Source organism: Sapajus apella, unplaced genomic scaffold, assembly GCF_009761245.1.
Source record: "Sapajus apella isolate SASKATOON/1434 unplaced genomic scaffold, GSC_monkey_1.0 scaffold5, whole genome shotgun sequence".
Taxonomy (NCBI): Eukaryota; Metazoa; Chordata; class Mammalia; order Primates; family Cebidae; genus Sapajus; species Sapajus apella.
Genome location: NW_022436945.1, coordinates 49,465,264 through 49,537,352, shown reverse-complemented (window position 1 = coordinate 49,537,352; position 72,089 = coordinate 49,465,264). Strand labels below are relative to the sequence as shown.

The following is a 72,089-nucleotide window of genomic DNA, read 5'->3' as shown; positions in this document are numbered from 1 at the left end:
CCAGGAGGGATGGTCACTGATATGAAGATACCTGAAAATGTAGAATTGACCTTGGAACTGGGTAACAAATGTTGGAACAGTTTGAAGGAATCAGAAGAAGATAGGAAGATGCAGAAAAGTTTGAAACTTCCTAGAGATTTGTTGATTTTTTCTTTTTTTGAGATGGAGTTTTGCATTTGTTGCCCAGGCTGGAGTGCAATGGCTCAATCCCCACTCACTGAAACTGCTGCTTCCTGGGTTCAAGCAATTCTCCTGCCTCGGCCTCCCAAGTAGCTGGGATTACAAGTGCCTTCCACTACACTCTGATAATTTTTTTGTATCTTTAGTAGAGATGGGATTTCACCACATTGGCCAAGCTAGTCTCAAACTCCTCGCTTCAGGTGATCCACATGCCTCGGCCTTCCAAAGTGGTGAGATTACAGGCATGAGCCACAGCAGCTGGCCATTGAATGGTTTTGACCAAAATGCTGATAGTAATATGAACAATAAAGTTTAGGCTGAAATAGTCTCAGATGGAGATGAAGAACTTATCGGGAACTGGAGTAAATGTCACTCTTGCTATGCTTTAGCAAAGAGACTGATGGTGTTTTGCCCCTGTTCTAGAAATCTGTGGAACTTTGACCTTGAGATGAATGATTTAGGGTATCTGGCAGAAGATATTTCTAAGCAGCAGAGCATTCAAGATGTGACCTGGCTATTTTAAAAAGTGTACATTTATATGTATGAACAAAGAGATTATATGTAACTGGAGATTATATTTAAAAGGGAAGAAGAGCCCAAAGTTTGAAAACTTTGCAGCTGGATGATGTGATGGGAAAACACAAAACAAAACAAATTTTATAGGGAGAAATTTAAGCTGGCTGCAGAAATTTACATAACTACAGAGAAGACAAATGTTCACAGCAAAAACAATGGGGGAAAGGTCTCCATGGCATGTCAGAGACCTTCACATCAGCTCCTCCCATCAAAGGCTTGGAGGTCTAGGTAGAAAAAATGGTTTCATAGGCCAGGCCCAGCCACGGTCCTGCTGCTCTGTGCAACCTCAAAATATGATGCCCTGCATCTCAGTCACTCCAACTCCAGTTGTGGCTATAAGGGGTTAAGATATAGCTTAAGCTATTGTTTCAGAGGGTGGAAACCCCAAACTTTGGTGGCTTCCACATGATGTTGGACCTGCAGGAGCACAGAAGGCAAGGATTGAGGTTTATGAACCTCTTCCCAGATTTCAGAGGATGTATGGAAGCACCTATATGTCCAAGGAGAAGTCTGCTGCAGGGGCAGAGCCTTCATGGAGAACCGTTACTAGAGCAGTGCAGAGGGTAATTGTGGGATTGAAGTCCCCACACAAAGTCCCCACTGGTTCATGGCCTAGTGGAGCTATGAGAAGAGGACCACCATCTTCCAGATTCTACAATGGTAGATCCACTGACAGCTTGCATTGGATACCTGGAAACACTGAAGGCACTTAACACCAGCCTATGAAAGCAACTGCAGGAGCTGTACGCTGCAGAGCCATAAAGGCAGAGCTGCTGAAGGACTTGGGAGCCCATCTATTGAATCAGCAAGCCCTGGATGTAAAACAAAGAGTCGAAGGAGATCAGAATGCTGGAGCTCCAGAATGCTGGAGCTTTATGATTTAATGCATTTCTCTGCTGGGTTTTAGACTTGTATGAGGCCTGTAGCCCCCCCTTTGTTTTGGGTGATTTCCCCCCATTGGAATGGGAACGTTCACCCATGTCCTGTACCTCAATGGCATCTTGGAAGTAATTAACTTTGTTATTTTACAGGAATCAGTGGAAGGGACTTGCCTTGTCTCAGATGAGACATTGGACATGAACTTTTGAGTTAATGCTGAAATGAATTAAGACTGTGGAATTATTGAGCAGGTATGATTGTGTTTTGAAATTTGATAAGGACATGATATTTGCAAGGGCACAAGGGAAGAGTAACATGGTTTGGTTCTATGTGTCCACCCCAATCTCATTGAATTGTAATCCCCATGTGTTGAAGGAGGCACCAGGTAAGAAGTGATTGGAATATGAGACAGATTTACCCATGTTCTTCTTGTGATAGTGAGTGAGTTCTCATGAAATCTGATGGTTCAAAAGTATGTGGCATTTCTCTCCTCACTCTTTTTCTCTCTCTCTCCCTTAACCATGAGAAGACATGCATTACTTGTCCCTTTGTCTTCTGCTGTGATTGTAATTGTCCTGAGAACACCAATTCGTGTTTCCTGTTAAGCCTGCAGAACTGTGAGTCAATTAAACATATTTTTTTTATAAATTACAGTCTCAGGTAGTTTTTTATAACAGTGTGAAATTGAACTAATACAATAACTTTCCTCATAGCCTTCTAATATTTTAAATATTGGTAAGTGGCTTATATACTCATAATGTTTCTGGTTTACAAAAGTTATTTATTTTATCAAATATTTTGTTTCATATCTCTAGAAAAACATTTTAAGAGTTAACTCATTGGATCAAGTGTCCCAAGAAGCTTCCACTGTCAAGATCTTCCAAACAAGAGATTCGGTTTGGAAGATCTTGGAACAGTGATACATACTCTTGCCTAGATCAATCATTGAGTTTTCTGAATACTATCCAAGTTCAACATGTAGTGATAAATACACCAGACAAGTGTGTTCTGATTATTTTAAATTTTGTATACTAATATTATAAAAGTTTCATTTTCTGGAGCTCTGCAAGAGCTCAGTGTTACATTTTGTATATGCTGTAGGAAGATAATGCTGTACAAAATAAACTGTATGGATCTTGTGTCAAAAAACTTAGAAATAAGTGTAAACCCTAATACTGTTACCACAGTTATGAAGCAATTTGCTTCTTTTATATGAATGTCTCTCTTTACATTGAAAATTGTGATAACAACATAACCTCTTATGCTTTTCAGAGAATCCTGCTGGATATCATATGGAAAAGTCCCCATGTGGTACTTGATACAAAGTAGTTGATGAAATAAATGGGCCATTATACCTTACCTTTGATTTGAAAATGAAAATTGAAGATTATAGAAAATGATCAGACAGTCTGACCGACATAGTAAAACTCATCTCTACTAAAAATACAAAACATTAGCCAGGCATGGTGGTATGTGCCTGTAATCCCAGCTGCTCTGGAGGCTGAGGCAGGAGAATCCTGTGAACCCCAGAGGCAGAGGTTGCAGTGAATGAGATCAAGCCATTGCACTCCAGCCTGGGTGCAGTGCAGGACTTCATCTCAAAAAAAAAAAAAAAAAAAAAAAAAAAAGAAAAGAAAAGAAAATGATCAGAATATATCATAGCTCAAAATGTTTCAGGTAAATCTCCTTCTTTATTCTGCTTCAAAACTCATATCTTTTTTCTGTATGCTAAACATGTCACCTACTTTGCACTTGCATTGTAATCTGATCAGAACAATGATTATCAACTGGAGAGGCTCATTTTTACCAACCCTAGTTCCAAAAACACACAGGGCAAGTCAACTTAATTATAAAGGAATAGGCTCTCCAAGACAGCTTTAAATAATTGCTATAATTTTACGCCCCAAGAACTTCCTTGTTCTTTATACTCAGATAGATGATATAAAATACTTTTTTGTATTTTTAAACTCTGAAAGTTTTTTAGGAACAGGAGAGAAAAAAATTACACTACTATTCTTTCTTTCTTCTCCTGCAGGGTTGTTTTATGCGCTAACACTTTTAACTAAGACACAAATATAAAACAATATCACTCTCAGAAAGACCAGAGCAAACTTCCCTTAGCCAGAATGTGAGGGATTGTTGATAACTTATTTTTCAGGAAAATAATCATTATAATCCTACAATGTTTCATACCTTGGGGCAAATGTGTACATAAATTTTCCTTGAACAATTCAGTTTTGAGCAGAACTCCTGACACACCTCAAATATTTTCTCTGACTCTTGATACATAAATCTGCCAAAATAATACTTTGTCTACTAAAAATGCTTGGAAAAGATTCTTCAAAATCTCATTACAGTTTTGAAGCCTCAGGCTACTATAATTGCCAAAGGCAAATAAATGAAAATTGACTTGTTATTTAGCATTAAACAGCCTTACTCAAATAGTGTTGTCATTGGCAAAGATTTCAAGCTACTTCAATATCCCCTTTTTAATTTCATTCTCAATATCCAATGCCCATTTATATCCACATGCAATTATATTTCCTCCTGTATAAAATATATAATCACACCATCAGCTGGCTTCAACCCACCAACTTATTCCCCTCAAGAGTAGGAATAATTTGGAACTATAAAAATTGTTATTACAAATTAGTTCTTCCCTACTCTAGAATATTATCTAATCAGCCAAAGATAGAAATGTGATATTCTCAGATTGAATAGCATTTTTCTTCAAAATATCTAAGATATGTATAACAATGCATTAGAAAGTGAAGAAGCTAATCGTTCTGTAAAGTGATTAAAATCACAAGTAGTACCCTACTCATCTTCAAGTACTCAAAACTCATCACCATATTTGGCAGTTGGTAACTACTCATTAACATTTTTTTTAGTTATTTAGCAGGAAATGAAAAGATCTCTTACATTTCAGCTTGCCTCTCTCGTGTCCATATAATGTTTGTTTAATGGATTATACATTTTATTGCATTATATTTAATATACAATTGACTGTTCAATCTTTAATATCCTTTGGTATTATGAAAGCCTCTGTATCTTATGATTTTCAATTGTAGGACATGAATTTGCCTGTCCTTTGTCATAATAGTAGTACTCCTTATTTTTCTTTAATTCCTTTTGTTTAATATATTTTTATATCTCCTTGTAGTCTCAAAATTTATTTGATAATTTAAAAATGTATCATGTTTATAAAACATACTAGTAAAATAGTACTAAATAATGGCTAAAAACCTGCGATTCAAATCAGAATTCAAGGCAGACTACTTTTGCTATTTGCTAAGTAAGTAGTGACATTGGATAACATTTAAACTAATTATAGTCTCTTCTTCATTGGTAGTTGTAAAGATTAAGTGGGATAATAAGTATTAATAATTCAGATGCTTTTTTAACATCTTTCCATTTATATAAGTGCTTTTGTATTACTTGAATTTATTAGTTGCATTTCCATTCTACATATAATTATTAAGTATTTTATTTTAGGGCATTTTCAAGACATGAGGAAACTAAAAAATTATTAAATATGTTGCCTTAGATGCCTTAAAAGCTAATTTTCTTGTCAATAATACAATATTTGGATGGATACATACAATGAAAATATTAATCAAGAGATTAACAAGATGACCTTTGATCATGATAACTGCTATGAACATTTAACGCCATACTCTGGTCATGAAGCAAAATCCAAGGAAGATGCCACTGAGGAGGTAAATTTTGAGCTGAGTTCTAAAAACCGGAAAGAATTCACACACTAATTGTATCAGATTAGCTAGTTATAGGATTGCAACTTGCAGACTATTTCCAAACAGTAAGATGCAGCAAACTTCGGGCTCATATCATTTGTTTTCCATCTCTCAGGAATCATTACCTTGTGTGTTATCCAATATGGGAAATACAGTTATATTTTTCTGTTGTTTAAGGTAAAAGTTATATTCAGTTACTTTCTGTTTTGAATTCTCATTTACATGAAAGAACTTTTTTATTTTGAGATTATTTCCAAATTGCAGAAGGGTTAAAAATAGTACAAAAATTCCCGTATGTCTTTTACCAAGAACTACTAATTAAGTAACTATACCCTTTACGCAGAATCAGATATTATTATCATTTTATAATTTTTGTCTCTTTTTTCTTTACACACCCACACACTCACACACTTCTGAATCAATAAAGAATAATTTATATCCTTCATTACCCTTTAGCACTACTTCACAACAATATTTCTAAGCAAAAAGACACTCTCATCACAACATCTCCAAAAGTTTCAACTTCAAGAAATGTAATGTTGTAACAATATTATCATCTAGTATACAGTCCATATTCTAGTTTCATGTAGTGCACAATAATATATTGTATAGCCATAGTTTTTTGATCCAGAATGCAATCCAGCATAATTCATCACATTTAATTAACTTGTCACTTGTTTTCTTTTATATGGAAAAATTTATATCTTTCTTTTTTTTTCACGGTCAACAGTTTCCAGGATGGGTGATGTTTTGTAGTATGACACTCCACCTAGATTTGTCTGCTGTTTTGACATGATTAAATTGAAGTAATCTAGATGTGACAGAAATATTACATAAGTGGCATTTCATCTTTCTTAATGAATTATGTTGGGAAACACATAATATCTGTTTATTCCACTATAGCTGATGTTAATATTGTTCCCTTAGCTGAGGTGATGTTTATCAAAATTCTCCACTTAAAAGTTATACTTTCCCCCTCTGTAATTAATTATAATATTTTATTAGGAAGCTAATTTGAAATTCTGCAAATAGGTTCTCCATTCTTTCACCCAATATTTTGGCATCAATTGATTATTCCTGCTTTAGTCTTTTGTTTTTACTAATTTTATTGATTTGCTAACCCTAGCATTTTTCTACATTCTTTAGTTGTCATTCTACTGTATATTTTGCTGCTTCTCTCCTCCTTACATCATTTCTTCCTCTCTATTTTTATGCTTTCTTTTTAACTTTCTATAATTGCAGACTGTTTTATTTTACTTTATATAATTGGAAACATATGTTATTCAGTGGAACATAATACTTTACGTTATTCTTTTGATGTTCAAAATGTGCTAGTATTGTCTAGTCCTTTCAAGATGGCTTTTCTTTTTAAATTGTCTCATTTTTTAGCATTTTATTATTTTACCAGGCTAGGTATTACAGTTTCACCTAGTACTTTTCTTGTCATTGCCCAAGAATTGTCTATTTCCCCATGGTCTCTAATTTCTTGTGGTAAAATCAAAGTCAAAATGCAAGTGGTTCTTATCACTAATGGAATGTCATTGTTTCTAGGCCAAATTAGAAAGAAAAAAGAAACAAAAATGACTTTTTATGTTGTATGTTTACAGTTTTTCTCGTTTTGTTTTTGCTTTAGATACATGAATGATCGAGATGTTATTTATTATATAAAGATGATTTGAGTAGGAAAATGTTTTGATAGATTTGTTTAGATATATAGATAAAGATAGCAGGAAATCAGTCAGATGTAAACATTTGAAATTAGTGGAAATGTTAGAATCAAGTAATACATTTTAGATTTAATGACATATACATGGTATTTAAGGGCATGACATTGAATGAGATTACTCAGAAAGTGTATACCCAAAGGATTATAAATCATTCTATTATAAAGACATGTGCACACATATGTTTGTTGCAGCCCTGTTTATGATAGCAAATACCTGGAACTAATCCAAACGCCCATCAATGATAGGCTGGGCAAAGAAAATGTGGCACATGTACATTATGAAATACTATGCAGCCATAAAAATCGACTAGTTAGTGTCCTGTATAGAGACATGGATGAATCTAGGAACCATCATTATCAGCAAACTGACACAAGAACAGGAAACCAAACACCACATGTTTTCACTCATAGGTTGGTGATGAACAGTGAGAACACTTGGGCATAGGGAAAAGAACAACAATCACTGGGCTAGGTGGGGGGATGGATGGGAGAAGAGGGGATGGGATGGGGCAGGGAGGTTGGGGAGGGATAACACCAGGATAAATGTCTGATTTAGATGACAGGGTGTGGGGGGTGGGCAGGATGGAGACAACAAACCACCATGGCATGTATATACGTATGCAACAATCCTGCAGGATGCAAGATGTGCACGTGTACCCCTGAGCCCAAAGTACAATTAAAAAAAAGAAAAAGAAAAAGAAAATGTATATAGAAATAAAAGAGAAGCAATGCTAAGATATTCTAATAATTAGAAATTAAATAGAGACCACAGTCAACATCCTCTGTGACATCATCTTTTATACATCTCCCTCTCCTTTAGCTTCAATCAAACTGGAATTTTTGTTTTCCTTGAACATAGCATGCAGTCTTAGAACAGGGTTTTAATATTTCCAGAACTTTCTGTTTGAAAGATATTTAAACCAAATCTCATTTTTCATTCATCCTCAACTGTACATCTTTGAGCAATTGCCATTTTCTCTCTAAAGACCTAACTTATTTAATGTGTCAATCCTTAATCATCTTTCTTGATTATTTTCTATTATTTCCCTTATCATCATACAATTTACTATATAATTGACATTTTTTTTAGTTTCTGTCTTTCTTGAATGTAAGCCAATCAGGATAGATAACTTCCTATGTTTTGTTTATTTCTATACTACTCATACCTTAAAAAGTATGTGGTATATTATTATTGCTCAATTAATATTTGAATAAATGATATATAGATTTCAAACCAATTGTTAAAACAAAACTATATAAAAAAGTATCTTTGTTGTTATCATCTAAACATTTCCCCCAATTTTTTTTTTTTTTTGAGACGGAGTTTCGCTCTTGATACCCAGTCTGGTTTTCAATGGCGCAATCTCGGCTCACCGCAACCTCCGCCTCCTGGGTTCAGGCAATTCTCCTGCCTCAGCCTCCTGAGTAGCTGGGATTACAGGCACGCGCCACCATGCCCAGCTAATTTTTTGTAGTTTTAGTAGAGACGGGGTTTCACCATGTTGACCAGATCTCTTGACCTCGTGATCCACCAGCCTCGGCCTCCCAAAGTGCTGGGATTACCGGCTTGAGCCACCGCGCCCGGCCCCAAATTTTTAATGTTAGTAGAAGAACAAAAATATTTGTATTTAATATTATTTTCATGTCAGCAATCTAACTTCTAAAGAGCTAGTAAAAGTGAAACCATCTTTAAAAATCTGTTTCAGTTTTTAAATTTCTAAGATATAGAACAAATTACCTTAATTATGTTAATTTTTATAATTTTTCAGAAAGACTCTTGCTCTGTCACCCAGGTTGGAGTTCAGTGGCATGATCTGGGCTCATGGCAACCTCTGTTTCCCAGGTTCAAGAGATTCTCCTGACATATTTGTCTTTTATTAACATGAACTTATTTTAGCATTTTTCTATTTTAAAGTACAAAATATTCAAAAGAGAAATTTTCAAGTGACAATAAAAGAGATTTCTTTAATTTAGTGATCAAACTCTGGGAGTACAAATTTTTAAATGTTTCTTTTTTATAGGAATCAGATCATATATCTACTTCAAACTTAATTTGCTTAGCTATTTTTTTATTAAGTTTAACATTTACAGACAAGAAGAGCATACTATTTTTTAAATTATTTAAACATTTTTCAAAGAAAATTGTTTCATTAATATTTTAATATTTATCATCAAATAATACCTCAACACCTTACCATGAAATTTAATTGTATGAATTAAATAGAGATACAATTTGACATTTAACGCTCACATTGAACTTATATCTTGTTCACATAGAGAACTATACACCTTATGTATTACATTGCAAAAACATTAACAATGGAAACGTATTCAAGTTGCTTAAAATAGTCATGTATACACTAACCTGAATTTTTATTAATACATCAAATTAAATAAAATAGGCTCAAATACAATCTAATATATATCTTTAGTTTTACATTTTATGTATCACAGAATGGTGCAGTCAAGTATGAGAAATATATTGAACTGCTATCTAGGAGACTAGAATAATTAAATAGTCCTGTGTCCTAAATAATCCAACTGCTCTGAAAGCATATTTATTTTTTATTAGTGTCACATTTCTGTGACACTAATAAATGTAATATTTAAATTTAAATAATATTTAAATAAATGTAATAATTAAATTTCTTTGAAACCCAAAGTAAATAATTTAAAGCATATCCTAATTATAAACATAAAATTGAACAATGTCAAGGGATAATTTAAAATTTTATAACAGATTTTAGATAACAATTGTAGATATTAACAGAAATCTGGAATCAGTTACCTTTAATATTGGGCTTTATTTTTACATATTTTTCCTTGAGTTCAAAGTAGAAAATATGATGGAAGGGTCACAGGATCCTTAGGGTGTCACTTTTTCAGCTCAGAACCAGCCACTTTTCCATCTGTGGCTAGTAGCGTCTTTGCTTGAGCTCTTTTCAGGTCACTGGGCTGGCTCCATCCCCTCGGCCCAGCAGGCTGTGCTTGGCTCATGCTAGTAGCTCAGATCCCATGCCTGCCAAGGGTGAGCAAGGCATAGAGCAGTGAGGTGCGTGCAAGCCAGTGTGGGTTCTGGCCACTGCTCACAGCCACGTGTGCCAGCTGTGGCAGAGTGGGCAGCTCGAGGCTCTGGCACAGGTACCAGCTCCCAGTGAGGCTGTGACTGGACCAGGTGTATTAAAAATAGCTTCCACTGTGGGTGCCAGGCAGCTTGGAGACACCAGGAGCTGCAGAGCCTCAAAGAGTGTCACAGCCCTGGCTTGGGGAGCACCTAGGTCTAGCCTTCCAAAAGGGCTGCTGCTCTTCTCTCCATCTCTCTTCTCTCCTTTTAGTGATGAGTAGGGGGCATGTTTCATCCCTGTTTGTGTTATAGCTCTTTCAGTCTCATCATTTGGCAGGTCCTGAGTTTTTGTTCAATGTCCAGGTAGGATGAGTGGAAAACTGGAAGGTGAGCATTACAGAGAGAAGCTTCACTGAGCAACAAAACAGCTCACCGGAGATCCAAAGTGGGTAACTCTTTCTTGCAGCTGGTAGTACCGATGTCTGTGTGAGTCTGGCTGAGTCTGGGGTTTTTATATGCCCAGAAGGGAAGAATTGAGCGCTGATTGATCAATAGGTGGCCATGGGTGAGCCAAAAAAAGCACCATAAGTTCTCACTCCAAGCTGGAACTGGTAGCCCATCCCTGGCTTGAAGGTGGGGTTTCAACAGGGGTTTCAACCCTTTGTGCCCAGGAACCTGTCTGCCTCCCACCATCTGCATTCAGTCCAACTTAACCACCCCGTTTTCACTGAAGAGAACTTGCAACCCTGTGACAAGCTGCCATTAGCCCCTTCCAGTCTCCCTCCTGTGCTCCTTGGCACCCAAAATCTGGAAGACACCAAGGCAGTGGTGGGGTATAGTGTCAGTGCTGTCTTTAGTATGTGCACAACTGGCTGGGTTGCAACAGCACTCAGGCTTGACCACAACTTTCCTTCAAAATTATTGCAGGTGCCAAGGGCAAGGCAGAGTCCAGGGAGTAAGAACAGGGACATCTGAGCCAGTTGGGGGAGAGGTGCTTCCTGGTCCCCAAGAGTACAGGGATCCTGAGTTTGGAGCTGCAGTTGGATAGCTGCAGCTGTGTCTCAGAGCCTAGCTGTTCTGCCTCACCAACTCAGCAGGGGGCAGGGTTCCCACCAGTTCCTGGCTCCTGCTAGCTCCATAGAGTGTGCAGCCCTGGCTGTACCTCCGCCACTGCAGCTGGCACCCTCACAGAGGCTGCTCCAGATGGGCCACCACCACCATCAGAGGCAATTCTTTTAAAAACTATATTTTATTTAATAAATAATATTAAACCCAAATAGCTAGTTTTAGAAATATTGTGTTTTCCATGACGTAGTTACAGAGTGACTATGGAAATTAAATAGGTATTACAAACTGAAAGTAAGAAAATCAAGACATAAAATTTTGTTTGTTTAGTACATTGCAAACATAAAATAAAAGTCAGAATACGCTTAAGTAAGGCTATCTGTGAATTAAAAACATAACTATTATAACAGTCTATTATGGTTATTCCTTAAGTGATTCCTAGAAGTGACAATAATTCATGCTCTTAAGCTAATGATTTCATTTTTTGTCACAGATTAAATATAAGCATATATATTTATTGCCAAGTTTAAATATTTTTGACATGTGAAGTAGAACATGGCATCAGTGATGAGACGAATGAGAAATTAAAATATAGCATATTGTATTAAAAGTTGCTGTTTATAAAAATGTTGTATTATTGGTATGTCATTTGCAGATTTTTTCTCAATAAGTCTTGCTATGATCATGAAAACAGAAAGCACTGTAGCTATAGCAAACAGAAAGACATTTAAGAAAGGGATTTCTAAACAGCTCTTATAAAACAGCTAGAAAAGTTGCGGAAGAAAAAGCCAAGGAAATCTGCCAGTGACTTCTGGAAGATCAAAATGTTTTAGTTAACATGGGAAGTAGTCATTGATTTTCTCAAACTTCTGCAGCACTAGTGGGAGTATTTTGATAGACAATGTCCGAAGTCACTAGCAAAACCTTACGTCTGTCATATGCATTTCCTGGCCCATGTGATTCTTTGTCACATCCATATGAACAGGAATGATATTTGCTTCTGTTATCCCCTCCAATGCTTTTGTAAATGCCTTGTGTTGGTGGAATACAATCTAAAATTCTGCTGACAGGAATTATGAAGAAATAGATGTTCTGGGCTTCTAGTCTCTATGACACTGGGAAAAGCATACACAGAAAATTTATTATTGAGTGGCTAAAAGTCAAAATGAAACAAATTCAAAACAGTTCTTAAGGTTTATACCTTTTAAAACAATTACATGGAACCTTAAAGATACTCTACCTAAGCAATACAATCTCCATTGCGGGTATTAACTATGTGGTCTCTTTAAAGAAGCTCAACCATATCTGAAAAAGAAAGAATTGCAGTCCATATATATAATTGTCATTAGAGAACCTGTGATTTTGTTCTTGAAGAAAATCTGAGAATCATCTCTTCTCTGTTATTCTTGTCTCTCGTTTATAATTGTCTCTATTTTTATATGCATAGTGATAGTAGAGTTAGAGCTATAAAAGTGTTTTTCATTATATATATATGTATATATATGTGTGTGTATATATATATATATATGAAAACAAGTAACGTATAGGACTAAACATACACATGTGTATGAGTATATATGTGTATGCATTTTACATATATGCTCATAGATCTTATATAGACTATAAATGTAAGTGTGTATTCCCTGTGCTTTGCATTGTTTCCAAACACAGATGAGGTATTTATTAGTATAATTTCACATCCATACTCAAAACTGTTTGTATCCATGTAATTTAGTGACAGTTTTGTGCATGTTAAAAATAAAAGTCACTATCTTTTCAATTATATCTGAGGATGTTTACATTAAATTTTAATTCCTAAAAGCACACGTGTTGCAAATCCTCATTTTTCTGATAGGTTTGTTACTTGGTTAAAATGTGCAAAGTTTTATTGTGTGGTTGATAGCCTAGATTCATATAAAAATGACATTTCTTGGCAGTTCTTCATTTTCATAAAAAATACTCATAATCTGAGAATAGCATAGCTTTCTGTGATTTTCACTGGAGTACTTATATTTTAGACATCTTCTTCTCTATACCTGGAGACAAGATCCTCTATTATATAGGTCAATCGTTAATGAAAACATGTTTTTTTAAATCATGAGTATCCTGTTGGTTCACAGCGATATCCATTTGGACTAATGAGGCATTCTGGTAGTTTATAGAATACAGGCTAAACTCATTTGAATTATGTATAATAAACAGCTCTGCTTCAACAATGTTGACTGTTAAAGTACTTCAAGTGAACAATTCATTTTAGTCTTGAAGAATAAATCACACTGGTTCAACTAACCTGAATAATTAAAAAATCCTGGAAAAATATGTAAGTTCATTAAATGAGGTAGAAGCATCTCTATTTTTCATGAAGAATTCTGTTATGTGTAGATCTTAAAATTCACTGAATAAAAACAAGTAAGTTCTCAGTGAAGTAAGAAAAATGTACCAAGGGAATAAAATACTTAATCTTTTACTTTTTACCTAGTCATTGCTGCCAGTCAAGATCACCTGATCTTTGACAAAGCTGACAAAAGCAAGCAATGAAGAAATGACTCTATTTAGAAATGGTGCTGGAATAACTAGCCATATACAGAAGACTGAAGCCGGATGCCTTCCTTACACTATATACGAAAATGAAATCAAGATGGATTAACAACTTAAACGTACAAGCCAAAGCTATAAAATCCCTAGAAGACAAACTAGGCAATACCATCCTGGACACAGGAATGGGCAAAGATTTCATGACAAAGACACCAAAACCAATCACAACAAAAGCGAAAATTCGCAAGTGGGATCTAATTAAATTTAAGAGTTTCTACACTGCAAAAGAGACTATCAACAGAGTAAAAAGACAACCTACAGAATGGGAGAAAATATTTGCAAATTGTGCATTTGAGAAATGTCTAATATCTGGCATCTATAAGGAACTTACACAAATTATAAGAGAAAAACAATCTCATCAGTAAGTAAGCAAAGGTCACAAACAATTTTCAAAAAAAGACATACATGTGACCAATAAGCATATGAAAAAGTGCTCAATATCGCTGATCATTAGAGAATTGCAAATTAAAACCACAATGAGATACCACCTCACATCAGTCAGGACTGTTATTATAATACTAAAAAGTAGAAAATAACAGATGCTGGTGAAGTTCCAGAGAAAAGGGAACACTAGACTGATGGTGGAAGGGTTGACTGGTTCAACCATTGTGGAAAGCAGTTTGGCTATTCCTCAGACAGCTAGGAGCACAACTGCCATTTGACCCAGCAATCTCATTACTGGGTATATACCCAGAGGAATATACACAATTCTCTCATAAAGACACATGCATGTGAATCTTCATTGCAGCACTGTTCATGGTAGCAAAGACACGGAATCAACCCAAATGTACATCAATAACAGATTGGATAAAGAAAACGTACATATACACCATGGAATGCTATGAAGCAATAAAAAGAGCAAGATCATGTCTTTTGTGGGAACATGGATAAAGCTGGGGGCTATTATCCTGAGCAAACTAACACAGAAACAGAAAATCAAATATTGCATGTTCTCATAAGTGGGGGCTAAATGATAAGAATTTATAAACACAAATTAAGGAAACAACAGACACTGCAATCTACTTGAGGGTGGAGAATGGGAGGAGGAAGAAAAGCAGAAAAGATAACTATTGGGTAATGGACTTCATTCTTGGATTATGAAATAATCTGTACAACAAACCTCCATGACATGAGTTTACCTATGTACACACCTTCACAGGTACCCCCAAATCTAAAATGAAATTTAAAAACTAAGAAGTATATGAGATTACAAAAAAAAGAAAGAATGAAAAAGAGGAAAACGAGCAACAACAGAGATGTGGTTTGCATTTCATATAGTCTAAAATTCTTGGAAATGCTTGTTTAACTGAAATTCCTCTGCTCTGGAAAATGACAACTCTATTTAATTAGATGATTTAAGTTCAGTTAAAGACTTTACTTCATTGAAAGTTCAAGCTCCAATATGTTCAAAAGCTTGGCTTCTTATTGAAGTTAAAAAAAAAAAAAAACTTAACTTAGTTCTCTTCCCATTATCTTTTAAACAGAAGACATAAAAATAATTAATAACCCTGAGGTATTGAATTAAAGTAAACTTGAGGATACAAGGGGAGGAGAAAATGAAAGGAAAAATGTTCTGTGCTTCTATAGGTTCCACTTTCAACATGAGAATGAAAAAAAAAAAAAAAAAAAAAAAAAAAGGAAAGAGAATAAAATAAAGTAGAATTACCAAACACAATTACTGGTTTCATTCTAAGCGTGGAGATTGTATATATATATTTTTAAATAGTCTCACTGTGTTACCCAGGCCATAGGGCAGTGTTACAATCCAGGCTCACCACAGCCTCAATCTCCCAGGCTCAGGAGATCCTCCCACCTCAGCACTGTTCGTAGCTGGGAATACAGGTGACCATCACCTTACCTGGCTAATTTTTGCATTTTTTGTAGAGATGGGTTTTGTCACGTTGCTGGGCTGGTCTTGAATACCTGGGTTCACGGGATCCTTCACTTCCCAAAGTGCTAGGATTACAATAATGAGCCACCAAACCTGGCCTTTTCTACCTAAAGAAAAAATAAAATAAAATAAAATAAAATAAAATAAAAACTTTAAATATCAAATTCAGCCTTAGCAGCAGAGAACTGAAAATCTCTGGCTTAAAAAAATATGGATTTGTTTTTCATTTCTCTAAAATAAGTTCAAGCAACGTGCAACTTGTGTGCAAACTATGTCCTAAACAATTTATCACCCATTCTTAGCTTGTCCTTCCAAACATATAGTAATATATCTTTCTTGAGTACAAGAGACAAACCTGTCTCTACAAAACGATGCAAAAATTAGCTGGGTATGGTGGTGGTCACCTGTCGTCCCAGCTGCAAACAGTGCTGAGGTGGGAGGATCTCCTGAGTCTGGGAGATTGAGGCTGTGGTGAGCCTGGATTGTGATACTGCCCTATGGCCTGGGAAACACAGAGAGACTGTCTCACTGCACCTCCTAGCCTGTTATCTATGTTCACACGATAAAGGAGAAAAATCAAATAGCGTATAAAAAACTTACTTCTGGAGTCAGGCTACTTTTAAAAGCTTTTTCCATGGAAAATAATCCAACAACTTCTCATTCCAATCTTCATCCATGCTTAAGTTCATGAAACCAATCCAGTCACTTCCTTCTTTCCCAGGGATGCAGTACCAGATTAACCATGACCTCATCTGAAAAAAAAAAAATCATTTCATACTAGACTCAAATAAAAGAAATGCTGGAGAGATGTTCAAATTTCATTTCTTTTTCTTCAGCGTTTAAGAGGGTGAACTTGTAGTAAGAGCATGATATCAAACACTGAAATGAAATATATAGAGTATACACACAAACACACCATTTAATAGCTCATTGTTCTCAAGACTTCTCAGAAATTGGTGCTATGCTTTAATGTGTCATGTCTGTAGCTCCCACAGTAAAGCCAGTTTAACAGCATTTTGGCATCCAGACCAACTCCGTTTCCTTTTCTGGACAGAAAGATATTTGTTATATTTAACATGCCAAAGTAAACTGAAACAACTATTGCATAAGTATTCCTTGTATAAGTATTCAATTGTATGTATTGTTTGTATGTATTTTGGATAGATGTTAGATTGTGCATTTGCTACTCATTACCATGCAAAATCTTTTTAAACAAATGATTATATGTATCAGTATAAGATTTTATTTTAGATGAAAACAATGAAAAATGAAAAATAGGGTAACTGCACAAATAGCAAATAGGAAAAGCACACTTCTTGATAAAAAGGAGTAACAGCAAGCTCCTGACTCTGGTGGCAAAGTGATCCTGTCTATAAATATCTCAAGCATTAAACAACAGTTTAACCTTCAACGGCACCCTAGAAATGTAGCCAGAATCTTTTTTTAAAGCTCCCCAAAAAGTTTTGTGAGTTAGCTTATAATTTGTTTTAATCTCGTTTCAGAAGATTCCTTCCTGTTTGAAACAGCTAATTTTAGTATCTGAAACTAATTATGTTGGTAAATAAAAAATACTAAGACTGGTTTCAGAGAAAAATACTTTGAGGAAAGTAGAAATCTGATTAATTTTGGAAGAAGTTATATCCAAATTATCATCAAAGGAAATAATTCTTACAGTTTTTACCATATGCTAAGTGAAGCATTTTTCCCTCTGTTTTAAATTTTCACAGATAAGGAATCACCTATCCCGATGTTTCTATTGAAAGCAAGGCAATCCATTTTGTAGAATTAATGTGTGCTGTTGTAAATTATGATTATGATCTTAAAGATCATAAAAATGAATGAGCAGGTCGAGTACATGTAAGTGCTATGAAAAGCTTAAAAGAAAGACAATTTCAAGCCTGCCATTTTATGTTCTTGTACAAAAGTAGATTCAAAGAACCATGCAATTGCTAGACTGCCTTGGAAGAATTATATTTTTCTTTGTAGCCATGAAAAGACTTAGAAAGAAATAAGATTGTGATTATATAAAGTATTGAATTACAATAAATCTGTAGCAGAAAAACTTATGTCAGATATTCACGCATATCAAGAGATAGTGGAAATAGATGGATTAGAATGATAGCAATTGTTTATTTGATTGGTAGAAAACATTGATTGGTATTCGATATTAGCTTATTCTAAAATAATTGAGATACCATAAATTATCGTAAACCATATAGAGAAGTAATCCAAATGCCAGGAGATATATAGCTTGACAAAATGTGTGAATCATTCACTATTCTTTAATTATATCCCTGGAGATGTGTCTGAGAACATTCCCTTCAGGAAAGAAAGAAAAATTGCACTAGTATGGAAAAGGACAACGATCTGGAAAACCTTGTATCGGCTGTCCTCAGGAAGATAGGGATGTAAGTGAGAAATTCTGCAATGAACTCCCCAATAACATGGAGTAAAGCCAGATAGAGGCACTTAGCAAACAGATACAAGAAGATATTGTACATGTTTCAGATTGGACAGCAGGTCAGAAGTGGCAAGCCAAATAGATACACTCTCAGAGCCCTTTGCTAGTGGTTGATTATTCATTTATCCCAGGGATCAACTTACAAAGAACCTAGCCAGTCTTGGTAACTAGAGGGGGAAAATAGCTCTGTGGTGGAGAGCATGCCTTTCTTGTAGGAGCAGTCAAGATTTAGACCGCTTCTTTTGGCTTTTCCAATGCTTGTGAAAAATGTTTATTTGGTGTCAAATATAACGCATATGCAAGGGCTTGGTAGCCTAAGTTTTCTTTTACCATAGGTCATCTGACACCTAATGTTGCATCAGTAAAAACTTCCCAGAAATTGTAATATTTCCTGATCTTCTAATAGAGTACCTGAAACATATTTCATCATCTAGGAAATAGGAATTTCTCCTCTATGGATAGGTGCTTATTTTGAAAATGTATTTCTCTTTCTTGCTTATCATGATTGAAATGCAAGCTGACATCACAGAAGTATGGGATATACAGGAGAGACAAGGAATGTAATTGGTGCATACATTTTCTTCTATATTTGAGTTTTAATAATTATAATTACATTTTAAACTCATTCCCTTTTAAATTTTATCCCTTTACTCTAGAATTAAATATAGACTGTCTTAGTTGTGGTGAGTTCTGTAATTTATGTCATAGGTAATATAATGTTACGGCAAGACTTTGTCTACCAAAAAGATAATTTTCCAGATATATTTAATTTGCAACTTGACATTTGGGCTTCTTTCTACATTTTGCAATTAATGCCATCTTAAAATTTTTGTCCTGGGCACCTCTCTTAGGCCTTACTATAGTTCCAGTGTCAATTGCATTCGTTTTAGAAAGAGTGTTATCTTTTTGTTGTTCAGAAGCATTTAAGAATAGAATGCATGCTAAAGTATATGTTACTTTTTGCTATCTAAGGAGTCAAATAAAGTGTGTGCTTCTCATTTGTAGCAGTCTAAAATATTTGCAACACCATCATTTCCAAACTGTAATTGCTGTTTGAATTTTAACTCCAAATATGGTAAATACAGCTAAAACAAAACAAAACAAATTATACTTCTCACTTTTCCTTGCTACCAGAGTACAGATATGTAGGACACATCGTTTCAGGACTGCATATCAAATAAAACCATGTAGAATTTTGATTTAGAATATAAATCTGTAAGACAAATAGATTACCCAATGAGGCATGGGTAATCTATTTTGTTGACACAGGTAAAATTCCAAGTAGCATATTTCTGGAGAATACAGCTGTTGTAGTTTTCTTACTGCTACATAGCTATCACAAAATAAGATTAAAGGAAGCAGCGCCATCTTCTATATAAAGCTTGTTCTGTGTTTTCTTCTGAGATTGTTTCTAACACTCTACTGAGAGTTTGTTGCTCTTGTCTATCCAAACAGTCTGTGAGCTTCCTAGTATTGCTCAACAAACCATTTACTGCTTAAACTACTGGGTGTGCATTTGTTGAAAATAAAACTTTGACCCAGAAATCAATCTTTAAATAAAAGCTATTGGAAAACAGTTAAACATATTTAAATGATGTTATTGTGTTATGTATGTTAAATTACATTGCCATTTCATACTTTAGATAAGAAAATAAATCAGTATGCTTTGCTTGCTTGCCTGCCTGCCTTCCTTCCTTCTCTCTCTCTCTCTCTCTTTCTTTCTTTCTCTTTCTTTCTTTCTTTCTTTCTTTCTTTCTTTCTTTCTTTCTTTCTTTCTTTCTTTCTTTCTTTCTTTCTTTCTTTTCTTTCTTTCTTTCTACCCATTCTCACTCTGTCACCCAGGCTGGAGCACAATGATGTGATCTTGACTCACTGCAACCTTCAACTCCTGGGTTAAAGTGATTCTCCTGCCTCAGCCTCCTGAGTAGCTGGTGTTACAGGCATGCACCACCACACCCAGCTAATATTAGAACTTTTAGTAGAGACGGAGTTTCATCATGTTGTTCAGGCTGGTCTCAAACTCCTGACCTCGTGATTCACCTGCTGTGGCCCCCCAAAGTGCTGGGATTACAGGCATGAGCCACAGTGCTCAGCGGTATTTTTTTCTTAATGATCGTCACTTTCAAGTGGTGAAGCCCTGGTAAGAAGATTTGAGATTTTTAAGATCATATCAGATGAAAATTGTGAAAATACAAGATAATAATAATATAACATCTTATGTTTTCCCATCAAGAGTACAAAGTCAATCCCAAACAAGAAAATTGCATTCAGGCTTTATTGCCCAACAAACAAAACCAATATAACATAGGGTCATAATGTTGTTGGCTTTTTCTTCTATGATGTTTAGATAAAAGGAAGATACAAGTAATTACTAATAATAGGCCCTCATAAGGTGTCTTAAGCTGTATCTCTTTTAAAGATTGAAATCCCCTTCTCAGGAAGTACCTTATAGGATTATCCAGAACCACAAACTTAGAACTGCTTTCTACCTAAGATACATCTTCTCCATGGATGCTTGCTGGATAAGATCATATAAAATACTTTTGTCAACTCACTTTACTGATAGGTGCTAGAATCTGTGAACTTTAATACAAATTCTCTTGCAAATAATTTATTGTTTCAGCTGATTAAGAAGATATGTAAGGTCCCTCTCTAATCATTACTTCCTGTTGGAATTATGCAAAGGTATTTAAATTGTTTATAAGGGATCTCATGCCTCCACGGGAGAACGTGATTTATAATAGTTATGCAACTGTAATATGTTTGACATATTTTAAGCTAAACTGGTCCATGAATGGTTGGAACTGTAATTTCAAGCAGAAAAGAAAAAGAAAAAAGGTAGGCAGTGGAAGTTTGTAAAACAATAATGCTGTCTATCTTTGGTTTCTAATCTATTATATCTACTCTATTGGCTCTCAAAGACAAATCCAGAAAAGGGAGTATTTCCCTAACAGACAGAAACTCAAGTTTTTCAATGTAGTATGAAGTCATTTCATCTAATTCTAAATCTTCCTAGCCGAGTAATCTCTTTAAGATCATAAAGTAGATATTTGATAAAGCAAGCTATTAGCAATTCTAAATTTTCTCTGAGGAAAATTCTTTATATGACAACAGAATATAGCTATTCCTCACCATTACCATTTGTTAAGACTGACAAAAATCTTGATGAAAGCTTTAACAAAAGTATAATACAAACTAAATTATGACAACCACAAGTTCTCATGCCGTCTTTTATGTAGGTACAAAGATAGTTTATTTTGCCATCAGATGTACACAGTTGGCAACATAGAATCTAGGTTCATTTGAGGCATTTACATATTGCCAAATACTGATCATGGTATTTATCTCATTGTTAGTCAGCAAAATGGTCATGTGTGATGAGACATGTCTATGTTATCTAAAAGAGTTGCTTAAAAACAAATAAACAAATAGCTCTGTTTCATTATACAATGTAAACATACAGGGGAAAATGCAGTCTAAGATAAACTTTTCATGTTGTATGGATAATAACTTACTATTTGCAGATTTGTGGAAAGAAAAAATTACTGCTGTTGGGTGTTGAATTATGACAGTACAAATGATAGAGCTTATGATTTGGAAAATTGTATTCCCATAAATTATAGTCTTTATAATCAGACTTACTATTACCTCATAATGGTGCCATTACAGGTACCCTCATTGCAGTTACTATTCTTAAACTGTCTTAAGCTTAACTTACTCAGATTCTCTTCTTTAATTAATAATATTTTTCTACCATGTACATTTAAGTATTGATTATTAAACAATACACTATTTTATATTAGTATCTGGAAATGTCTTCACGAATTCCCTTTATGATTGACAGTAAATTTTTGATCTGTTTTTCCTAGCCAAAACATGCATCAACATGATAATCATTTCTATTCTTCTTACAAATTTTTCTTCTGGAAATTCTTAATAAATGCAAAACTGCACACATACTAAGGTGAATGTAATCTGTTTTCTGTAGATTTAGGTATGTTTTGGTTAACATGTGTGTATGCGCATGTGTGTGTGTGTGTGTGTGTGCTGTCAAAACTTCTGATTTTGATTATTTTGATTTAGTTCTATATTTTTATATAGATCAAGCTGTGACTTAAAATATCCTGCTTAGCCCAATCCCATCTTCCTTTTCTTTGTGGAATAAAAACATAATTTTAAATACTAACATATCCCATACTTTAAGAACTACTATCCCAAGAAAAATGATTTTATATTCATAATATATTATAGCACAGCAAAGAACTTCCACTATGGATCTAAATAACAAAAAATAAAGCTTAGGGAATAAGAGAAAGCAGCCAAAAATACTCTCTCCCCGCCTGATAACAAGAATTTGAGGAATAATATACACCTTTTTTAAAAAAATGGTTAGACTAGGTTGCATGAAGAATTAATTTTTGATGTTTTCCAGCCATTCCTTGTGAAAGTCAGGCCTTTGGGACGCTGGTGTCCAAATGCCTTAAATCAAATCCAAGTCTCAGTCAAAAATAAGCAATGGGATGCAAACTTCCTTAAATCTCTTGATTTCTGTTTTCATTTTTATAAAGTAGATGTAATAATGCAAAGTATTTCAAATATTACATTTTTTAATAAAATGATTTACTGAAAAGCACTTTTTGCATTTTTAAGCCTAATAATAAACATTCAACACAACGTATTTATAGGTAGTTTTTGTAATTCTGGAAGTAAGATCTATCTCAATCTTTGTCATTTATTTATTTTTATTTTTTTAAAAAAGATAGTGCCCTAAATCTTATAATTACAAATGTGTACTTAATACTGAAAATGTATATTTAATGTATGTATTTAATAAAATTAGATAAGCAAAGTAATCTATATTTGCATGTTTTAAAATAAATAATGTTTTAGCAAACAATAGAAAAAGTAAATCACCAATTTTCAAATAGCAAAATAATAATAATAAAGGTGAGTTTTTAATATCGATTAAAAATTATGTGTTCATAATACCTGAATCTACTTTGCTTTAATTTCAGATTTGCAAAACAAACACTATATGACATATTTTTTTTTCTATTTCACACAGTCATGTTTAGGAATATCTGCATTCATATGAAGAAAAATAAAAGCAAATCATTTATCATAAGTCTAGGGCAACTAATCATAAAGCATTGCATTAGAAATTCTTGATTTAAAGATCGAGACCATCCTGGTCAACACGGTGAAACCCCGTCTCTACTAAAAATACAAAAAATTAGCTGGGCATGGTGGCGTGTGCCTGTAATCCCAGCTACTCAGGAGGCTGAGGCAGGAGAATTGCCTGAACCCAGGAGGCGGAGGTTGCGGTGAGCCGAGATCGCGCCATTGCACTCCAGCCTGGGTAACAAGAGCAAAACTCCGTTCCCCCAAAAAAAAAAGAAATTCTTGATTTAATAGCCAATACATTTATCACCTCTGGAAACGTCAGCATATATGTTTTACATCACACAAGAGGAAAGAGTTCTGCATACACAAATGTTCACAAAAAAGCAAAAAACACAATAAGCTAAATTCCCAGGAAAGTCATAATGATGTGTATGAAAAGGTGTTGTTATAAAAAATGTTTCTGTAGTTCTTTAAATAAGACTTCTTTAGTAAAAGAGTTCAGAAAATAAATCCATTTATCTAACTCTCTGTCTCTCCATTCATCTCTCTATCTATCCATCATGCATATATATACATTTATACACACATAAAAAATCACAGAACACACATCCTTCTCAGGGACATGACAATTGCATTTCAGGTTTTCATAATTCTATGCTACTAACTATAAAAAAGCATGACTCAAAATAGCAAGTAATCAGATTGTCCAATTTTCTTAAGAATTTTAAAGAAATCTTATGATAACCAATATAAAATAATGTGGAATTACTGAAAAGAATTATGTTAAAAAGAACAAATGTAAAGATCATTGACTTACGCTCTCATGTAGATGGTGTGTTAGCCCATTCTTGCATTGCTATAAAGAAATACCTGAGAGTAAGTAATTTATAAGAAAAGGGGCTTAATTTGCTCATGGTTCTGCAGGCTGTACAAGAAGCATAGTGCCATTTGCTTCTAGGGGGGCCTCAGGAAGCTTCCAGTTATGGCAGAAGGCAAAGGCAGAGCAAATCTATCACGCAATGAGAAAGAGAATGTGTGGGGAGGGACCACACACTGCTTAATGCCAAGACCTTCTTTAAACTCAGAGAAAGAGTTCACTTATCACCAAGGGGATGGCCCAAATTTCCATTCATGGGGAATTTACCCTCATGATCCAAACACAACCTACTGGGCTCCACCTTCAACACTGGGGATTACATCTCAAATGAGATTTGGAAGAGACATCCAAGTTATATTAGATTATCAAATACTTTCTACTTGTTAAGTGATCACAATTCCTTGTCTAGATTGTAACATATATCCAAGTCCTGGTCTTATAGTCAGTCCTTTCTCAATAAAGTGATAGCATTCATTGAATTCTGAAATTAACTACCATATTGAATTAGTCTGTTTTCACACTGCTATAAAGAACTACAGGTATTGATTGACTTACGACCTATGCAACTTAGGACCATTCGATTTTATGACCACAATCACTAGCCACGACTGCTCCGCTGTGGATTTTTGGAAACACTACGACATTTTGATATGTATCAAGAATATCGCTACCGTCTGGGAGGCTGTGACGACAAAGTGCATGAATGGCATCTGGAAAAATTGTGTTAAGTGCTATGTTAATGATTTTGACGGATTTGACAGTGAACATGAACTTGAAATGATTCCAGAAAAATAGTAAAACTTGCTAAAGGCCTTTCTTTGGAGTGTGAAATGGAAGATGTCGAAGGGTTGCTTGACAAAGAATCCGGAGAACTTACAAATGAAGAGCTAATCGAACTGGAAGAAGACAGAGTGGCGGAAGAAGAAAGAAGAGGAGCAGAGAAAGAAGAGGAGGAGCCAGAAAGAAAGTTCACCACTAAGGGATTATCAGACGGTTTATCTTTACTGAATAAACTTCTTATACATTTCGAAGCAATGGACCCAAACATCGAACGATTTGCAAGGATTGAATGGATGGCGCATGATGTGTTCTGTCCATATCGTGAAATTTATGAAGAAAAAAAGAAACATACAATTCAGATAAAGCTCACCATGTTTACGAAAAAACCAACTCCGGTAACCCCAACTGCTGCCTCAGATGATGACATCAACGATCCACAGCCAAGCACCAGTGGCCAATTAAATGTTTCGTACATGTTTATATATTCTGATGTGTTTTGCAATTGGGAAAATGTTTCCTATGGTATTTTTTACATCTGTATTTTGTATTTTTGTGTGCACCTGTATTTTATAATTTTGTATGTTTTGCAAATATTAAACCAGTTGTACTGGTAATGCAGTGTTTTACTTAAACCTGACGAATGTAAAAATAAGAAACAAAATGGTGTAGAGATTATACAAATGGCATAAAATGAACAAAGAAAATTATTATATATAACAATAATGAAAGAAAATTACGATAAAATATGACTTAAAGATTTTTATAACATCATTTCACAGTACTGTACATACAGCCTACTCAACTTACGACCAAATCATGTTACGACTGCTCTGTCAGAACCAATCGTGGTCGTAAGTCGAGCACTAGCTGTAACTGAGACTCGGTAATTTATGAAGAAAAGAGGTTTAATGACATGCAATTTTGCAAGCTTAAGAAGAAGCATGACCAGGAAGCCTAAGGAAACTTACAATCACGGTGGAAGGCAAAGGGGAAGCAAACTTGTCTTACCATGGCAGAGCAAGAGAGAGCGAGCAAAGGGGGGTATTGTCACACATTTTCTAATAACCAGATCTCGTAAGAATTATTTCACTATCACAAAAACAGCAAGAAGTTAGCCCATTTCCATGGGTCAATGATCTCCCACGAGGCACCTCTCCCAACTCATGGTAATTAAAATTTTAGATGAGACTTGAGTGGGATCAGGGCTAATCCATATCACATATAATAGTTCTTTTTCTTTCTTTCTTTTTTTTTTTTTTTTTACTTGAGATAGAATCTTGATTTGTCACCCAGGCTGGAGTGTGATGGCACAATTTCAGCTTATTGCAATCTCCACCTCCCGGGTAGAAGCGATTCTCCTGCCTCAGCTTCCCAAGTAGCTGGGATTACAGATGCTTGCCACCCCTGCCTGGTTGTTGTGGTTTTTTGTTTTTTTTTGTTTTTTTTTTTTTGTAGACATGGGTTTTCACCATGTTGCACAGGCTAGTCTCGAATTCCTGACCTTGTGATCTGCCCACATCAATCTACCAAAATTCAGGGATTATAGGCCTGAGCCACTGCACCGGGCCCACATATGATATTTCATAAAGTAAAACAGGCATGCAAAGCTTACGAAATTAAAAAAAAAGTTATCGCTAATTGTCACAATTCTAGCTTTTATGTATAAATCTATTATCTGCCAATAGAAACCAATAAATAGATAAATAGGTAGATAGGCAAATGAATAGATATATGGAAAATGATATGATCTTAATTCAAGGGAAGCCTTGATAGTATTAATCATTAAAAGTATAAGATAATGTCTTCTAAATACTGATGCAACAAAACATGCTTTATAATTAGAATGATTGTATTTAATTCAAATTTAATTAAATTTAAGTATATAGATCTCTATAATCTTCCAGATATGAAAAAGGCTTTTTTTTTCAAAACTTTAGGGAGCTGTGTAATATAAACTTTAAAATGTATAAGGGATTTCTTATCTTTTTAACTGATCTTTTAACTAATGCTTGCCACTGTCCTTAAACAAATGTTGTTTAAAAATAAATTTGTTTGACTTTTAACTTTTTTTTAATGCTATAAGAAGTAAATATTAGTCACCTGAATAAGGATTTTGCCACATTGCATAGGACAGATAAGAACACAGGGGTTGTGGGAATATTCCAGTGTAATAATTGAACCCAAATGATGTATTTTGCAAGAGGAGAATGTGAGATACATTAGAAATATCTAGCTTAATAGCAAGTGTAAAAACCTGACTCTCCAAACAATCACATCATTGATCCACTTCTCAAGGAACAATTCATGTGTTGGCTTCCTGTACACACTTGAGATGTTTCCAAGAAATATCAGAATACACAGACACCATCTAGTGGTTGTCTGTGTAGAGAAAAAGAGAAGTTCAGCAATTAGAAGATACCTCCTTTTACATGTCTTTTTAGCTCATTTAGCAACTTAGGTTGCTAAGAACGTTGATATTTGGGATTTAAATGCTGAACTAGGTGTCTTATGTGGTTTCTTAATTCTGGTTTTGTCAGCAAGATCCAAAAGAGATTTTTGCTAACACTCAAAAACAAAACAAAATATAACAAAACAGCAACAAATACAGTAAACAATGAAACCAAAATGAAAGCCGAAAACATAAAACAGCAAAACTTAAAAATATGACATGCATTTTTCCAGTAGCAAATAGCATTATATTTTCTATTTCATTTACTGTTACATTCCAGCATGTAAAAAGAAAACACCTCCAAATAATTTTTCTTCAGTTTAAACAATTATTTACTATAATTATATTAAATTAAGCCAACAAAATTATAAAATAAACATGAAAATTAATCTCCCCAGATTAATTACTTTGTCTAGTCTATATTTATGAAGTAGTATAGGACCATGTAGGTTTTTTAGATGCTATGTGATCCAAGGTTTAATTAAACCATTTTGAATTTTTTTTCTGCTGTTTCTAAAAGTTTTCTGAATTATAGTTAAAGAATTATCATTTGGAGTAAAAAAATATGTTTATATGCTTAAATGAAATGAAATTGGTGTTTTTGCCTGTTTTTATTTTTATTTTTTATTTTTATTTTTTTTTTAGACAGAGTTTTGCTCTTGTTACCCAGGCTGGAGTGCAATGGTGCGATCTCGGCTCATCACAATCTCCACCTCCTGGGTTCAGGCAATTCTCCTGACTCAGCCTCCTGAGTAGCTGGGATTACAGGCACGTGCCACCATGCCCAGCTAATTTTTTGTATTTTTAGTAGAGACGGGGTTTCAGCATGTTGACCAGGATGGTCTCGATCTCTTGACCTCATGATCCATCCGCCTCGGCCTCCCAAAGTGCTGGGATTACAGGCGTGAGCCACCACGCCCGGCCCTGCCTGGTTTTTAAATTTCATTTACTTAAAAATTGAATCAAACTAATTCTAATTGTAAAATCTCAAATGAGCATCTGTCTTATATTTACATTTTACTCAGATACTTACAGTAAATTTAGAGTTATTGAATTACCTGGAATCAAAATCGTCTAATAAGCAAAATGTCTCATTATTTTTGGCCATGTGATATGGTTTGGCACTGTGACCACACCCAAATCTTATGTAGAATTATGATCTCCTGTATTGGAGGTGGGACCTGGTGGGAGGTGATTGCATCATAGGATAGTTCCTAATGCTTTTGCACTATCACCGTAGTGCTTTCTTGTGAGTTCTCACAAGATCTAGTTGTTTAAAATTCTGTAGCACTTCCCCCTTCACTCTTTTTCTTTCTTGCACTGCCATGGTAGGACATGCTTGTGTCCCCTCATCTTCTGCCATAATTGTAAGTTTCCTGAGGTCTCCCAGCCACACATCCTGTACAGCCCATGGAACTGTGAGTGAATTAAACCTCTTTTCTTCATAAATTACCCAGTGTAAGGAGTTCTTTATATCAGTGTGAGAATAGACCAATAAAGAAAATTGGTACCAGAGCAGTAGGGCATTGTTTTAAAGAAACCGGAAAATGAGGATGTGACTTTGAAACTGAGAAATGAGCACAGCTTGGAACAACTTGAGTTCCACATAAGACAGGAAGATGAGGGAAAATTCACAACTTCCTAGATAATTTTTGAATGTTTGTAACCAAACTGCTGATAGTGATATAAAGAATGAAGTCCAGGCTTAGGTGGTCTCAAATGGAGGTGAGAAACATATTGGTAACTGAAGTAAAAGTCATTCTTGCTATGCTTTAGAAAAAAGACTGGTAGCATTGTGCCCCTGCTCTAGAGATCTGTGGAACTTTGACTTTGAGAGAGATGAGTTTGGGTATCTGATGGAAAAAAAAAAATTCTAATTAGGAAAGAATTCATGATTTGACCTGGTTGCTTCTAAAAGCTTAGCTCATATGCATGAAAAAGAGATGATCGAAACTGGAACTTATATTTAAAATGCAAGCAGAGCATAAAAGTTTGGAAAATTTGCAGCCATACCATGTGGTAGAAAAGCAAAACCCATTTTCTGAAAACAAATTCAAGCCAGCTGCCAAAATTTGTTTTAGTAAGGAAGAGCTGAATGTTACTAGCCAAGAAAATTGATAATATGCCTCCAGGATATTTCAGAAACATTTATGGCAGCCCTCCCTTCAAAGGCCTTGAGGCCTAGGGGGAAAACATGATTTAGTGGACCAGGCCTAAGCCCCGCTACTCTCTGAAGCCTCAGGATATGGTAGCCTGTGTCCCAGGCACTCCCAACTCCAGCCATGGCTGAAAGGAGACAAGGTACTAGCTCAGGCCATTGCTTCAGAGGATGCAAACCCCATGCCTTGTTAGCTTCCATGTAATGTTGAGATTGCATTGGCAACAGTTGAGGTTTGGAAGTCTCTACCTGAATTTCAGAGGATGTATGAAAACACCTCTGTGTTCAAGTAGAAGTCTGTTGCAGGGCTGAAGCACTCATGTGGAACTTCTGCCAGGACACTACAGAAAGGAATCGTGGGGTTGGAGCTCCCACACAGAGTCCCCACTGGGGCACTGGCCTAGTAGAGCTGTGAAAAGAGGGCCACAATCCTCCAGATCACAGAATGTTAGATCCAATGACAGCTTGCACTTTGTACCTGGAGAAGCTGAAGGCACTCAACACCAGCCTATAAAAGTAGCCATATGGGCTGTATCCTGCTGAGCCACAGGAGCAGAGCTGCTGAAAGGCCTTGGGAGCCCAGTCCTTGCATCAACAAGCCCTGGATGTGAAACATGAAATCAAAGTTGATTATTTTGAAGCTTTAATATTTAATGACTAACCTGCTGGGTTCTGGACTTGAATGGGGCCTGTATTCCGTTTGTGTTAGCCAATTTTTCCCTTTTGGAATGGAAGCAGTTACCCAATTCCTCTACCCCTATTGTATCTCATTATTATTATTATTATTTTTAATAGGATCATTGGTGAGACTTATTGGTGGAAGGGACTTGTCTTGCCTTGGATGAGACTTTAGACTGAGAGTTTTGAGTTAATACCAAAATAAGTTAAGACTTTGTAAACTGTTGAGAAGGCATGATTGTGTTGTGAAATGGGATAAGGACATAAAATTTGGCAGAAGCCAGGGGTCAAATGATATAGTTTGGCTGTGTTAAACCACATCTCATCTTGAATTGTGATATTGAGTGTTGGAAACGGAGCCTGGTAGAAGGTGATTAGGTCATGGGAGTAGTTTCTATGGTTTATTAGCATCTCCTGGTGCCTGGTGCTGTCTTGGTAGTTACTTCTCACAAGATGTTGTTGTTTAAAAGTGTGTAGTACTTCCCCCTTCATTCTCTTTCTGTATCCTGCTCCACCATGGTGAGACATGCTTGCCTCCTTTTTGTCTTACACCATGATTGTAAGCTTCCTAAGGCCTCCCCAGCCATGTTTCCTGTACAGCCTGTGGAACTGTAGGTAAATTAAACCACATATATACATATATATGTATATATATATGTATATACATATGTGTGTATATATGTGTGTATGTGTGTGAGTATATATATATATATATATATATATGCTTCCCAGTCTCAGTTCTTTATAGCAACATGATAACAGACTAATACACAGTGATTCAAGAACATTGCTGAAATATTATTTATTGAAAAAAAATTTGATGACAGAAACAGAGAAGTATGGAATTGAAGCACATTTTTTGTTTTTATATGTCAGAAGATAGTTTGTTCTGATCAGTAAGATGTCATGAAAAATATGTGAGGACTCCTCTTTATTTGTTGGCTTTCATTGTTTGGTGACACATTTCACTGTAAATTTTCCACTAAAAAATAGATCTATAGGGTATCTTAATTTTGGCTAAACTAATCTACAATAGTGAACAAAAACCAAGATATTCTTATAAAATAAGCCTAGATAAAATTATACTGATATTATAAAGGATTAGTGGAAAAATAATAACCCAACTGTTTTACTAATTTTTAATATATTTTTATTAATTATACAATATTTTTAAGTAATAAGCTCACTAAATCTGAAAAGTTTTCTTTAAATTGTAAAATTAAGAAAATGATTTTCTGAAATATGAAGTAAAATCTATTGTTAATCAATAGTTTTATATATTATCCCTTGAAAAATTAAGCAGCAATATTTTTCAGAGATCAACATGCACAAAACATTTAAGAACTAAGTATCTGGGTAAGTAAGGCAAAATGGAAAATAAATCAGCTGTGCTTTAAGTGATACCATAAATTTCTACTACACAGCATTTATAGATACATACATACATACAGAATATGTATGCTGAGTTTATATATATGTATAATTAATAAATGTATTCTTGAAAATCAGTTTTAGTGTAACTGTATTCACCACAGTAATATTCATCATTTTACTTTATAGAGTACAAGTAAATGTTTTGGTACATAAAACCACCACCATTTTCTAAATATATGGAATCTTATTATGTCAAAAATTTCTTTTGTGTGCCTTTGTTGTCAATCATCTTCCCTATTCCTTCTTCAAAAATTGTGAAGATATAAAATAGCATTGTCTTTTTAAACATTTTTAATGTATTGATATATACATATAGATAAATAGATCCCTCCCTCCCTCTCTCTCTCTCTCTCTCTTCATATATATATATATATACGTATATATATATACGTATATATATATATATAGTTTCAACAAAGTGAGACAAGATAGATAGAGAGATAGAGAGATAGATAGATACATAGTCTCACTTTATTGTCCAGGCTCCAGTGCAGTGGCCTGGTCATAGCTCCATACAGCCTCAACCTCGAGGTGCTCAGGCAATCCTCCCAACTCTGCTTCCTGAGTAGGCGAACACCAGGTGCCTGCTGTCTCACCAAGCTAATTTTTGGTAATTTTTTATGTATATGGGCTTTGCCATGTTGCCTAGGCTGGTCTTGAACTATTGGGCTCAAGGGATCTGCCTTCCTTAACCTCCCAAAGTGATGGAATTATAGGTGTGAGCCACTTTGCCTCGTGGAATGTTTAAAATAACGAATACTAATTTATTCTGGGTAAACAGATACATATAAACGAAGTACATGAAAATCATATCACAATGCATGGAAAGAAAATATACTACATTAAATTGTTAAAATGTCCTTTTATTGTTAACCAAGTGCTAAAAGTACTATTTTGAGTTGAACTTTATTAAGCCAATGTGTCATACTCAAATCTTCTATCTGAACTCATCAAGACCAACAGGAAAAAATTTCTTTATTTCAGAAATGAAATGTTTTTAACATTCAAAAATCAATAAAAGAAAAAATACATAATTATTTTAATTCATGGAGAAGAATCATGAAAAAGTTAACACTCATATATAACAACCTCTTTTATGTGATAATCAGGACTTAAACTGCAGCAAATGATATAGTAAAAATAAAACAATGATAAAATAAAATATTAGTATACATCTTTACACTGTGTTCATAAGATTAGAAACAAGGCAAGTATATCTGATCTAACCAATTCCATTAATACACCAGGAAATATAAAAGTAACAGTCACTAATAGCAAAAAAGAAGTGAGCATTATCTGTCATTATTTGCAGATAAAATATGTAGATAATTTTAAAGTAAAAACTACTAAATATGTGACTTAGAAAAGATTGTGGGATACAAGATTAATGTACAACTAGTTTATATTTCTATATATTTGGAATAATTAAAATTTAATTAACTAATCCAAATTTGATGAAGTGTATAGTGAAAGTAGGTTAAACAGTTACGAAGGACATTATAAAATTATCAGAACAAAGACAACCATGAAAAAAGAAACTATAGAAAAGTTCCTAAATACCTTACAATATTAATATCTAAAAGAAGAGCAAAGAAAATAGACAATGTAAAATATAAGCACAGCAATATATTATTCACCATAAATAAAACATAAAATGGTAGGAAGTAATTGTGACCCTATATGCCAGCAATTGTTTATAAGTTGTAACCACCTGTTTACAAAGCAACTGCATTGTATAATTTAATGTTGCATATAAGCAACATATCTAAAGCAAAATGAATTCAAGACACTAAAAGTGCTGAACAAATGTAATGAGCAATGATTTTCAGAAAAAGATATATGTAAATCAAAAATTATTTGATTTTACAAGGAAAAATACTTTATGACTAAAACATAATTTAAAGCAAAAACAAAAATACTATTATATCTGTAATCAAAGGACATAGCTAATGTTTTGACAAGGGAGTAATAAACATCGAGAGAAACAAATAGAAGACATTTATAAATTAAATACTATTATTAATGAGCAAAAATGATTAGAATATTTCCGAAACAAAAGTTAAATCCTATAACAATTTGTTACATAAAAATAATTAAGAGGAAATAGAAAAAAATAGAATAAACAGAAAATTGAAAATCTAGTTCTTTGAAAAATTTAACACTTTATTTTGAAAAAATTATCACTTTATTCTTACAAATTATATAATTATGCAGTTATATAAAGTATCTGACACAGGACATCCTATTTTATTTACTATCATTCAATACATGTGTAGCATTTCCATTGTGCCATGGTTTAGGATTAATTTTTTATGTTAACAGTATTCTTTGTCATTAGATTTGACTTGACTTTGGTTTTAATTACTAAAAGGCACTTTATCTGAAAAAAATCAACAGAGTCTTTAGCTGTTAGAAACACATTAAATGAAAAGGCATTATGAGAATGAATCTCAAGTAACACTGAATGCTTTAATTTTCTTCTTTTTATTGGCTTGAAATGTTTTTTTGAGTTCCCTTAAGATTGCCAGAAAAAAAAGCAATGTTAGCAGTTTGGTTTTTGACTGAGTTAATTGATAATGTGTGTCGCTGAGTATAAAGAATAAGAACATCAAAATAGAAAGAGAAACTCAAATTAATCCTAGGCAACCAAAATTCTTTGTTCATTTTGTTCCTCAAATTAATAAAATGTAACCTTATTGATTCAAGCACAATCCTTATACAAAAATATTTTCTTTCTAATAGAATAACAAGTGCAATCAGAAGCGTAATTGCACACTGAGTAATTAACATAGTAAATGAATCATTAACACATTATGGACACATGTTTATTTTATCTTGCTGGGCACCATCAATTTGAATAAAGTGTTCTATAATTTACTCAATATACATCTCTCATTTCCTACTGTTTGGTTTTGGCTTAAATCATTTGACTTAATATTAGTCATGGAGCTTATATTTATAGGATGTTCATTATAGCCCAATTTAATTAGAATTAACCAAATTGCATTTGAGGTTACTGAAATTAGAATTAACCAAATTGCATTTCAGGTTAACGACTTTAAATATATTCCACTATTCATCTTTAGAATAAAAAAAAAAAATTAAATCCTTAAACTTAATATCTTTTAAATTTTGTCATATAAATACTAAAAAATAAATAAAGCTCATTATTTTCTAATTTCTCTACTCCTATCCATGTATTAGGCAGTCCTGATTTTAGCCAGTTGCAAACAGAGCATATGAATAATGTGCTTTTATTTTTTCACCACACATGGTTGGTATATAAAATAAGAGAAAAATATGTTAAATTTTAAATTTCAAAGTAGAAAATAAAATATTTTACATAAGCTGATTGATGTTACCAGTCAAAATATGTATCCAGTGAAATGAATGGGAACATACATGCATTCCTAGGCTGAGATAAAGTTTCATTAATGCAACAAAGCTGAAACGGAAGATGCAAAACACTTGAGTAGTCAGAAATTTCTTTGACCTTATCCCCTTATCAAGAGTTTCATTCAGAAAGGGCAAAGTACATATATATAAAATAACTGTATGTTTCTGAACATTTTCAGTAGGTGGCTGCTGTTGCTATATTACATTAAGCTAAAATTATGTTTGTTTCTTCTACACCAAGACATAATCTATTTTATTAAAATCTCTTTTTGACTGCAACTTTCAGAAAAGGAAAAAATATTCAAAAGATTATTGAAGGGGTGGTGGGCTTGATGGTGGTACATTGTATTCTTGAAACAGCATTGACAAAAATCAAGCAGAGGTAAAAGAGTACAGACACATGAAGGACTCTGTTACACACTGAGGATCGTGCAGTTCTACATTTTTCCAACAGTCACCTCTTTGGATGTAGAAAAGTGAAATTAGCAGAACTGCATCAGATGTTAGCCTTCTGGATCCATACTAGTTCTCTACCTTCACTACACATTAAAATCATCTGTGGTATTTTTAAATAATATGGTAACTGGACACTAATAATAAATAGATATTTCATATTTTAAGCTCTGTAAGTAATTTTGATGTGAAATCAGTTTTAAGATTCAAGCTTGTATGTATATTAGGAAATAACTTAACTTTGTATACAGAAAACAGTTATGCTGATTTGTACGGAACATGGAGATTTGGGCAGGATCTAATTGGACTACCTGTTAATAACTTACACAATGAACAAGTCTTGCAGCCCATTCTACAAAAAGATATTTATAAACAAATTAGTAAATCACTGACATATCAATAAAAATGAGAAAAATAACAATCTGTAATATAAGGTATTTAAATGTCTTCAAATCTGTAGCAAGTGCTCATTAAGTCTATTCATGGAAAAAATACTAAAATACAGAAATACTATTTCATCTATAAAATTGCCAATATTTTAAAAAATAATACTTGTGCTGCCAATGTGTAATGAGAGAGGCATTTTGATGGTGGAGATATGAATCAATACAATTCCACCTAGAAAACAAATGAATAACAACTGCAAAACACTTAAATATTCTGTAGTGGAATCGATGTATTTATTATAAATTGGCAGACATGGGGCAAGTTTCAACAGTGATTTGGGTCTTATTTTGAGAACATTTATGACAAAATGCTATGAATATAAACATAGAACAGTGATTTTTATTTCTAATTTTGCTCTGGGGCAGAATATTTGAAATGGTTTAATTCAATAATTAACTAGTAAATAAAGTATAACTGGAGTACTTCAGAATATTCACAATACTGTTTAAACAGATGCACCTTCAACTTTCCCATAGCTAGGAAATCCTCTGACACATGTGCTAATGTCTGAAAGGCAAAATAGTTTTGCTTAAGATAACAAATTTGACTTCAATATGAAACATTTTTTAACAAAAAGAATCAATAGTATGAAGGGAAGGATGTGGGTTACAACAACTTTATTCTTTCTGTGTCTTTAAAACTTAAAGTAGTGACTCTACCAAACTCCTGGAGAGTCTTGAACAATAGTCAAACTAAGGAGAGATTCTCTGAGCCAGATGGACTGAGTTAATATTACAGCCTTGCTGTTTTCAAGCAATATGACCTTGAGCAAATTATTTAACTTTGGAGAAAATTATTGTAAAAATGGCTTGAGTTAATATGTTTTTGGAAATTTGACAGACTTGCTATAAACACTACAATTATTTTAATGTTATACAGTCAGGCACAGGTCTAACATAGTACCATTTTATTTGGATCAACTTGTGATGAACAAAAAACAATGGTATTTGTTTCTGAAAAAATGAAAAGAAAAACATCAAACATTCAAGTAGATTAAGAGACTTGAAAACTGCTCAATGACTTCAGACTGACCAATGACCTCATATTTGTCAGTCTCAGCTTACTGCTTTTCGATTCTATATCAGCCCGAACTTACCAGCATTTTCACTCAAGTGAGTGTATTTTCCTGTAAAACTACACACATATTAAGCAGTCAACAATTTGGCTTATTAGGTAAAAACTCATTAACATTATTAGTAAAGTAATACTGTTTATGAGTGAAGTTTTGAATCTGATTTTGGTTTAATGTAACATTATTTGAGTATAATCACACCACATTGCAATTCAAAAATATGTCTGCAACATCTGGTTTTGATTGGAGTATAAATGACTTTTGTTTGGAGCTAAGTGCCATGCTAATAAGCTCTCAGGTGACAAAACCTGATTTAAATATTACATTAGGTGAAGTTAAGTTTAGTAATATAAGTCTAAAGTTAATAAATAAAAGAAGTGAGGTATTTGTATTATTTGTGTCTATTAAAAAATATTTTCATAGAAACATATGTAACAATGAAAAAATGCAAATAATAGTTCTTTCCCAATCTGACAATGTGTTTGAGCAGCAACAACATCCTCTAATAAATGTAAATATTTGGGTTCTCAGCTAAACACATAGCCTTTTCCAAGATTTGAATGAGCTACATATTTAGTTAAAATCTTTAAATACTTTCATGAAAATGCTTATCCTAATAATACATTTCCTTCATTGCTTTTTAATATATAAATATAGTATCAAATAATGATAATATTTTTCTGGATTCAGTTTTTATTTGAAACTTTTGAAATAGAAGATATTCACTAGCAAATTCTAGTAAGCACTAATAAAAATACTCTTCAGTTTGCCATTATTGTTAATGAACCACAAAAAGTAAAATACATCTACTAAATCTTTAGTCCATCAATAAATTGGTAAATGAAGATATTAAAATAATCTAATCAAAACTTTTAATAGAGTTATCAGCATTTCCTATACCATCTTAGTTGCTGAAGGCTTCTGTATAATAGCTCAATATGAGTGTGATGGAGAGCATTTATTTGGCCAAGTCTGAACTTGGAAATATCCAGATGTTGGTACTATAGTATATGAATTTCAATGTAATACGGTAACTGTAATAGAATATTAAGCCTCCATGAGCAAAATGAGGATGATGTAAACTAATTAATAAACATCAGTAGCTATGTTCAAGTTGCTTTTCTAAATATTACTGACATGGTAGCAAACTAAAAGTAGCCCAGCCCCTTCCTAATTACACTTACTTATAGGGAGAAACATAGGAAATAAACCAAAAATAAATATTTTTATTTTTATTTTAAGGATAAAGGCTGCACAGAGATTTAAAGTTAAGATAAAAATGTCATGAGGAACTAAAGCTTTTTTATATAAAGTGATCTCGGATATATTCTTAATGAAGGTGATGTTTGAGCAGAGAATTAAAAGAGGTGGGAAAATATGTCATGGTAATATGTCAGGGAAGACGGTTCTGGTCAGAAGAAACACCCAGTACCTATTACTGACATGGAGCCTCCTAAGCATCTTCCTAAAGCAGCAAGAGATGAGTGAGAATGGGTAAGACGCTTTTCTTTGAAAACTGATATAGTAGGCAGGAATGGCATGGGATTATTTTTTTAAATTTTGCTTCAGGTTCTGGGGTACATATGCAGATCATGCAGGATTGTTGCATAAGTACATACATGGCAAAGTGGTTTGCTGCCTCTATCCCCCCATCACCTATATCTGGTATTTCTCCCCATGTTATCCCTCTCCAACCTCCCCACCCCCCACTGTCCCTCTCCTAGTCCCCCCAACAGACCCCAGGGTGTTATGCTTTCCTCCCTGTGTCCATGTGTTCTCACTGTTCAACACCTGCATTGAGTGAGAACGTGCGGTGTTTGATTTTCTGTTCTTATGGCAGTTTGCTGAATATGATGGTTTCCAGCTTCATCTGTGTCCCTGCAAAGGACATGGACTCATCCTTTTGTATAGCTGCATAGTGTTCCATGGTGTATATTTGCCACATTTACTTTATCCAGTCTATCCTTGATGGGTATTTGGGTTGGTTCCAGGTCTTTGCTATTGTAAACAGTGCCACAATGAACATAGGTGTGCATGTGACTTTAAAATAGAACGATTTATAATCCTTTGGGTATATACCCAGTAATGGGATTGCTGGGTCAAATGGAATTTCTATTTCTAGGTCCTTGAGGAATCGCCACACAGTCTTCCACAGTGGTTGAACTAATTTACACTCTCACCAACAGTGTAAAAGTGTTCCTGTTTCTCCATCCTCTCCAGCATCTGTCTCTAGATTTTTTAATGACCACCATTCTAACTGGCATGAGATGGTATCTCAATGTGGTTTTGATTTGCATTTCTCTAATGACCAGTGATGATGAGCATTTTTTCATATGTTTGTTGTCCTCATTTATGTCTTCTTTTGAAAAGTATCTGTTCATATCCTTTGCCCACTTTTGAATGGGTTTGTTTGTTTTTTCTTGTGAATCTGCTTTAGTTCTTTGTGGATTCTGGACATTAGTCCTTTGTCAGACGGGTATATTGCAAAAATGTACTCCCATTCTGTTGGTTGCTTCTTCCACTAATGGAGAGAGAAGGAGTAGGATCATTTAGTAGCATCTGAATATTCATTGTGCCTGAAACTTGTCACATTTTCATAGAACCCTTTTCATTGCCATGAAAAGTATTTGCACCCTTTTGAACTGCAAAATCAGTTCAAAGAGCGAGCAGATCTAAGAATCATTAAGAAAAATATGGATTTTCTAGGACATAGACTACATCATTACTGAATTCTATTTTGAAAGTGTAATCTTTTGAAACAATGATAATTATGTGTCACATATGACTCACTGCAAACTGAATTTGGGCAAATGGTATTTGGGATCTAATTAAGTGAATTGTCTTTATTGTTCTATTAACTTTCTTTTCTAAAGAACTAGTTAAAGTTGGAGCTGTATGATTTGAAATATTAGTTTGTAAATGTTTCATTTATAATTAAATACTCCCATTTTTATCCAAATGATTGACGTCATCTAAATACAGTCTAATGTGTTATGATACTTGATGACTTGATATTTCATTTTTCACATTTGTCTTCCATGTAATTCAGTGACCAGAACATTGAGCTAAGAGTTATAGGATCACGAGTTTCAAGATCAAGTCTGTTACTAAGTCGTAATAGCCACATTATAAAGCTTTAAACCACAATTTCCTCATTGTTTTTTTTTAAAGGAATATAAGTTATCTACCATCTTGCAGTTATTTTGAAAAACAGAAGAAATAATGTATTAAAGTAGTATTTGAAATTGCAAAGTACTGTTCAAAATCTATCATTATATCATCAAAAACATAATTTAATACTGGCATTTTCTTGTAATAATAGGAAACCACTGTGTTAAGAAAATACACCAATATGATATTCCACTAGTGTAGAATTACTAATTATCATTTTTCAAAGAAATAAAAAGATATCTTTTATAGAAAAGTCACTTTTCAATTTGAATTGTATATGCTACTAGTTTTTATGAGCAGCTTATCAACATTATTATGCCTGAAATCTTATGGCTTTGTATAAAAAAAGGTATATAGTAATATAATTGTTGTTTTAAATTAATGTTTAACTGGCACTCTGTGCTTAAAAAGAAAAGGCTGGGCTGGTCGCAGTGACTCACGCCTGTAATCCCAAAACTTTGGGAGGCCCAGGCGGGCGGATCACTGGAGGTCAGGAGTTCCAGACCAGCCAGGCCAACAGGGCAAAACCCCATCTCTACTAAAAATACAAAATTAGCTGGACATGGTGGCATGCGCCTGTAAGCCCAGTTACTTAGGAGACTGAGACAGAAGAATCATTTGAACCCAAGAGGCAGAGGTTGCAGTGAGCTGAGATAGCACCACTGCACTTCAGTCTGAACAACAAGCAAGACTCCGTCTCAAAAAAAAAAAAAAAAAAGGGCCAAAAGACCAGGTCCTCAGAAATCTATTGCACAAGCAATGTGAAGTAAATTTATGAAATGATCTAAGCAGGTGATATTTACTAGTTTCTCCAGGTCAGACAAATTCAGGAATTAACAGACACCAATTATTGTAGTAGCTACTGTCTTGTAGCAATATATCAGTCACTAAAATCTAATCAAATTGACTTAAAATAATGTGTATATAGGTGTCTATCTAGTAGTATAAATGTGCTGGTAAAATTATTATTAATTTATCACCCCCCTTGTTTAATCTTTTATTTTTTTTAGACAAGTTCTTGTTCTGCTGCCCAGGCTGGAGGGCAGTGGCACAATCACAGCTTACTGCAGCCTCGACTTCCTGCGCTCAATCAATTCCCCTGCCTCAGCCTCCCAGGTAACTGAGGATATAGATGAATATCACCATGCCCAGCAAATTTCTTTTCTTTCTTTTTTTTTTTTTTCAAAGAGAGGGCTGGTCTGGAACTTTTTTTTTTTTTTTCTCTAGGCTGTTCTGGGACTTCTGGGCTCAAATGATTTGCTCACCTCAGCCTCCCAGTTTTCTGGAATTGCAGGTATGAGTCACTGTGCCCAGACTAATTTATTATTGAGAACATATTTTTTTTTCTTGTTGTTTCCATGTTTTGCCATTGATTTACCAAGATAAAACTTCCGCTAAATATATGTGATTATTTTTCCAAGTACATAATTTTGTGAATAAATGAATCTTCTAAAAGTGAACTACTCTGTAGTAATAGAAAGAAGGAATGCACTAGTTTGAGTGACAGAAAAATAAGTTCCTATAAAATATTCTGCACGAAACAACTACAGAGGATAATATTTTTAAAGAAATTGAGGAGACAGTAATTCAGTACAACTTGTAGTGGAATCTGCTGAGGTTTTTATGGCTGACTGTGGAAAAATGTGTAGAGCAGAAAAAGACATATTTAAATAAATTCACGAAGCTTGTAAAAATGCAAGGCTTTAAAGCTTATAATTATCCATTACATTATTTTTGAGTAGATACTTTGTAGAAAATATTTAAATCTATCATGGGTAATTGTGCCAGTAGTCTCAATGGTAAACTTCATTTCTTCTCATGAACTTAACTATTGCCAATTCCTGAATTTTTGACAAAACAGAAGCTGAATATTCTGGTTTGCTTTACCACAGAGAAGTTTTATGACCTGAAAACAATGAAATTTTATTGTGATTGTGTTAGTTAAGGTCAGAGATTTTTTTTTTTTTTGAAAGACTACTACCCTCAACCACTAATGTTAAACATTAAATAGCACTGGAAAATAAATTTTGCTACAGATCTCATAAAAGTTCTTAATGATTTTTTTAGTAAAATTACAAAGCAAAACAGTACTTATCTTCGTAACATATATTGTGAAATCTGAACAACTTACATTGCTAGGATCACAGATACTAACAATTTGCTTTATATATGGTTAAAGTTAAAACTAATTTAGATATGCTGCAAAAGTTAAAATAAAAATCAAGATTCCTATACCCCAACAAATTTGAAGCAGTTATATTTGGTGAACTCATTACAGTTCTAGCAGTGTTTTTAGGACTCAAGGCAAATCCAAAGAAAGTGTCCACATTTTAAAATCTGTTTAACTGTGAAAGTAAGGAGATTTTATATAATCTTAAATTAGAAGTGATTACCATATTAGGACATGTTAAAAAGGCACTATCAAGATAAAAATCAAATATAATTTGACAAATATGACAAATTATGGATTGATAACATTATTTGGAAGTTCCTATCTGTATAAAAAGTAAAAAGGCATTTCAAAAATGAAATATGCAAATCTCACTTCACCTCAGCCTTATATGTTAGATAAATACTTGCAATCAATTTTGATGATGTGGAATATTCACTTTGAATCCCATTTAAGTGAAATGTTATTATCCCACCCAAATGTATTGCTTTTATTAGTTTACCTGTATTACAAAAATACTCTATTATTATTCTTTGAATTATGCAATTACAAATTTGTGGGAGTATGTTTTGTTTCTTGTTATATAAGTCCATATATCATATTCTCTATTTTGCATTTTTTATCTGAAAACCCTAAACTATTTACTATCAGACACTACAGAATATGCTTGTGATAATGTAATTTTATTTGAGAATAATATTTAATTCAAAACCATAAAAATGTACCATATGCGTACAGATGCAATTGTTACCGTAATGACCTTTACAAACTATATTATTGAACAATATGTTAATAATTACATTCATGGTTTTAGATGTATTCCAATATATAAAAATCCTACACTTGAACCTATATTTTAGAAATACTATGTCAATATCAACTAATTAATTAGAAATATTCCCAAAGCTTTAATTTTCCAGACTCCTGTTCACATAGCTCTTTCAATATACAGTCGTGCATCGCTTAAAGGTTGGTATAAGCTCTAAGAAATGTGCCTTTAGGATATTGCATCATTAGATGCTTTTGTCTCTGTACAAACATCACAGAGTGTACTTACACAAACCTATATGGTATGGCCTTCTATGTAGAAGTATAGCCTTCTATATATAGGTATGTAGATATACTTATAGGTACGTAGAAGGCTATACCATATAGGTTTGTGTAAGTATACTATGAAGTTTGTACTTCAGTACAGCAACATACTGTATAGGTTTTTAACTTAGGAGCAATAGGTTACAAACCTATACAGTATGTTGCTGTACCGAATACTGTAGATAATTGTAACACAATGGTAAGTAATTGTGCATCTAAACAAAGAAAAGGTATCATAAACATGCTTCACAAAATAAAAAAGTAATGCCTCTGTATAGGACACTTATCACAAATAAAATTTGCAGGGCTGAGAGTTATTTTCCAGGAGTCTGTGAGTGAGTGGTGAATGAATGTGAAGGCCTAGGACATTACTGTACACTACTCTAGACTTTCTGAACACTATAGACTTAGGTTACACTAAATTTATCAAAAAATAATGTGCTACAAAATTATGGCAACTGGTGGCACTAGGCATTAGAAGCTTTTCAGCTCCATTATAATCTTTTGGGGTCAATAGAATTTTAACAAAAAATATATTTTAAAAAATTAAGATAGTCGTCTTGATATTCTGAAATTTGGTACTGTCATTTTTTTTCACCTTCCTGTTCTATTTCCTTTTTCTTCCTTTTTTTTTTTTTTTTTTTTTTTTGCCTTTATTTCTCTTTTTCTCTTTCCCCTGCCTGGCATTGCCAATCCCTTCTACTCTACCCACCATTGGTCTCTCCACAAAAGATTCCTTAGAGGTAAAATCTTCTTAATGAATACACAATATTAGATGCATTGTTGTTATATTATTCCTCTGGAGCAATATTTACTTCGTGTTGGAGTTCTTTGAAGCATCTCTAAATCTAATGTGTTCACTCACATGCACACATACACATCAAAACAAAACAAATAAACAAGATCTCTCCACAAATTCTTCCAATTGCCTCTTGGTAGAAAAAAAAATACTGGCTTAAATTATAGACTTCCCATTTTTTTATTATAAATTCTTTCTTCTCTGTTCTTATGTTTATAATCTGTGTCAATTTAATTCCCTTTCATCGTTTTCTGAAAACTGACATTATTCCTTAGCAATTCTTCCTTTGAGATGTATCACATCCTAATCCTTCCTTTTTTTTTTTTTTTGACATGGAGTTTCGCTGTGTCACCAAGCTGAAGTACAGTGGCACTATCTCTGCTTACTGCAAACTCCATCTTCCGTGTTTAAGCGATTCTCCTGCCTCAGCCTCCAGAGTCGCTGGCATTAGAGGCACACGCCACCATCCCAGCTAATTTTTGTATTTTTAGTAGAGCTAGGGTTTCACCATGTTGGCAAGGATGTTCTCAATCTCTTGACATCGTGATCTGCCCGCCTTGGCCTCCCAGAGTGCTGGGATCACCGGTGTGAGCCACCGCGTGCTGCTCCCATTTTTTAAAGTCCAGAATTAGCACCAGAGTTTTAGAACTAGATTCGCTCTTCTACATCTGCTAATGTTATCTTGGCTTCCACAGATGAATCAAAGATGTGAACAAATATTGAGACATACTTGCATACACATAAGATGGGCTACTATTTCCAGTCCATTTTACATAAAATTGCCAAACCCATTCCCCCAATACATATTTTCAATCAATTCATCAACTGAAAAACTATTCAGTCATTTCTTTTTCCTATCGAATGATATCAAAACTCAGTCTCAAAATCAATTATGTATATCAGCCATTTTCCCAAAGTTGTTCTGTAAAACAAGTTTGTCCAGACATCAAAATGCAGTAGTAACAAGAACTGAAAAATAATGTGATTTCCATGAATGAGTCTATTGCTTTAAAGTTAGGTAAAAACATTATTTGAGTCAAGAAAGGCAAAGTGCTATCATTTATTGTTAATTTCATCATTACAACTTTTTTTAAAATGCATTTTTTCTCTCCAGTTAGTACTTGCATCCAAAATGGGTAACAGTATTTTAAACATAAAATTTATAAATTATGTGTAACTTATAATTTTAACTTAAATGATAATCATGATTTATATATACCTCATAAAACTATAAAATGTAGGTATAATACAGTATATCTGTGTGTGTATATATATATATATATATATACACACACATGTACATATATAACAAACATCAATAAATAAACAAAACTCACCAAAAGCCACATCTCATCACTGTTTGATTGAACTGTTCAACTCAAGTTGGAACTAAGTTTTACTTAGGCTCTTTTTCTTGAATGACACTGGGAAAAACTCACCAAATGAACAATATTAGGGAAAGAAATAAAGAGAAAAAACATTTTTGTTAGCATATTTACCTAATAACATAACATAGTATTAAAACATACCTTGAAATGTTGCCACTGACTGAACTGCTTTTCAACTAAAATTTTTTCTGTAATGTGGAACATGACAAAGTAACAATAACATGCACTGAGACATGTTTCCATATACTTATTCATGTTTTGTTCTGAATAATAAATTTATAGACTTATTTGCAAATCTCCTTCTTTAAAAATAATAAAACCTAAATTTATGAAGATGAAAAACAGTGCATAATTGTGCTCATCTTTTTTTTTTCTTTTCTTTTCTTTCTGAGACACAGTCTCACTCTGTCACCCAGGCTGGAGTGCAGTGGGAAGATCTCGACTCTCTGCAACCTCCTCCTCCCAGGTTCAAGTGATTCTCCAGCCTCAGCCTCTCAGGCAGCTGGGACTACAGGTGCACACAATTGTGTTTCACTATTTTTTTTTTTTTTTTTTCGTATTTTTAGTAGAGATGAGATTTCACCACATTGGCTAGGCTGGTCTCAAACTTTTGACCTTAGGTGATCTGCCTGCCTTGGCTTCTCAAAGTGCTGGGATTACAGGCATGAACCATCACACCCAGCCAATTGTGTGCTATCTTAAACAACAAATCACTTTGCACATAGAAAAGGATATTCATGCTCTACCTTTTGTTCCGTTTAGTGCCCTGATGTCCCGTTCCACAAACTGCACATTGAGTGATCACACAATCACAGAGCTAATTATATCTTTAATAAGAAGCTCACCCTTAATCCGTGAACTTAGACATTATTATTCCTCCATTATTGAGCTAAAAGTCTGCCTAAAAAAGTAATATGCAATGCACTTGATATTAAAATATCTAATTTCACAAAATTTGTGGTCAGACAATAGAAAAAAAGTTACATATATGGATGGAACAATAGTTAGTTTACTGGGCTATTTTCAGTATTCTAAAACAAACAAAATACAAAAACAATATATTAAGTTGGAATTACAGATGTAACTATATAATGAATATATACTACTCAGGGAATGACATGAAATGAAAAATAATATAAAAAAATACCACCCCAAAGCTTAATTTTATATCTTTGTAATATTTTAGTTTAGATCATTAAAACCCTTGAAGATAAATTTTTGGCTTAATTATTCTGTTTTTATATGCAAAATAAAATATATAAATTGAATATCAACATTTATTTCAAAATGTCCCCCAGCTAACAGAAGAATTGGCATTTCTTGCTTTTAGAAATATATATAAGTGGTATTTAATTTTGTTAAACAAAATGCCCTCTAGACACCATATATGTTTCAGAATTTTTTTAAAAAAGGAAACTTTGTTAGCAAAAATTGGCTGTATTATTGCCCTTTGGATAGAAAGTATAAATAGAAGTAAAGTTGCTTTTTTTCTGTTAATATTATAACCATTCTTCATTAGATTATCTGCCCTTTATCAATAGCTCTTACCCAATAAACATTTTTTATTTCCTAGCAAAGACAGTATTTGTTAAATGGCTTTTGTAAAGGTTGTCTGTAGTTATGCTGGGAATAGATAGCTATTTGTAATCCCAAAGCTCTGCAATAACGTTCATTCTAAACTAAAGGCTAAAACCATAAATTTTTCCAGCATCCCCTGCAGGAAGACCAACTCTGCAATCAGCAAAATGAAAACAATAATGCTATTTCACAAGTTTTTTATTTTATTATTGAAACATTCTAAGGTATTGTGTGGTTTATATAGGGAAATATGCTGTTAGCTGGTCATATTTCTCTATAATCCAACTATGATAAAGGCCTAACCCATGATATACCTTTGATACATGCTCCAAAAATAGATATTTCAGAGCTAATTCAATTATTCCAGCATTATTTACTTGACATATTGTTAATAATCAACAGATGGAAATTTAAGCATCCTTCTGATATAAATTGAATTTGAAAAAAATCACACAATACCTAAATATAAATCAGTTTATAGTCATTGCTATAGTCTGAACTAATAGGTTTGCCTTAGTTTTGACACTGTCAAAAATGCTGTAGATATTTTCAGGTACTGAAAAATACTTACCTAAGTTAGAATGAAACTCACTCCTAAGCTCTGTGGCTATCATTACTTCCTTATTTCTGCCAATTTTGCTGTTCTATATCTTCAGAGAAGACATAGGCAATGGTTTTGAACATGTCATATATCAGGTAACTGTAATATCCAGTTTATGAATATTCTTATAGTTTTCTTCCACATTTAGGATTGATATATAGAAATTAAAAAGAAATTACTTAGGCGGATAGTGAAGGTACTAGAGCCCTTGGTAAGGTTTTTCTTTTTAATGAAAAGCAGCCCCAATCATTTTCTAACAAAGAGTAGCCTGTAAAATCCACCTGTGAACACAGACAAGCAACCTGAAGGCTTGCACAGGTGAATGTTGATAGGAGGGAACTACCTGAGACTAAATATATTCAAAATGGCAGCTTCATCTTCCTTCCCTTTGCCAGACATGTGTATAGTGAAGAGCAGACAAGATGGTGCCAGTTAACTGGAATGTCTATTTGCATAATAAGATTAGGGTAGGATGGCCAGCCTTCCCTGTGCACTATGTAAATGTCACACCTGATCCAACCAATCTGTGGGCCTTACATAAATCAGGCACCACCTCCTCAAGCCTACCTATACAATCTGACAAACTTCTCCCTAGCTGGCCTTTCCTTTCGGAAGCCCTTCTCTCTCACTAGAGAGAGAGAGCTGTTCTCTATTCTCTTTCTTTTTCCTATTAAACCTCCACCCCTAAAGTCCTTGCAGGTGTCCGTGTCCTAAATTTTCTTAACATGGGACACTGAGCCCTGGTTGTTTACTGCAGGTGACAAAGCCACTTCAGAATCATGTGGCATTACAGTTTTCCAAAGCTGAAGTACAGAATTTCATTACATTTGCACTCTTAAATATGCTGTACAGTTAGAATGCTAAAATGTCTTATTTTGCGTACATATATCTTCCAGTAACACTTTGAATATGTGAATGTATGCTATTTTTAGTACATACTCAAAATTCTTTGATATGTCATCTATTAATAAATCAGGTTTCCTTATAGACTTCGTTCACAAATAGTGAAAGTGATATTTTGTGATATCTGAGACTGGGTCATAGACGATCATGTAACATTTCTCTTATTTTCTTTGATCCTTAGCCACTATGCAAGTTCAGCTACTCCGAAACATCCACAGTATGAGGAAGCTCAAGCCACAGTACATGGGAAGCCATGTGTAGCAGCTCTGGTTGGCAGTTCCATTTGAGACCAGTTTTTGTTTTAGCACAGCTCAAGCATCACACTTATGAAAGAAGAAACTGCCCAATGTTTTTAGCTCCTGGTCATTTTAATTATGTTCAGGCATGAGAATCTTCCCAATTGTAGCCATAAGCAGAGCAGAACAAGTCATTTTTCATCCAAATTTCTGACCCACAGATTATGTGAGCACTTAAAGAAGAGTTGACCAGATTTGCCCACATAGATTCGATAATTCAAATATTATAAGTCCTTTGTATATTACTTAAACCTGTGGTAAACAATATTTGTTATGTGATATACGGAAAAATAAATATACTGTTTTTCAGCCTTAATCTTTTGTACACAAATCACACAGACTATATTTTTAATTCTAGAGCAAAACATACATATTATTATCTTTACTATAAAAGTGGATGTTCCCATGGCAGAGCCCATGAAAACGGACAGCAGAGAAATGTTAGTGAGATTTTGGGAGTGCAAGGATCCCCATCTCATAAATACTATGTCAAAAAATATGTGTATGCTTGCCAATAAAGAAAAAGAAATTTAGAATGTCATTCAACACTGCAGTAATATCTAACAATAGGAAAGGAGAGGAAGCAGAGATGGGTGATGTTACAGTTAAGTTAGACCTCTATACATTGTTTTGTAAAATACATACCACCTCAAACTAATAAATCAATAATAGACCTAATTAAATATTTTTCCAATATGCGTAGTTTTCTTTAAATGATGACATGGCTTTCTTTATTCTTCATAAAAACTATTCCTATTAGTCAGATATATACAATATTAAAAATATGTAAAATTAATATCTTTGATATAGAATTACATAGTTATATATTAAAATATGTATACAATATATAAAATATTCCTATTAACCAGAAGAATAAAACATCTGGTGAATGATGAAGCAGGGGGCTTATTTTTGTTGTCAGCTTTTCTGTATAATAGTTTAATTGTGAACAAACATTTTCTTGACAAATGTTTTAAATTGGTAATCAAATAAAATATATTGAATTCATTGATTTTGAGAGGGAAATGGGTTCACTTAAGGTATGACAGTAAAAGTGCAAGAAGGATGCAAAAATTACAGAGATAAGATCAGTGGATATGGCAACTAATTACACGAAGAGTGAAGTTGATGAAAGACTAAGAAATAGAGCATTGCGATAAAGTGATACTAAAGAGCAAGGATATGATAAGATCAGCTGAAGAACTAAAATAGAGTACATAGACTAGATCATTCAATTACAGAAGTCTGTGGGCAGATAAGCATTATAAATATTAACATGGTAGCCATATGTTTAGTAGTTATTGCTAGTAAACAAGATATGTTTTTTGAAACAGAAAAATATAAACAGTTTACCAATTAAAACAAAAAGAAAATTACTGATTTTAAGATAACATATTTCATGGAAATGCCATTGGAAGAAATAAAAACTTCCTAGAACTAATGAAATAATGAAAAGTTTGGGAATTGACAAGCTGCAAAGAAAAATATACAATAATTCATACTTCTCTAATTTACCAGTACAATAATAATAATTTTAAAGTAACATCAAAAAAGAACATTTAATCTACATGACATATTGATTGTAACTATCGCTGTATTAGTAGTAATTAATAACATCATTTTTTCTTCATTTTCTTATGTTTTATCCACTAAACAGAAAATTATTTTTAAAAAGAAAATAATTTATGATATATGTGTAATACGTAGTGAAAAAGTATTCATTGACACTAAATACAAAGAAGCATTTAAAAAATGAGGAATAATTAAATAAGTGGCTGTTTGGGAATGTTGAAATACATTAAGAAAGGATTATAACCATGGCACATGTTTACATCTGTTACAAACCTGTGCATTCTGCACATATATAATGGAATCCAAAATAAAATAAAATTTAAAGAAATATAATAAAAGTAAAATAAAACATTCTCCTTTGTTTCAATAATAACTTTTATCTTAAAGTGTATTTTGCCTTATATTAGTATAACCACTCTAGCTTTCTTTTGCTTACTGTTTGTTTTTTAACTCTTTAACTTTCAACCTATTTGTGTCTGACTCTAAAGTGTATGCCTGTTGTAAACAGCATGGAATTTGTTTACACTTTATAAAATCTATTTTGTTAATCACTGTCTTTAAATTGGAGTGCCTAAATCACTTATATTTAATGTAATTGTTGATAAGGTAGAATTTTCGTTTGTCATTTTGCTATTATATGTCTTATTTATTTTTTGGTCTCATATTCTTCCATTCACTGACTTCTTTTGTATTAAATAGATATTTTCTATTATATCATTATAAAAAGAAAAATAAAAAATTATAAGGATTAGAAAAAATAACAATTATGAAAACAAAGAAAGTAAAGACATAAATAATTTACAAAATAAGAATTCATCATAAATGACTAATTCTAAAAAAAACTGTGCTGGTATTGTTATTAGAATATTTTCTGTAACAATAAAAACTAATAAAAAAAGAATTAATAAATTTTGAATTTCAAATTTTACAGATGATGTTCCTGTTATACACCAATTATATATATACTCCTGAAGAAAATAATAATTATTTTCCTGGACGAGTTATCCTGGTTTGTTCTTGTTAAAAATAATAATAATAATAGAAGGGCTTTATGAGCAAATGCTAAATAGCAATCTTGCATTTGGGTTACTGTTGGGATACAGCAGATGTTTCCAAAGGGACTGAAAGATTGTATCGTTTTAACACAATTAATTTCCAGAACTCAAATTATTTTTACACTATTTCCTGACATTTATCTTCCTGAGACTGTATATGCTGTTCTGGCTTTTTGACACCAATTCTAATTGCATATTTGTAATCTTCCCCTTTCTGCTTTACAGGAAAAAGGCAGACATTTACCCATTCAAACTCTTACCTTCCCAGGGGTACAAAAACAGACAGGAACATTTGTAATAATTGATGTATCTATTGAAAAAGTGAATGACTCGAAAATGGCTCAAGTTGTTTTTCATCTGAAGTTATTATAATTATCTGCTTTCAATAACATAAGGGAGATTCAAATTGATTTTTTAAGTAATGAATGATTCAGACTAATTCTAATGATGCAGAAATATGACATTTAATTGTATACTTTTCAAGAAATTTTTAAAAACAGTTTAATTGTTATAATTTCTTATTTCTATATAAATATTTATATTTATATTTATATTTATATTTATGTATCTGTTACATAAATTAGCATGTTTCCTAATTTACAGGTGCCTTTCTCACTGTGTCCTCATATGGTGGAGGGGACTAGGCTTTCTGAGGCTTAGGCTCTTTGAGGCATCTTTTATAAGGCATTAGTTCCATTCATAAGAGCCTCCAATTTCACAAACTCATCACTTTCCCAAAGGCCTCATGTCTTAATATCATCATCTAGGGGATTAGGTTAAACCTATGCATTTTGCGGGAGACCAATATTCAGGCTTTAGAAATATATATATAAAATACATAAATATAATAACAAATATAAAAGATGTACAAGGAAAGACTTTCAGTATTTCAATATGTCATCCTGACATAATCTATTAGTGAAGTATAATTAAAAAGAATTAAATTAGCGTTTGTTTGTAAATTGCATTTTTCACTGACTGTTACTGTAAATCAAATCATCTTGATGTTTAGATAGCACTGGATTCGTTGAAAAGTGAGGCAATAGTTTATATTAAAATTGTACAGTTAAAGTATGCATTATTAAAATATTAATTTATGTAAAGGCAAATTAAATTATTTACTATCTTTTAAAATACAAGTATAATTTCTATAAAGAAAAGGACAAGAAAATAACTTGTTTTTTCCAGAAGCTTTTAGGGGATACACTAGTAAAGTTTTGAGGACAAACTATATGCAGAAGCACAAGAAAGTCAGTTGTGGGCAAGTTAAAGTTAAAAAATATGTTTTGTATGATCAATTGAGAAATGATTATTAAATCTTTTCACCCATTAGACATATTCAGGGATTTTTAAAAACTACTGATGTCCAAGGTCATCAGCATTGTTTGAATGCTGATTCAAACCAATTGATTCAGCTTTTCTGGACAGTGAAGCCAATCGTGAGCATTTTATTATATCTATTCATTATTTAAAACTACTTTTTTTTCTAGTGTGAAATAAGAAATGTGTCTGAGGTCAATTCATCAAAAAGTAAGAGATAAGAAATGATATGGGTTTACTTGAGAAGAATAAGTTTTCTCCCTAATATTAATATCTGTGACTGTTTTGCAAATAATTTGTCTCCTTCTCCTCCTTCCCCACAGAAAGTGTAAATTAAAGAGGTAATGAGATTTCAACATTGCAGCTTCCCAGATGTTAGGAAGGAAAAATTAAAAAAAAAAAAAGGCAGAATATAGTACAGTCTAGACAAACAGGAAAGATTCTCACCTGGGATAAGATAAAAAGGTTTTATTTTTATTTTACTAGGTTTTCTCTTCTGCACTTCTTTGTTTTATAGCTGATTCCTATCATTAAAGGAATTCTAGTGAAAAAAAAAAGATATTTTTACTTACTATTTAAATCCAGGAAGGGTAAACAGAGAAAAAAAATCAGTGGAAGATTTTTAGGTAGCTAAATGAGAATTGCCCATCAGGTCACCAAGGAATTCATAGGCTATTGTCAATATTCCTAAGTCAAATTTGTATAAAATGCAATTGATATTTCTGATATAATGCTTTTTACTATACCTTCTTTGTTATTGGTTATTCTGTATTTTAAATAATTTTAAAAGAGCTCAAACAGAAGAATGTGATAATATTAAATATACCGTAAAATAAACACTTGAGATATCATAAAAACCCATAAGAAATATACTGTTACCTAATGTACTTCTTTTAAGAATATAAATTTAACTGTTTCTAGGGAAATGCAATTTATTCATTATGTTAGTTCATATTTTTCCAGTTGCTTATACTGTGACTCCAGAATTTGATTTCAGTATATTCATCATGTTAAAAGCAGGATTTAAATCAAATTGCATATATTTAACTGCCTAAATGCTAGGATGTCAGACTGAGATTTGCTGCTTTGTCGAAATGTCCTACCTTCTGCCATATCCAAAATTAGTATTTCTGTAATCCTTATAAATTGGTTTCTATGGACTGTCAATCACTCCTCTGGGGCTCATTGCAAAGCAGAGAGATTCTGTACGTGTAATATAATAGCTTATTTTAACAGAGTCCACAGACGTTTACTTCTAATTGGTCACACTGAATATATGAAAATCAAACTGAAAGGTTAGGTGTCCCTAAAGGAAGAACAAAATATTTTCTTTATGTCTATCATAATTTGTCTCATTAAGGCCATAACTTAGTCATGATATTTTATACTTGTACAGTGTTTCTTAATTTGAGATTTCAGAGCCAAACTGTATAAAACTTCTGGCATATCCAAAGATCACATTTAATGAATATCCACTTTAGTTTCCTCATTATCATGTTATTTCTCAGATTCAACTGGCATATTATAAAACATAAAACATCAAAATTGTTAAAGTAAAATTTCCTATTTAATACTGAGTTAATAATCATTTATAGAATATTTCTGATTAAATATTTTAACATGTTTGTCAATCAAAAAGCTACAATTAGGATTATTAAAATATTTCTTCTTTAATATAGTGCTAAGTACTTCATACCAAAATGGAAACAAAATTATAATAAAGATCAAAACATAATGATCTTATTCAACATTTAGCAAAAATATTTCAAAATTTTCAAACATTTATTTATGCAAACATGTTTGTATTTTAATTTCCTAATATTTTCTAATTTTCTAACTAAATGACATAATATAAAACATATATACATATACACCCAAAATATGTTGTTTTATGTACACATTTTCTTAAATTTCTATGAAATATACATACATAAAAAACACAAATATGCATTATATATTCATCTGCAGTATGTATTTATAAATATTATATGTATATTTATTTTTTAATGAAGTTAGTGTGTAAGTAATTAAATTACTCTTTATATAATAAATTTTATATTTATATATTATTATTATTTTCCCATTTATTTATTTTATTGCATTTTAGGTTTTGGGGTACATGTGAAGAACATGCAAAATTGTTGCATAGGTACATACATGGCAATGTGGTTTGCTGCCTTCCTTCCGATTTTACTGGGTTTTCTTTCAGGATTTTTCTATTTTAAATTCCAGTTACCTTGCTCAAGGCTGTTATTGCATATCACATTTTCATGAAGGCTAATCCTTACTCAACTGCACACGCATTAAACAGTTAATCCTTGGTTTTGGGAGGACAAGATGGCTGACTAGACATAGCCAGGTGGAACTGCTGACATCCTGGGACCCAGATGCCCTTTGAACTTCTCACAGATCTTCCTTCGTGGGGGAAGGCAGGAAGTGTGGACAGAGGGAAACATACAGAAGCAAGGGGAGTGCTGGGCACCTGGACTCATTTCTGGCCCCCACTGGTTCCAGAGACACGGGTAAGTTGAACTGGCAAGGGACCTTTGGAACTCTGGCAAGAGGAGATCTCTCAATCACCAGGGAGACAGCTTGGCGAGGAGATCTGCTTAGAGAAGTGGTAGGGACAGCACACCGACTGAAACAGAGCGCAGAGGGTTTGGTGCAGGAGCCTCTGTAGGGTGCATGGATAGAGACAGCCATCCCCCAATCCCATAGGAGACTTTAATCCTAGGGTAACTACAGGTCCTGAACCATGCAGGGCAGTCTTGCCCATCAGATGGGGCCTAACAGGCCTGAGGACCCCTTGGTCTGCTGGCCTCTCCAGGATCCCCAGCCTGGTCTCGCCTCCTTATAGGTCAGCCTCGGTGCCCTGGAGGTCTGCATCATAGCTTCCGTGCTTGCGGAACCCTGCCTGACCAGCAGAGAGCTTCAGACGGGCAGCCCCCATGGCCATGCACCAGCCCACCTGCTCCCTCCCCACACTGCAGCTTCCCCTAGACCCATCGCAGCTCCCCACATTACTTTGCTGTGTGTATCTGAATAGGGTTTTGCTTACCTTGTTCCACAGTACATAAATGTGCGTGCACCCTGCCCTGCCCGTGGACACTGCTGCTGGGGGAATTCATACCAACCCCTCAATCCCTGGCAACTGCAGATGTAGACTTGTAGGGCACAGAGCCAGCCAGCCCACCCTTGCACCAATACTACAGCAGGAGTAAAATCGCACAGAGAACGATGGATCCTCCCCCGCCTGAGTACCCACTCCTGCTTGTGGTGCACAGAGAAGGTATACAAACCTGCATCTGCCAGCCCTCTGTCCCAGAGCCAGCGCCAGCACCAGCGCCCTGGGAACACAGTCACCAGCAGAGACTGCCTTCTGTCTCCTCGCACTAACTTCGTTGCCTTTTCCATTGTGATTAACACCTGCAGGGAAACAGGCACCCTGGCACCCACTGGCACCTTGCCGCAACCATCAAGTGTGCATCCCACAGAACTACCACTGTGGCTGCTGCTGGCATATGTGAAGAAGAGCAAATTCCACTGTCAACACACTATGAAAAGTTTGGGTGACACCAGCCATTGGTGGTGTTCCAGGAGCAGCTTAGCTTCCCACGGTGCAGTGGATTCCCAACCTCAAGGACCTAGAGAACAAAGTCTGGCCCAATGCAAGTCCCCGCGAGTCAGAGAATTTAGTCCAGGAGTTGAGAGCTGAGCATTACCTTATAAAGTCTTCTAGAAATGAAGCTAGTCAGCTGAATCCACCATATACTATAATCAAAACCTCATCATCATCGACAACTAGAATTAAAAAAAAATTCCAAAGGTCAGCAACTGAAAAGATTTAAGGGATATTAGCCTACGAAGATAAGAAAGAACAAGCATAAGGACCCTGAGAAAATCCAGAGTGCCTTCTTCCCTGCAAATGACTGCATCACCTCTCCAGTGAGGATTCTGAAGAGCTGAGGCACTGAAATGACAGAAATAGAATTCAGAATCCGGATAGGAACAAAGATCATTGAGCTACAAAAATACTTTGAAACCTAATACAAAGAAGCTAAAAAAAAAAAAAAAAAAAAAAAAAAAAAGATAAAACAGCACAGTAGTGAACAGGCAAACTAGCCAGTATAGAAAAGACTGCAAGCAAATGGATAGAGCTGAAAAACACATCACAATAATTTCAGAATGCAATCACAAGTATTAACAGCAGAATAGGCCAAGCAGAGGACAGAATCTCAGAGCTTGAAGATTGTCATTCTGAAATAAGACAGACAAGAATAGAGAAGAATAAAAAGAAACAAACAAAACCTTTGATAAATGTAGATTTATGTAAAGAGACCAAATCTACAACACATTGGTGTTCCTGAAAGGGATAGCAAGAATGGAATCAACTTGGAAAATATATGTCAGAATATGATTCATGAAAACTTCCCCAACCTAGCTAAAGAGGCTAACATTCAAATCTGAAAATGCAGAGAACTCTAGTAAAATATTCACACAAAGATTATACCCAAGACATATAATTGTAAGAATCTCCAAGGTTGAAATAAAATTAAAAAAAATGTTAAAGACACATCGAAAGGTTAGGTCACCTACAATGGGAAGTCCATCAGATTAACAGTGGACCTCTCAACCCTAAAAGTGAGAAGAGATTGAAGGCCAATATTTAATAGTCTTAAATAAAAGAAATTCCAATCCAGAATGTTATATCCAGCCAAACAAAGCTTCATAAGCTAGGGAGAAATAAAATCCTTTGCAGGTAAGCAAATGCTGAGGAATTCATTGCCACCAGACCTGCCTTTATTAGAATTATAAAGAAAGAAAAAAGAGAAGATCTAAATAAACACAATAAGAAACAAGAGTATATTACCACTGACACCTCAAAAATACAGACAGTCATCAGAGTATTACAAACACCTCTATGCTAATAAACTAGAAAATCTAAAAGGAAAGGATAGATTCCTGGAAACATATACCCTCCAAAGCTGAATTAGGAAGACAGTGAATCCATGAACAGATCAAGAATCAGCTCTGAAATTGAGTCAGTGATAAAAAAAACCTATCAATGAAAAAAAATAAATAAATAATATAAGCCTAGGACCAGATGGATTCACAGTTGAATTCTCTCTGATATACAAAGAAGAGCTGATACCAAGCCTTCCTCAAAAAAAAATGAGGAAGAAGTACTTATCCTTAATTCATCCTGTGATGCCAGCATCACTCTGATACCCAAACCTGGAAGAGACAACAAAAAAATGGAAGGTCAATACCCTTAATGAACATAGTTACAAAAATCCTCGACATAATACTGGCAAACCAAATCCAACAGCAAATCAAAAAGTGTATCCACCATAATAAAGTAGGTTTTACCCCTGAGATGCAAGGTTGGTTCAACATATGCAAATAAATAAATATGATTCACCACATAAACAGAACTGAAGACAAAAACCACATGATTATCTCAATTAACTCAAGAAAGGCTTTCAATAAAATTCAACACCCTTTCATGTTAAAAACTCTCAGTAAACTTGGTATTGAAAGAACATACTTCAAAATAATAAGAGCCGTCTCTGGCAAACTCACTGCCAACATCATGCTGAATAGCAAACAGCTGGAAGCATTCCCCTTGAAAAGAGTCACAAGACAAGGTTGGCCCCTTGCACCATCATTGCAATAGCATGCGGTTGCTATTTGTTGAATAGCAACAAAGTATTGGAAGTTCTGGCCAGAGCAATAAGGCAAAATAAAGAAATAAAGGGCACCCATATAAGAAGAGAGGAAGTAAAACTATCTCCGGTTTCAGACAACATGATTCTACATTTAGCAAACCCCATTATTTTGGCCTAAAACCTCCTTGAGGTGATGAACAACTTCAGCAAAGTCTCAAGATACAAAATCAATGTGCAAAAATTGCTAGCACTCCTATAACCCAATAACAGTCAAGTGGAAAGCTAAATCAGGAATGCAATCCCATTCACAATGCCACAAGAAGCATGAGATACCTACGAATACAGCTAACCGGGAAGGTGAAATATCTCTGCAAGAGAAACTATAAAACATTGCTCAAAGAAATTAGATAACACATACACATGGGAAAACTGTCCATGATCATGGATAGGAAGAATAATTATCATTAAAATGGCCATACTGCCCAAAGCAATTTATAGATTCAATGTTATTCCTATTGAACTACCAGTGACATTCTTCACAGCACTAGAGAAAAAAAAAAACTATTTTAAAATTAATGTGGTACCAAACAAGAGCCTAGGTAACTAAGGCAATCCTAAGCAATAACATCATACTACTTGACTTCAAACTATGCTACAGGGCTACAGTAACCAAAAAAGCATAGTACTTTGCAACACACACACATAGACTAATGAAACAGATTAGAGAAAGTAGATATAAGGCTTCTCGCCTACAACCACCTGATCTTCAACAAATCTGACCAAAAGAAAAAAGGGCAATTGAGAAAGGGCTTCCTATTGAATAAATTGTGCTAGGATAACTGGCTAGCCATGTTCAGAATATTGAAACTGGACCCCTTCCTTACAACATGTTAAAAATTAACTGGAGTTAAAGATGGCTTAAGGACTTAAATGTAAAAATTCAAACTATAAAAACCTGGGCAAACAACCAAGGCAGTATCATTCTGGACATAGGAATAGTCAAAGATTTTGTGATGAAGATGCCAAAGTAATTGCAACATAAACAAAAATTGACAAATGAGATACAAGTGAACTAAAGATCTTCTGCACAGCAAAAGAAACTATCAACAGGGTGAACAGGAAAAACTATAGCATAGGAGATAATTTTTGCAAACTGCGCATCTGACAAAAGTCTAATATCCTTAAAACAAAGCAACTTATAGATGATATAGCATAACTTAAATTTAAGCAAATTAATAAGAGAAAAACTACCCCATTAAAAAGTGGTCAAAGCACATTAACAGGCACTTTTAAAAATAATACATACATGTGGCCAATAACCATATGTAAAAAAAGCTCAACATCAGTGATCATTAGACAAATTCAAATCGAAAGCAAAATGAGATATGATCTCACATAAATCAGAATGGCTATTATTAAAAAGAAAAAATAATAGACACTGGTGAGATTAATTTGTTCAACTATTGTGAAAGACAGTATGGGCAATTCCTCAAAGTACTTAAAACAGAAATACCCCTTTACCTAGCAATCCCATTACTGGGTATATACTCAAAAGAATATAAATCATTCTGTCGTAAAGACACATGAACAAGTATTTTCATTGCAGCACTATTTGCAATAGGAAAGACATAGAATCAGACTAAATATTCATCAATGGTAGGCTGGGAAAAGAAAATGTGCTACATGTATAACATAGAATACTATGCAACTATACAAAGTAACAAGATCATGTTCTTTACAAGAATATGGATGGAGCTGGAGGCCATTATCCTTAGCAAAATAACTCAGGAAGAGAAAACCAAATGTGAGAAGGGAGAGAATCAAGAAAATCAACTAATAGGTACAAGGCTTAATACGTGGGTGATGCAATAATCTGACAACAAACCTCCATGACACAAGTTTACATGTATAACAAACCTGCACATGTACCCCTAAACTTAAAAGTTAAATTTATAAAATTTAATCTTCATGAAATACTTGTTTTCTAAGCATAAGTTGATATGCTTAGAAAGATAAGCATGTAAGTAAAGCATAAAAGACATAATCCTATTTCTTCATGTTATCACTTAGAAAAAATTTTCTTACATATAGAAAAACCAGAAAATTCATTTTGATTCACTAAATATTTGTTGAATTGTGAGCATTCTTTGTCAAATGATGTTGACTGAAGAAAATATTTTTGATTTTAAAAGAGCTACTCTCTTGGCCGGGCGCGGTGGCTCATGCTTGTAATCCTAGCACTTTGGGAGGCCGAGGCGGGTGGATCACGAGGTCAGGAGTTCGAGACCAGCCTGACCAACATGGTGAAACCTCGTCTCTACTAAAAATTCAAAAATTAGCTGGGCGTGGTAGCACACACCTGTAATCCCAGCTACTCAGGAGGCTGAGGCAGGAGAATTGCCTGAACCTGGAAGTCAGAGGTTGCAGTGAGCGAAGATTGTGCCACTGCACTCCAGGCTGGGTGACAGAGTGAGACTTAGTCTATAAATAAATGAATAAAAGAGCTACTCTCTACCATAAGGGGAAGAAATAAAAAGAATGATACTAAAGTAAAAAATTATTTCACAATGTCTATTATCCTGTTTATGACACTGAAACTATTAAACAGAGAAAAGAAAGTGTTCCTCAGTAGGTGGTCATGGAATGTTTGTTTCATCACTCTAGAAAAATAAGCTGAGCTCATTAAGCGGACAAAATCAATAAGACAATGAACAAAAGAGCATTTCCTACAAGATTAATAGAATGTAGAAATAAATTAATTAAATAGGAACATATTTATTTTCAGAGCCATGTAAAAATATAGCCTAAAGTTACATTATCAGTTATGGTTAGAAACATGACTGGATTTTAGATTGTAAATGTTCTTGATGAGCCATTGTAAGGTACTTTATTAAATAAGCAACTCGGGGGAAGAAATATATCAAACATCAGCGTTTTAATTTAGGCTTTTCACAATCAGGTCATATTTTCAGAAAAAGAGCAATGGTATGCCATATTGACTAGTTAAAATGAGAAAAAACAAAGAACATTCACATTTTGTAGTTAGACACATGGGTACAAAACAAAATTTGTATATTTATTAGTGTTGGAATTTGGATAACATTTTAAAAAACGTTACTTGTCATCTGAAACTTATAGAAATTATTTCATTAATTCATACGTCCATTGACATATCCATTAATATTCCAGAGCTTTAATATTTGATTAACAAAAGTAATGTGCATTTCAGCCAAATAAATAAAAATATTATATACTAATAAGTATGATGCAGAGAATTAAGAAAGGGCAATAGGCAATCAGTGACATAACGATAAGATCTTGGGTGGCTGAGTTTTTGGAGGAGTGCCTTTGAGAAGATGACATTGAGTTAAGATCTGACTGACAAAAAAGAGTAAGCAACTTTTTTTGAAGCATAAGATGCAAAATATTATGGAACTAGATTTACACTTCTGAGAATTAAAAATAATCCAGAATATTTGTCATTATTAAAGGAAAATACACACAAACACACACAAAGATAATATATGAAGATGTAAGGTTTAGGAGTGTCATAACATAAAAACTATTAACCATATAGTCTGTGTACTGTGTTGTTCTTTTAAAATTCCCACCTTTTCAACCAGTTACAAAATTTAGTATATTAATAGTTTCAAAGAATTCTTAGAGAGCTATCTTTGCCATTCTGTGAGGTAGATTGCTTAGGATAAAAGCGAAGCAGATGGAATCATAAAAGGCAGAAAATGATTTTATTCATTGCTATTTTCTGAATTTGAATTTGTACATGTATTTTCTACTTATATACTAAATATCTTACAAAGTTAGATCAAATATGATTATCCTTAGAGAAGGATTTTAGTTTTTATTTTTTATTATTTTTTTTTCTCAGTACCAAATCACACTGGAAAAGAAAGATTTTAAAATCACTTTTGTTACTACAAAACCTGATAAAGGCTCCAATTATGAGATTAGATAAAATTATTGAGATTTTTATAATCTAAATAAGCATTTTTTCTTTTGTGTTTAATAGTCCTTGCAAGTATTTGCTGATTAAATTAAGTGGAAGTCATAATATTTTTCAGGCTTCTTTTTATTTCTAAAAGTACTTCACAATTTATCGAAACAATGAGCATAATAAATAAAAATAAAAAGGAGACTTAAAGTTACCCCTTTAAATTCCATATCTATTATGAACTAGAACAATAAATTGAAGGCTTTATATCAAATCTTTACTTTTAGCATAAAAGTAACAGTTTACTGGTATTTTATAGATTAATAAATAGAAGATGCTTAGAGATAAATAAGTTGTACGAATGCACGCATCAGATAAATAATCTAGCCAAGATTCCACTTCTTGTCTGTTTTACTTCAAAACCCCAGTGCTGTAGTTTGTGTACTCTTGTGCATTATATTATGATCAGTGATGGAAATTAACAGATGAGGAATTGAGTTATTTCTTACGCTTAGAATGAGGGAAGAAGCTCATAGGCAAGTGAAGGCACGCATCTATAGATTCAAAACTTGCACTAATCAAAATATTTTTGACAGACATGGACTTCCCATCTAAATTTCATCTAAATTTTGATTACATTAATGGGTAAAGAAAAATTTTGCCTTATATCTTGGCAAATATCATATTTATATTCGTAACACCTTTATGTTGAGTTTAAAATTTCATACTAACATTTGCTATATAAGAAATGGATTGTATCCATTTGAGGACTAAAAACATTGGTAGAGTAACAACTATGTTTGTTCTTATCATTTTCTGAGCCATTATACACCTAAACCCCTACATCAATATTTGTGTGTGTATGCCTGTACGTGTAGTTACAAACTTCTCACATATGGCACATAATACTTCTGGGGGGATCATATATCAATATAGAGAAGAAAGTTTAACATAAATTGATAAATTATGAGAATATATTTTAAAAATTCTAGTTCCTGAATATAATGTATACATTGCATTTTTAAAACTTTGGTTAATGATGGTTTAACACTGTGCAGCCTTGAAGTGCCTTCTGAAATATTACATTAAATATAATTTAGCTTTGTTTAAGTTAGGTGACTTTGGACTTGACTGAGTAAAATGCAGTTTAAATTGGCATAAGCAAAAAAGAACCATCACTATGAAAATACAGCAATTTTTACATCAAATGCAAGTGTAGGTATATTATTGGGTCTCAGTAAAAACTAGAATGGGAAATTACATGGCCTGAGGACTTTTCCTATTTCTTCTCTTCCCTTCCATAAATGTACTTGCTTACTGTGCCCAGTACAGATGTTTCACCTATGCTACTTTAACATACAATGCAAGAAACATGGATTCCAGCACCTCTATGACTTTTGATCATTATCTTTTAACTAGAAAAGAAACCCAGGTAATATTCTTTATTCCAATCCACAATAATAAAGAGATGTAGGATTAGTCTGTCCAGTTTTGTAGTGCATTATATATCAGACCAAAACCTCTGGCTGAAAGGCAATTTACGTAATAAAGCCTTCTTGCTCAAAGTCATGAGATGAGGAAAAGGGATAAGAATCAAAAGACCAGTGTCGGAAAATAATCTATGCCAGGAAGAAAATTCTGTTTATCTTTATTATAGTCTATATAAATTTTATTATGTGTTATTATGCTTGAATGTATCATACATTTTTTGAGAATCAATGATCTATATAAAGTAAGTGTTATTTAATCAAAAGTTTTTATGAGCCAGGATGCCTTTTCTCTGACCATGATATAAAAAAAGAAATCAAGAAAGAACTAAAAGAAGCTTCCTAATTTCTCATATGTTTTGTCCTAAAATATTTTAGAAGTTGATTAAGTTGATTATTTTCATGACTTATTAAAGAATATTTTCTTAATTTCACATTTGTACATGTGTATTTACATTTAACTTGTAAAGCTCCATTCTGTTTTATAGTTGGATAACTGAATTTATCATAAAAATTATTTGGTAAAATGTAAATTATTATTTCCATTTCATTGGTATTTAAACTGTCACAAAATTAGAAACAATTTATAATTGTACAAGATGTATGATGGTACTATATGGAAAAAATTGTAGATAAGAGGCAAAATATATCTTAGATTATTGTTATTAAATTATAAATTTAATAAAAACTAAGAAAAATGTGTTTCATGAATTGTACATTGTATCTCCTGAATTCAAGAGAATAGCTGCAGGATTGATCTTGGGCTCTGATTGGCTATTTATTGTCTAGGCATAAAGTTTCACTAATCAAATTAGTGAAATAAACAGGTTGAGATTCAGATAAGACATACTATACTGCATCATTAAAAAATAAACTAATGAAAGTTCAGACCTGAAATCACTATAACTGTTAAATAAATTATATCTAAAGAAGCATAATTTACATTTTGTACTAAAACAGGCACTTTATAAATGCTGGTTAATTTCAAATTTGCTTGAAGATTAATCCAGTTGGAAATAACTAATCATACAATCAAATAACTATGCCACATTAAATTCATTTCATTGCAGAGTACAATTTAAAAAAAGAGTGCATTTTTGAAATGTATCACTTTTAGTGTACCTAGACTATTCAGGTAAAGTAATCTCCATAATTTATCCAGGATATGTAATATACATATTATGATTTAGAAAACAAATAAAAATATTTTTGAAAGAAGTTAAGTTATACTGTTAATGTGCTTTTAAAAGTTCTAAATAAATTAAGTTTCTATGTTGGTTAGACATTTCAAATTATATTTCAAGGTGGCTTACAATATTGATAAGCATAAAATGAATACTTATTTTACTTTTGTATATGTTTGTAGACAATTTGTGTAAATATTTTAAATAGTAAATATCTTGTGAGACCTTTAAATTTTAAAGCATAGCTGACATGTTATAGAAAAAAATAGTATACAGCTTATTTAATTATATAGAACTGAAAGCATCCATTAGAATTTCAATTAATGCATAGATGCAGCAATAATGATAAAATGTAATCATAATAATGCATCATTTTAGAAAACAAATTATAAACCACAAGATGGAGCTGGAATTACATTTTCTATAAAAAGTGAATTTTACTCATCATATTTTAAAATGTAAGTGCTTACACAGTACATATAATTTTTAAAACACCATGTAAGATTATGCATATTTCCAAAGTGCTCATACATTTACAGTCAAAAATATTATCATTATTTAAATATTTAAATATGACTCTACAATGTACATGTAAACCTATTGTTAAAAGACAAAATCGCACACACAAAAATTTAAAGATTAAGTTGGCTTTTATTTGTAATGTTAGAATTAGGCAACACCTCTTACTATAAAATGACATGAGTATCCTGATAAACTTAACAGAGAAGATGGTTTTTATAGACAGAAAAGGACTAAAGAAAGCAAAACCAAAGAATAAAAAATGAATTGATCATTTAATAGTTACTTGCCTTATAGGCTTAAAACAGAGGAGATTTTCTTATTAGGCTAATTGAGGGTGACTAAAATTTCCTGTTTTTGTAGAAAAACTGGTTCATTTTTAATTTCAGTTTGATCAAATGATACTAAGCACAAATAGCTTCATTTGATCTGGTCTGTTGGTACCTAGTATGGAAGGCTTGCCCAAAATGATGACATTCTATGAATGTTAACATTATCAAATTTCATCTATCATAATTATGTTAAAATTTTTATAAAAATATTTGTTTTATAATAAAAAGAGTATGATGAACCAGGCTGAAGGAAATGTTTGGGAATGACTGCTGAATTGTTTTCTCTATTAGTTACAAAATAGTGGAGTAATATTGATTATGGAAAGAGTATTTTAGCATGATACAGACAATTATTTAGATAATCTTATACGCACATGTGTGCATTATACCTCATAATATATTATAGTTGATGTCATTTATTAAAAATTATATTTGGTGAGAACTGGTTACATCCTTCTTGCTTCAATCTATTTTCTTGTCTTTGGTATTTTTTGTGACCGAGATAAAATTCACTTTCTAGAACTTCCATTTGAAAAACTTCTCTTTAGACTAAGGGTTAACTTCCATGCTTGTGAAAGAATATGTAGGAGTGTCACCTTAACCACAGTAAAACCTGAAATGCACTGCTAATAATAACAGTAGATGTTTAAGCTATGGTAGACAATACATTACCTGTGAAACTATTTTTGTTTCATATTTTATTTCTAGATTTTTAATAAAATACTGAATATGATAGTCAGGGGGACTTCACCACAAACTGTTAGAGCTCATATACAAATTCAGTTACATTGTAGAATACAAAATCAACAAATAAAAATCCACTGCATTCCTATAAAAAACATTTTTGTTTTAAAATTTTTTAATTGAGCAGAGAACATGTGTTCTCTTTATATTAAGATAATTTGTTACTCAACAAGAATATACACTGCCAGAAAGATTATACTTCATTGCTTAAGAGAATCCAGCACCTATTATATATGTCAGAAAGCCTAATGTAATATGAACATTTTTAAATTATCTCCAAATTTGTTTAAAAGTGGGGTGTAGACTCAAAGTTTCTCCGTTTTGTACATACTACATTAGATAGAGTGAAATGAAAATTAAAACTATTGAAATATGCTATCTATTTAGATAATTAAGTAAGCATTCTTAAAGCATTGTAATTTAAGTAGATTTTGGGGGGACCCTTCTGGGGTGCTAAGAAACGTTCTAGGAAACTTCATGGTTCATATTTTTGTACTAGTCCCTCCTGTGTTATCTTAGCTCCACTCTCTTTCTTAAATTGAGTAGCTCATTTCAGTCTGATCAACTATAAGGGAATTACTTCAACAATTTTTTAAACTATAAAATATAAGCGTTTTTGTAATTAAAAAAATTCATGCAGTGAAATGATTAGCCTCTTATGAAGAATTTCTCCTAGAAAGATCTCCTAGAAGGTTAAGTGTGAATTTAGTTTCCTGCTATTGCATTCAATGGTCTCTTTAGAAAACCCAGTCCTGAGGAATTGGGAGGCTGGATGGGGAGCAACTAGGCAGGTAAGACTGGTTGTACTGAAGAAGAGAAAAATAAGAGAAACGCTATAAACAATCAATTCATTTTGAACCACAAGATAGTTTACCTCCAGTACTTAATATATATGTGTGTGTGTGTATGTGTGTGTGTGTGTGTGTGTGTGTGTGTGTTTGCCAGAAAACTTAAGCTCTGATAAGAATAAGTGACAACAGTGCTCGTATATATGCATTTCAAACTAAAACATCTGAATTCATGCTAAGATTAATGGTTAACCCTTTAGAACTGGAATCTATATAAGAGGGGAGAAGAGGTTTTTAGGCATCTAAGGACACTTAGAAATCCCAGGATATTACAGATGGAAGGGATTTCTTTTTCCAAGTCGAAAGTCTTGCTCTGTCACTCAGGCTGGAGTTCAGTGACACAATCTTGGCTCACTGCAACCTCTGCCTTCCAGGTTTAAGGATTCTCCAGCCTCAGCCTCTGGAGTAGCTGGGATTACAGGCACACACCACCACATCTGACTAATTTTTGTATTTTTAGTAGAAGTGGAATTTCACCATATTGTCCAGGCTGATCTCTAACTCATGACCTTGTAATGCAACCACCTAGCCTCCCAAAGTGCTGGGATAACAGGCATAAGCCACTGCACCTGGCCCGAGAATTAATTTTAAATAAAGGAAAAATTGTTAAAGGCAGCCAGAGAGAAAAGTCCAGTTACGCACAAAGGGAAGCCCATCAGACTAAAAGCGGATGTCTTTGCAGAAACCCTAGAGGCCAGAAGAGAGTGGGGAGCCAATATTCAACATCCTTAAAAAAAAAAGTTTTCAACCCAGAATTTCAAATCCAGCCAAACTAAGCTTCTAAGTAAAGGGGAAATAAGATACTTTACAGACAAGCAAATGCTGAGAGGTTTTGTCACCATGAAGCCTGCCTTATAAGACCTACAGAAGGAAGCACTCAACATGGAAAGGAACAACCAGTACTACCCATTGCAAAAACATCCCAAATTGTAAAGACCATCAACACTATGAAGAGACTGCATCAAATAATGGGCAAAACAACTAGCTAGCATCACAATGGCAGGATCAAATTCACACATAACAAAATTAACCTTAAATGTAAATGGGCTAAATGTCCCAATTAAAAGACACAGACTGGGAAATTGGATAAAGAAAACACATTGAGGGCTGTATTCAGGAGACCCAACTCACATGCAAAGATACACACAGGCTCAAAATAAAAGTATGGAGAAATATTTACCAGGCAAATGAAAAGCAAAAAACAAACAAACAAACAAAAAAACAAAAAAAAACAGGGGTTGTAATTCTAGTCTGTGTTAAAACAGAGTGTAAACAAGCAAAGATCAAGAGACAAAGAAGGGCATTACATAATGGGAAGGGGAGCAATGCAACAAGAAGAGGTACTTATCCTAAATATATATATATGTACCCGATACACAACCACTCATGTTCATAAAGCAATTTGTTAGAGACCTACAAAGAAACTTAGACTCCCACACAATAATATTGGGAGACTTTAACACTCCACTGTCAATATTAGACAGATCAACAATACAGAAAATTAACAAGTATATTCAGGGCTTGAACTCAGCTCTCGGCCAAGCAGACCTAATAGACATCTACAGAACTCTCCACCTCAAATCACCAGAATATACATTCTTCTAAGCACCACATTGCACTTATTCTAAAATTGACCACATAATTAGAAGTAAAACACTCCTCAGCAAATGCAAAAGCCAAAAATCATAACAAAGAGTCTTCACACCACAGGACAATCAAATTAGAACTCAGGATTAAGAAGATCAAGTTGCTTAATCCCTGGGATGCAAGGCTGGATTAACATACACAAATCTATAAACATAATCCATCACATAAACAGGACCAAAGACAAAAACCACATGATTATCTCGATAGATGTAGAAAAGGCCTTCAACAAAATTCAACAAACTTTTATGCTAAAAACTCTCAATAAGCTAGGTATTGATGGACCGTATCTCAAAATAATAAAAGCTATTTATGACAAACCCACAACCAATATCATACTGAATGGGCAAAACCTGGAAGCATTCCCTTTGAAAAGAAGCACTAAACAAGGCTGACCTCTCTCACCACTTCTATTTAACATGGTATTGGAAGTTCTGGTCAGAGCATTCAGGCAAGAAAAAGAAATAAAGGGTATTCAATTAGGAAAAGAGGAAGTCAAATTGTCTGTATTTGCAGATGACATGATTGTATATTTAGAAGACCCCATTGTCCCAGCCCAAATTCTCCTTAAGATGATAAACAACTTCAGCAAAGTCTCAGAATACAAAATGAGTGTGCAAAAATCACAAGCATTCCTATACACCAATAACAGAAAAATAGAGAGCCAAATCATGAGTGAACTTCCATTCATAACTGTTGCAAAGAAAATGAAATACCTGGGAATACTACTAACAAAGGATGTAAAGGATCTCTTCAAGGAGACCTACAAACCACTCCACAAGGAAATAAGAGAGGACACAAACAGATGAAAATACATTCCATGCTCATGGTTAAGAAAAATCAATATTGTGAAAATGGCCATACTGCCCAAAGTAATTTATAGATTCAATGCTATCCCCATCAAGCTACCCTTCACCTTCTTCACAGAACTGGAAAAAATCACCTTAAGCTTCATATGGAACCAAAAGAGAGCTCAGGTATCCAAGACAATCCTAACCAAAAAAACAAAACAAAAAATCAAAGCAAGAGGCATCACATTACCTGAATTCAAACTATACTACAAGCCTACAGTATTCAAAACAGCATGGTACTGGTAACAAAACAGAGATATAGACCAATGGAACAGAACAGAGGTGTCAGAATTAACACCACACATCTACAACCATCTGATCTTTGACAAACCTGACAAAAACAAGCAATGGGGAAAGGATTCCCTGTTTAATAAATGGTGTTGGGAAAACTGACTAGTCATATGCAGAAAGCTGAAACTGGACCCCCTCGTTACACCTTATAAAAAAATTAACTCCAAAGGCATTAAAAATTTAAACATAAAACCTAACACCATAAAAACTCTAGAAGAAAACCTAGGCAATACTATTCAGGACATAGGCATAGGCAAGGACTTCTTTACTAATACACCAAATGAAATGACAACAAAAACCAAAATAGACAAATAGGACCTAATTAAACTTAAAAGCGTCTGCACAGCAAAAGAAACAATCATTAAAGTGAACTGGCAGACAACAGAATGGAAAAAAAAAATCGCAATCTACCCATGTGACAAAGGGATAATAACCAGAATCTACTGTGAACTTAAACAAATTTACAAGAATAAAGTAACCCCACCAAAAAGTGGGCAAAGGATATGAACAGACACTTTGTAAAAGAATAAATTTATGCAGCCAACAAACATATGGAAAAAAAGCTCATCATCACTGGTCATTAGAAAAATACAAATCCAAACCACATTGAGATACCATCTCATGCCAGTTAGAATGATGATCATTAAAAAATATGGAGGCAACAGTTACTGGAGAGGATGTGGAGAAATAGGAACAATTTTACACTGTTGGTAGGAGTGTAAATTAGTTCGACCATTATGGAAGACAGCATGGCAATTCCTCAAGGACCTAAAAATAGAAATACCATTTGACCCAGCAATCCCATTACTGGGTATAAACCCAAAGGATAAATCATTCTACTATAAAGACACATGCATGTGTAAGTTCATTACAGCACTGTTTACAATAGCAAAGACTTGGAACCAACCCAAATGCCCATCAATGATAGACTGGATAAAGAAAATGTGGCATATATACACCATGGAATACTATGCAGCCATAGAAAAGAATTCATTCATGTCCTTTGCAGGGACATGGATGAATCTGGAAACCATCACTCTCAGCAAACTGCTACAAGAACAGAAAAACAAACACCACATGTTCTCACTCATAAGTGGGTGTTGAACAATGAGAACACATAGACACAGTGAGGGGAACATCATACACCAGGGCCTGTTAGGGGGTGGGGAGACTAGGGGAGGGATAGAAAGGGGTGGGGTTATTGGAGAGGGATAACATTAGGATAAATACCTAATATAGATGACGGGGGGATTAATGAGCAAACCACCATTGCATGTGTATACCTATATAAGAATCCTGAGCGATCTGTACCCCAGAACTTAAAATGTAAGAAAATAAATTAATTAATTACTTTAAAAAAAGAAACTCATTGAAAACCACGCAACTACATGGAAACTGAACAACCTGCTCCTCAATGTCTACTGGGTGAATACAAAATTAAGGCAAATACAACGAAGTTATTTTAAACAAATGAGAACACAGTCACCATGTACCAGAATCTCTGGGACACATTTAAAGCAGTGAGTAGAGAGAAATTTACAGCACTAAATGCCCATAAGAGAAAGC

The 72,089-nt window shown here is 33.6% G+C and overlaps 1 long non-coding RNA gene across 1 annotated transcript; it reads right to left on the bottom strand.

Annotated features, from left to right (window-relative positions):
• Positions 1–13,082: 13,082 nt before the first annotated feature.
• LOC116546251 lies at positions 13,083–28,951 on the bottom strand. Its single transcript, XR_004266646.1, has 4 exons — positions 28,840–28,951; positions 20,214–20,220; positions 20,147–20,152; positions 13,083–13,093 (listed from the first exon to the last, which is right to left on the bottom strand). It is a non-coding gene; the product is annotated as an uncharacterized LOC116546251 (long non-coding RNA).
• Between the last annotated feature and the right edge of the window lie 43,138 nt (positions 28,952–72,089).